Source organism: Leptopilina boulardi, unplaced genomic scaffold (assembly GCF_019393585.1).
Source record: "Leptopilina boulardi isolate dan_hultmark-lab unplaced genomic scaffold, ZJU_Lbou_2.1 LbouV2_322, whole genome shotgun sequence".
Classification (NCBI taxonomy): Eukaryota; Metazoa; Arthropoda; class Insecta; order Hymenoptera; family Figitidae; genus Leptopilina; species Leptopilina boulardi.
In genome coordinates, this window is record NW_026137888.1 from 463730 (window position 1) to 535818 (window position 72089).

At 27.7% G+C, this 72089-nt stretch overlaps 1 protein-coding gene and 1 long non-coding RNA gene across 3 annotated transcripts; both read left to right on the forward strand.

Annotated features, from left to right (window-relative positions):
* The first annotated feature begins 8146 nt into the window (after positions 1-8146).
* Positions 8147-18356, forward strand: LOC127284278 (uncharacterized). Of its 2 annotated transcripts, none has more exons than XR_007843465.1 (3): positions 8147-8200; positions 11382-11507; positions 17936-18356. It is a non-coding gene; the product is annotated as an uncharacterized LOC127284278 (long non-coding RNA). The 2 variants fall into 2 exon arrangements; XR_007843464.1 differs by lacking the exon at positions 17936-18356 and adding an exon at positions 12154-12456.
* A 4832-nt stretch (positions 18357-23188) lies between these two features.
* LOC127284279 (acidic leucine-rich nuclear phosphoprotein 32 family member B-like) lies at positions 23189-33617 on the forward strand. The gene is made up of 2 exons (XM_051309652.1): positions 23189-23372; positions 33097-33617. Exon 2 carries the CDS (start codon positions 33121-33123, stop codon positions 33454-33456), a length of 336 nt encoding a protein of 111 aa, XP_051165609.1. The 5' UTR covers positions 23189-23372; positions 33097-33120; the 3' UTR covers positions 33457-33617.
* The last annotated feature ends 38472 nt before the right edge of the window (positions 33618-72089 follow it).

Below are 72089 nucleotides of genomic sequence, written 5' to 3' on the forward strand. Positions count from 1 at the left end.
ATTTTCAGCTATAAGTATGCAGCTGATTCCAGGCAGCGTATATCTATACGCTGACGATTCAGAGAAATTTCACTGATATTTCAGCGTATATATGTTGATTGGAATCAGCTACTTATAGCTACAAATTTGTGAGTTTCGCTGATTTCAAATGTAGAGAGTAAAATGATTTCATATCCGAAGTCTAGCTTATTTTTCGCTTCTATATATATGCATAATCCGTTCCATGAAAATTATGCAAAATACTAATTGGAACAAATAAAAATTCGGCTTAAAACTAATTATGACAAATAAAAATTTTGACTAATGATTTTTAGAACATAATCATGCGTCCCTGACGAGTAACGAGTTTCAGGACAATTGGATTAACCATTTTTAATTTTTAAAAACGTACTTGAAATTCAGAATCAACTACGTCTAAAATCCCAGAGTAATAAGTATCAAGATAATTTGATAAATTATAAAATAATTGGACTCATACATTCGATCTTCCATTTTGAATTTTGGAAAATTGATATTGGATTATATGACCGATATTTTTGTCGATAACGTTTATCTGGATAGGTAAAGCATTAATAGAACAGAGGAGGATTTCTCAAATTTATCAATTAAAATCAGGTGGTTCATAACTGCGTGATTTAAGAACCAGCCTCACTAAAATTCAGAAGATCGCATCGAAAGATTGATTTATTACGAGCTATGTTTTATCAGCAACAGTATTTGTTTATTGACAAAAGTTACTTTTCCAGGTGAAAGGAAATGTGGAAAAATTCCAGGATGCTTGCATTTCTAATGATTATTATTTGTGCTTCTGCTGCTGTACCTGCAGTACGACAATTAGATGTTAGAAAGGAAGATATACACTTCATTACACAATTTAAAAAGGGTAATGGCATATACTATGAATATATAGCCAATTTAAAGTTATCTTCTACGAATTGGAGAGTGGCTGTATTTGTAGATATTCGGAAACAGAACCAAGGCCTAGAAGAATTAATAATAAAAAAAAAACATCTACCTGAATCATGCTCCATTTACCATAAAGAGTGTCTAATTTATATTAACAACTATGATTGGAACGGTCAGTGGGAAGTGGCTATGGAATTAAAGACAGAATTGGAAAATGCACTTACTGACTTATCTAGAAAAAATTCAAATGTACCTACAGAACTTCCAAGAGGAACCAGAGTTCGAAGGCGAACTGCGTTGTTGGGATTCTTGGGAAAAATTATTGGTCCAGTGACAGGTATGTTAAATTACGAAGATGATGATCGGATTAACACAGCAATTCAAGAATTAAATGTCGCACAAGCCAACATTTCTCACCTAGTAGGACAACAGACCCATGTGGTTAGGGCACAGTTAGACCTTTTACATAAGCAAGGTGAAATACATGAAATGGAATTAAAGCAATTAAAGGAGGCTTTAAAAAATATTATGGATGAAACTAAACGATTGGGGTATGATTATACACCGTTGCTCAATCAAATAATGTCCACTATAAGCAAAAAATTACAACATTACATTAAAACTGGAACAAAATTTTTAAATGTAATTTATGCAGCTAGAAGAGGAGAGTTACATCCAGCATTGCTTACGTCTCATCAGCTATTGCCTATCATGAGGGATATTCAAGATCACCAAGCAGGTTCTGGAATTCCGATTCAAGGTCCTAATTACAGTGTCGACGAACTCATTAAAATATCACACACCACGATAATAATGTTCGAAGGTAATCACCTTAAAATTTTAGTAGACATACCACTTACTGTCGAACCTTTATACTCTGTTTACAAACTACATCCTCTACCCATTTTCCAAACGATCGTACAAAATAAGACCGGAAAAGCATACATAGACTATAAGAATGAGTACATTGTAATCGATGATGCTCAGTTAACATATATGACCATGAAACAAGAAGATCTAAATTTATGCAGGAAAACAAGTGCATATTTTTTATGTCAAAATGCTCCTGTCATTTATGAAGCTGCTCGTAACCCATCGTGTGAAGTACAAATGCTATTGCAACCTTCCGCCAAAGCTTTGAAGACTTGTACTATCAGGATAGAGTATAATGAACAGCCTTTTTGGCAGAGGTTAGAAACCCTTGGAGGATGGTTATACTCTGTACAGAGCGAAACTTATTTACATATTAAATGCTCAGAAAATTATAAAACTAAAGTTAGTATCTCAGGAGCAGGACTATTACAACTAGCACCAGGATGCATTGCAAAAGCACCAACAATCACTCTACCTGCCTTGCAAATACAAATGGGCATTTCCGAAATACTGTACGAATCCAATATAGAACTAAATTTGCAAAAAATATCACCAATTTTAGGACAATGGAATGATAGTGCATTTAAAACATTAGAAGCAGCTAATTTAAAAGAAGACACAATCCTCAAAAATGAATATTTCCAGAATGCCGAAACACTGGACCAACTTGAACAGCAATTATATGGCCTTTCTCTCCAACGTCAACAAAGAAGTCAGAAGTGGTGGACAACGGACAATTATGTGAATTATCTACTTATTGCTGCTGGAGTTGTGGCTGTTATTTATTATGGATATCAGCTTGTTTTTATCTTTGTCAAAAAAAGAAAACATACCATTTCCGATTTTAAAAATCAAGATCTAGAAAAATCAACTCCTAGAATGTCTGAAGAAGATGCAAAACTTTCTACAATGACACAAAAAAAGGTAGAAAAAGAAATGAATTCTAGATTAGAAGCTGGTATATATAATTGTCATTGTTCTGCACTTTTCGATCATACATAATATTAGTGTCATTTAGAAATACTAATATATTAAATCTAATCATATTTTGTTTTTCTACCTTCTTCAGAAATTATTTTTTAACTAACTACGGATCCAGGTTACAAAAAATAACACAAGATGTGAATTAAGTCATTATCAATAGAAGTAATTTTTTACAAACTTTATGTAAATGAATTAAATTAATTTATAATTTTAATTAACTTTTTAAATGAAAAATGACTAAAAATTTTCTACTGTAAATATTGTTTTATCTCTTAACTTTAAAATTTATGCAAAACGTTGTTTTAGATTCCTTTAAGAACAATGTGCAAAAGTTTTTATTTAAGATCAATCTGACCAATTTTTATTTTTCTCACTAAAATAAAATTAAATACTTTTTTTACGGGTACAAAACTGAAATTTTTTATAATTGATGTTACTTTTTTAACGCTTTCATTGTCATCGCAATAGAATTTTTACACCACATGAACTTATAAAAAGTAACCAATATTAAATTGTTTATTTTCACTAATAAATATATTAGTTTGTATGGCATTACAATGACTCATGTAAAAATATGATTTTAAAAGTTTTTAACGAAAAAATATAAAAATTTGTTTATAATTACATTATTTACGTTCTCAACATTAAATTTTTCATTACAGCAGAATCTTACTTGAACAATCTTATTTCTAATAAACCTTTTGTTTATTAACAAACTGAATGTATAAAAACCCTAAAGCGACTAAGCCTAGGACACACTTCAATTTTGTATTCTCTATAAAAAAAACGCTGAAAGATGAACTTTGTTTGATATATTTATTCAAAAGAGTAACACATGAACATTAGAAACCACAATTTTATCGGGTACATTATTTTTCTGCGAGGATATTGATATGCCTTCATATTTAAACTATACATATTATAAAATGTAAGATATAACTACAGCTATTTTTTAAATAAATGTTTGTAATCATTAATAATTTGAATAAAACAATTTGCAATTAAATTTATGTAATATATTTTATTTTCTTCCTTCAATCATTGTGGTTATTAAAAGTTGTACGTTGCAAAACTACTGGTACGTTAAAAACAGTGAAAAGCTAATAAATTAAATATTACATTTTATTAGAAGAAATGTGATTGTAATTTATATATTTTTGAAGGTGATGAACAAAAAAATGTACTATATTAAAATTATATCAAATGAGAATGTAACGGAACATTCATCAATATGGAAATTGAATGTAATAAAAAATTATACTTTCAATAGAATGAAATAAATAGAAATTCAGTAACTTAAAATTCTACTAAAGACAAATTCTAAGTGACTGTGAGAAATATTTTTATTCATCTTTTAATGTAAAAAATGTTTTCAAAAAATCTATATATGAAGACGAACTGTAAAGGAACAAGCAACAAAAATACTTTCTAGCATTTTCATTCATTTTATAATAAAAAAAATTGTAATTTTAAAATTTGTCAATTACAATGTCCAGGAATGAGCTTGGAGAAAGGTAACAAATTAATTATTTTCTTCTAAACTTGCTTAATATTTATTCCTAAATAAAGGAAAATAAAGATCAGTTTTGATAATAAAGTTATAAGCAGAATTTAAAATAAATTTTAAGAAAATGAATTAATTTTATTCATTGATGTCAATTTAAGGTTTCAAAATTAGTATTCTTTTCAGATCATAATTCAAATTAATTGGAATGACATTAATTAAGGTTAAAACTATTAATTTTTGATAAAATAAAAAGTAGTATGAATACAATTTTAAATAAAAAGAACTTAACTGCCTGCTCATAGAGAAACGGAAAATTGCTAAGTGTTATAAAAATTTTGGTTAGCGATGTATCTCTAAAATGGTAAAGTCGTAATTATATGTTTCTTAAGCTGAAATTTAAAAATCTATTGCTTTTCATTATTTTGTTGCATTTAATTACCCCATGTAACACTAAATAATTTTTTTGCTAACAGTTTAATGTAGTGTTGCAATAGACATTAAGATAGTGAGGTAATTAATTATCTGCGCTGTTTTTTGCAAGATAAATAACAAAATAATAATAATAATAATAATAATAATAATATAATGGAAAAATAACTTTTCCCTTTTTTTTAGGGAAAACGTAACCAAAAACATATATGTTTTTTTATTAATAACTGCTTATGCCTTATGGTGTTTTACCTTAAGGTCATGTGAGTGTTAGGTCTGTAATGTTAATTTGACCGTAACTTTTCTCGTAAAATGATAAATGGATTGAGTTGAAATTTTGTAGAGGAATTTAAAATATGATAAAGAATAGTTGTGAAGTGCGAATATGTTGATATATTGTTAAATAAATATAATAGAAGGCATAGGAGAGTTTTCAGGGGTTTTCGGGGTCTCAGATTGCGAATTTAAAGTCAGTTTTTCAAAATTCAAAATGGCGGATCGATTTATAGCGTGTAGCGAACGATTTTTTAAACAATCGTTCGGATTCGCTTGAAAGTCGTTAATCGGGAGTTTTCAGGGTCGCTGATTTCGAATCTGATGTAAGTTTTTCAAAATTTAAAATGTCAGATACAATATGGCGGACAGGAAAATTAAAAATCAATACAATTTACTAATATCAGATTCGTAATCAGCGACTTGAAAACCCCTGAATAACGAGTTTCAAGCATAACCGTTAAATTAAAAAAAGTATATCCGCCATTTTGAATTTTGAAAAACGGACACCGGATTCGTAATCAGCGACCCCGAAAACCCCCGAGTAACGATTTTTAAGCGAATATGTTGAAGTAATTGAAAAAAAAGTTGTCTGGGTCCGAGGGACCTAGCTTAGGCACGCAAGGGTTAATTATAATTGTTTTATATTTTGTATATTAAAATAAACTTGGATTATTACTTTTTAGATACATAAATAATGTAAATTGTTTATGAAATTGTTATTAAAAATATCGAATTTTTAGGTTTACAATTTTGCAATTATATTCATTGATATGAGGGTAATTTTTTATATAATCAGTATAAGTTTCATTAATGTATTGTAAACGGTTGTTGAGTTATTAATTTTTCTTTAAAATGTTGTAAAATTTTGTTTATGCAAAAAACTAACTAAAATTTCAAAAAACGGTTAAAAGTGTTTTTTTGTTTTATTATAAACTACATATTTTCATTAAAGTTTTTACATTTTAGAAAATCAATGAAAATTTGTTGAGAAGGTTGACCTGGAGTTACTCTATATTTTATGCGAATTTTAAATTTTAGGGCAAAAGAAAATCCATTTTTTATAGAAAGTAAATTACTTATAAAACTTTTTGTGTCGATATATTCGTTTCGGCAAGTATAACATCTTTTTCAGCATTTATTTACGAGTAATTTTCATTAAAAGTAATTGTTAAAGTATTATCAATATGCTGAGAATTTTACATTTTGATAAAAAATGCAGTGTGGGGCAAAACCGGGTGCCAAACGTTGGAGCAAAATCGGATATATTTAAATGCATTACACTATACATATTAAAATTTTATCTCAAAAGAATCGACATGTATGTTTCGAAATCGATGTATAACTTTCGATATATCAATTATTTACATTATCGATAAATAAACGATAAAAAATTAATAAAAATATGAAATATTTCGTTTTAAAAGATTTAACTGCTGTTATTCATTATTAATATAATATATTTAGATTAAATTTATTGAATATTAACTATTTTCTATATTGTAAGTGATATATAATAATAATTGAACAAAAAGTTAAAGAATATTCCATGATTTATATATTTTCTTGATAGTACCCGGTTTAAATTGATCAAAAAAAATTTTTTCCTGTAATCGACTTTATTTTTTCTTTCTCTAATGTTCAAGGAAGAATTTTCAACGAGATTTGAACTAATTTATTTGATAGATTCTTTGTAAACTGAAAATTCCAAAAAGCAGGGTGGCCGCAAGTCAGGTAAAATCTGGAAATCAGGGAAAAGTCAGGGAACTTTGTTAGTCAGGGAGAAGTCAGGGAATTTTTAAAAATTCTTTAAAAGTCAGGGAATTTTGATTAAAAGAAACCAAAAATTAAAAAACTTTGATACACTGAGAAAAATATGCTACTGAATCAATAGCATTTCTGCCAAAGGTATAAAAATTATTAATTCAAAAGCATATGCTATAGAATCTATAAAATATTTTACAAATTTTATAGCATATGCTTTTGAATCAATAATTTTTATACCTTTGGCAGAAATGCTGTTGATTCAATAGCATATTTTTCTCAGTGTACATAAATGTTAATTAAGTTTTTTTTATTTAGACGTTTTTGTAATATAGCTTATTATAATGGTGCCGTCAGATTTTTCATTTTTCAAAATATTTACTTTTTTTATAATAAAAGTTTTAAATATAATAAAATTTTGGTATTAAACATTTTTTAATTATCTTATCTTTTCCTTTATTGATAAAATTGTTACTTAAAAAGCATTATAAAAATTTCAATCAGTAATGCAGAATATTAAATAATTCAAAAGTTTTTTAGTCAGATATAATAAAAAATTAGTCTGGGAAAAGTCAGGGAATTTTAAAAATAAAATTTTGTGGCCACCCTGAAAAAGGTACCCGGTTTTGCCCCACTCTCCCCTAAAAATTGTTAAAAAATCCGACACTCCAAACCCCACATTTTATAACTATTTTCAAATGTTTTATAAATAATTATTTAACAATATATTAATATTTTCGCACTGGAAAACAATTTTTTATCATATTTGGAACTCCTCCATAAAATTTCAATTCAATCCATTCACTATTTTACGAGAAAATTAAGGAAAAATTAACATTACAGACCTGACAGTCATATAACCTTAATGCATAATACAAATGCTTGTAAATATTTACATTTAAAAATTTTTAAATTTTGCAAAAAAATATGATTATTATTAATGTTATTGAATTTTTAATATATGACAAAGTTATTCTAAAAATATAATGCTTTTATATTGAATTCTTTTTAAGATGGCAAATTTAGAACAGTTCTTTTTATACTTGACTACTAGACCTTTTCATGCTGATCGTTGTGTCTTTATCTTGCGCATACTCTTCGTAAACTTCGAGTTACTTTTCTACTAATTATCAAATAATTGTGTAGATAATGTAGTGTAAAAATATTAACGAATTAATTGCTTTTACTAAATTCGAAAAGAAGCACAAACAGACATTTATTATTTCTGATTCACATATTAAATATTAAGTTAAAAATGAAAATAATTTTTTATGTATATCACTTTAAAGTCAAAATAGAATTAAACATTTCAGTTAAATTGGGATACAAACTGACTTTTATTACATGTTCCATAATAGACAATATTTTAAGGAGATGGACTTTGTACTACAAACACTTTTTTTATTTGCAGCAAAATGGAACACGACAGTATAATGACTCCACAGAAAAATACGTCAGAAAACGGTACATTATATTTTTTAAATAATGAATCACGCGCAGAAATTTTATACAGAGTTTCTAATTGATCTGAATTTTTTCAAACAACCATATAAATTTTAGAGATCAATTTCTAAGACATGTTTTGCCAGTGTTCTGTTTTTGTCTTTCAATATTGTAATATTTATCTGTAAAATCACGTAACTTATCAGTCATATATCATCTTACACACTTTTGGTTGGAAATTTTAATTCATAATAGTTCTTTTAAATACTCTGTATATTAAAAAAGTGTGTTTTTATCATTGGTGATTTACGTAATATCATTATATTCTTTATATTAACTTATACAGATCCTATTGATCTTGCTGGATACAAGAAAGTTATGTACTTTTTAATTGCAATAACACAGAGGAAATCTGGTCTCAGGTTGAAGTGCATCAATTTTAAAATACTTTATACTTAAATTAAGTATGTAACACTCTTAAAATTAAAATATATTCTTCGTTCTTAGTATATATGTATTCTAAATGCTAAGAATATATTCTAATTTTAAGAATGTAACATACTGAAATTAAGTATAAAATATTCTAAAATAGGTGCCAAGTATATGCACTAAATTTTGGAATACTTTTTTTCGGTGTGTCATTTAACATTGACTCATTTTAAGTTGCAACAAAAATGAGACTAGGTTTTTTTTGTTAGTAAGATTTTAATATTCTAAAAGTATAAAAATGTATAAAAGAAACGAATTAAAGAAATAAGTTAATCTCTCCGTGTGATGTTTGAGTTAAAATGACAAAAGTAAGCAATGGTTAATTCACATAATTCACAAAAAGTTAAATTAATTAAAACAACGGAATAAAAATTACTATTGACATTATCAGATTTACAACATTGCATTTCACCTTCTCAACTGCTTGCTGATTACGTTAATAATTACTAAACTATAGTTCTGTCAATAATTGTTTTGTAACATATATTAATAATTGGAAGTCATTACAATCTATCAAGCACACAAAATTTCTGTCAAGATATACTTTAGTCAAATTGTCCAAATCAAAAGTATTTTTTTATTTACACTTACAAATATATATTACAATTTGTACACTGAAAGGAAAGAAATAAATTTAACATTACTTTTCAGTCAGATTTAAAAGCAGATTCAATTTCAATTGAAACGCGTTAAGTGATGAATTGTTGCTTGTAATTTTATGTATATACACAGAAAAAACCTGAATTCAAATTGAGTATAGATTCTATACTCAATTTGATTCGCAACAAAAATGAAACTGGTTGTCTCATTTCGAGTTCTAAGGTAAAAGTATCAAAATGAAACAGGCAAGTTTCATTTTGAGAAAAAGAAAAATGGAAAAATATTGTGAAATAACGAATAATTTTGCACAAAAACATGAAATATAATAATTACAAAGAAGTAAATAACACGCTAGACTTAATATATTTGATTAAAAATTGCTTGTAATCGCGTAATAAAATAATAAAGGAAATATGTTTTTAGGTTAGAAAAATGAAAACATGTGTTTTGACAACAGGAACGGTACTGCCAACTTAAATAATAGCGGTAAATTTAAAAACTTATGAAATTAATTATTATCTACGTAAATAATAATAAATAATTTTTATTTAAAAACTTCTAAATATTCGTACTGGTCAAAATAATCTTTCTGGTGTTGTTGAAATATTAGAAACAATAATTGAAATACAAAATTACTCTGCTTATGATGCCAACTTAGAAATCTGAAATTCCAGCCAATATCATTTTAAATAACATGAAGTTTGTCCCATACTCATTTCGATACCCAAAAGAAAATGAGTTGCAACAAAAATGAGTCCAAGTTTTTTCTGTGTATATAAAATTAATTTTAAAAAAATAGTTTATTAAACGTTGCTTATTTCTGTGAATTTATTTTTCTAAAAACATAAGAAAAGTTAATATTGAAATCCCAATTTCAAGAAATAAATTTGATGTTTCTATTTTTCCTAATAAATCAACCACAGATAAAATACTCTTTACCAAGGATCACAGTCGCATCAATTGTGCGTTACGATATTATAGTCAATTATTTTAAATGTGCAACTTTTTATTAAAAAAAGATATAAATTTTTATCCAAATATAAAATCATATAAATAATTTACAACATATAATAATAATAATAATTTTCCGTTTTTGCGATAAGGACTAGACTACTAATATTGGCATGCTAATATTTTCCCTGTACTGCAACAGTACCACTCAATGATGTCCATTATGTTATCATTTCGCACTTATACTATTACTGGTGCAGTATTGCTTTCATTACTCCAGCAGTATGCTTATTAATTGGACAGTACCTGTGTTTATGATAAATTTTCCTTAACCCCTTTACTGTTAGAGAAAAGATTGATACTGTTATCCCAAAATGTCCAACAAATTCTGGTCGACAAATTTTTATAAAACTTAGTATATAAAGATTTTTGGGGTCTCTGAATGAAATAAAATTTTTTTTTTGGGATTTTTACTTATTTTTCAATTGTTTATTAGCTAAAAATAATAAATAATAATTTAATTATTATTTAATCAAATATCATTGATACCTGTAGTGTGCGAATAGTGATATAAAAGAATTTATTTTACAATTTAAATGGAAAATTTCATTTATTTTGTCGCTGACAGTGAAGGGATTAAGGAATTAACACACATTTTCTGGCTTGTGAAATCTTTTTCTAATTAATACCTATAATTCTAATAGGCATGTAATCTATCTTTCTGTTTAGTTTTTTATCTGGAGACTTTCTCTCCAAGCTTACCGTCAATTTTCTTTTTAAAAGACATTTTCTTCTTCAAATTCATTCATATCTTTTACATATTTGAGACATAAAAAATCTTTTTATGTATCAAAAACGGAAAAACAAAAAATTTATCATTATTATTCAGAAATATAATTTGAATAAAATATACATTAAGTACTTAAAATGGTTGACTTAAAAAGGAAAAAAAATATAAATAAAATTAATACAATATTATGTCTTATTAGGACTTTCTTTTAAAAAAAGCCACTGTAATCCTTGAATTATCAACATTTAAGCCTTTTCTCATGTATCTGAATTTTTATAGTTTTGAATGAAATGGAAGTGAAATTAAAAGCAGAATTCTTTTTAGACTTTCTATAAGTTGTAAATTGCAGTAAATCCATTTTTCAATAAATAGGTCCACGAAGAACATGTAGGCCGAAAAAGCCTAAAATTCTTTTCTCCCCCTCATTGCCGGTTACAGTATCAAAGAAAAAAAAAAATTGTGGCCATCGAGATGAGAAAAAAAGCAAAGGTGGAAAATGTAAGTGTTTCAAAACAACATTTTTTTTTATTAAAAGAAATGTGAACATAGTTCTCTGAAACTAAATCGGTGAAAATTGTACTGAAATTATTTCAGTAAGTAATTTGTCACAATGTCAATTATTTTCAATAACAAATTATTAATTTATAATATAAATTTATTTATATTATATTATTAATTATTAATTAATTAATTCCTATTATTTATCATTATCATAATCATTAAATTCTTAAGCAGTCATCAAAATTATGATTCTGAAAGTGGCACCCAGTTCTGAACACTCAATTAATTTGAAATTATATTATATTAGTAAAATCATAAATTTAGATAAAATAGTTCATTGAAAGTTCATGAAATAACAAGGTGTTGATAAGTGGGTGTCAACTTGAGCATAATAAGGAAATTTGAGCAAAAGTTAGGAAATTTTTTAAAAATATCTAAATTGTCACAATATAAGCATCGTCTTCAAAAACATAAGTATTACACCAAGAGGGTGATTATGATATGCAAGCTAGTAGTTAAATTCAGATTTAGTTGCAGAGAGCATTCTATTTTTAAAAAAATTTGATAATCAAATTTATGTCTTCATCTGCATTTTTTATGAAATAAAGAAATATTGTTTTGAATATACTTTCATTGTTTGTAGAAGATTGTAAAGAAAAATGCTGCAGAAGTAGCAAGAGCTGCTGAAAAAGAGACCATCAACTTGATGTTGAAAGACGTGAGTATTTAAATACTCAACTAAAATATTGCTAACCAAGTTAAACTGACGTAACAATTAGTTACAATAATCTTTTTGTTTTTATTATCGACTTGTTATATTCGCTCGTCTTATTAAGTGAACACCCTGCAGAAAAGATCGACATATTTAATAATTAGTATAAAATTTCAGTTTAAATTTCTTCACGGGTGACTCTTTTGAAAAACTATTGTTGTATGTCCGACACATTTTCGGAAGTAAATATAATCGTTTAGGAAAATACTGAATCATATTTTAGTATTTTATTACGTTTTATAATCATCCTGTAAAAAAAGTTACTTTAATTGTTTAATGTGTTTTTTTTAAATTCTTCACCACAAGAATTTAGTTCAACTAACATGTCCTCGAACTATTTTCCGTTCCTTCAACACCTATAATAATTATTTGAAACATTATAGTGGCTACTTTATGCATTTTTAATAAAAGTTATAATATTAAAGAACATTTTACCGAAATGTAAAGAAAAGTATATCTGATAGATTTTAAAGAAGTGGTATATAGTTTTTTCCTCATTCTCGCGTCATTATTTGAACTTGTTAAATATTCTATATTTTTGATATTGATACATTTTATGCTATACAATAATTACTTATTAATTATTGTGGTAAACATGCATATTGACATCTATATTAATAATCCTATAAGAAAATGAATAAAAATTTCAATTTTATATGACTATCGATTGTTTATAAACTGTCACCAAAAATGCAACCTATATAGTTTTTAAAATCAGATTTTAAAAAGTCATCGTTAATATTTAAAAAACACTTAAATCTAGTAAGAGTTTCAAAATGAAGTATTATAATATTGGCTATTTAAAGTGGCCGGACTTTTTAAATTAATAAAACTTATTGCTTACGTCAGTTTAACATTAATTAGACTCATTGTTAAATTCTAGTTCTCGTTGGTGTTCCAAAAAGTTTTATTCTACTTGAGTGACTCTAATGATTTCAAAATTCAAAAATTTCATCACTTTTTAATATTTGAGTGCACTCAGTTTCGCTTTTCAACCTGGGTAATAAATAAAAAAATACAAAAATTAATTCGTTAACCATTCAGTTTTACATTCAAATTACAAATTCTTATTACGAATATCCAATACAATCTTCCAATTTTTAGCAATAGTTACAATTTAACGCGGCAAGTATGTGTCTGGGCATATCATGCCCGGATGTTTATTTTAGACCAATGGTTTTTTGAATTATCATTCCACAACTTTATTGCTTTGAGTAGAATGGAATCAAATTTATCTACCACAATGTTGTTGGGTATAAAAAACACGTCTATTTTTCGCACATCGAATCAGTTTCTAACGTTCGGTATTCGGGGCTTTAATGGTTCTTAATTACGAATATGACATTATAAATTTTTAATTTAAAAAAGCAGAGCCCAAACTGAAGGACTTTTTTCGAAATTAATAGTTTTTGTTTGAAATTCATGATTTGGCGGTTTTTGTGATAATGTAATTACAATCAGAAGTTCGATTTAAAATTTTTTAAATTTATTATTATATTATTAGTGTTATTTCATTATCATTATTAGTACTATAATTTAACTTAATTATTTTATATAAAAAAATCTTACAGGCAATTTTACAGACAGAGCATGACGTGCCCACTACATACTCTAACACATATTCGCCGGGTTAAATATTTAATTTTTTATAAATTTTTGAACATTAATTACACTAATTTTTAACTCTAGATGGAAGAAACTCGTAATGATGAATTAGACGAAGTAATTGTCAATCCAACAGTTACCGGTCAAGATTCATTTGACAATTTATTTGACAGCCTTAATACTTTTTTTCCACATTCCGACGTAGCTAATCAAACTGAAGAGGTATTTAATTATATAAATAAAAATATATCCCTTATTTTTATCAACATTAAAATTAATGTCGAAGGTTTTTAAATTTCTTTTCAATTTCACAAGAAAACAAAGTTGTCATAATTATCATAGAAAATTGACTGTTATTTTATACTTTGAGCATCCATTTTCTAATACTGAAAATATTGCAGAATTAATAACTATTTCTTTGAGGCCTACGATTGTAGTAATAGTTATTGTATAGTAACAGTTAAATTTTCCAAAACTTGCAACTATTCAAACGTAAATATCTTTGTCCCATTTTAAAGTCGAACGTTCCAAAACAGGTCAATCACAAGAAAAAATACAATTAAATTTATTAACGATTAAGATATATTGAATATTTTAAGTAATAATGTCAAAATAATATGTCAAGCTAACTGCAATTGTGGAAACAGAAATAAAATCATGTTAGTTTCTCACTAATCGTTCTAATCTAATCACTGGAGGTGAATAATAAGAATAATAAGGAGATCAAATAAAATTAAATATATATTCTCTTCTTTAAAATATTAAAGTTATGTAAAAAACTTCAAAGCATAATTTAATGTTGTCTTTAATAAGAAGTAGGGTCAGTTGGGGTAAATGGGGACAAAATAGCTATTTTTCACAAATTACCTAAGTTTCTTCCTTTAAAAGGTAATATTTGCGGGTTTATTTTTTTTAACTTGTTATTTACGTTCTCAGGAATTATTTTATGCAGCAGAAAAAAATTTAGATAAGCTTTAAACGCATGAAATTGACTGCCCCCATTTACCCCAAGATTTAGAAAATTTCATAAAATTTGGAGTAAATGGGGACAGCATAATTTCTAAGAAAGTTTTAAGAAAATAGTTTCCTCAAGTATATTACTGTATTAAGGGATGAAAAAACTTGAAAAAAATTTGTAGTAGATATAAAATAGTTGAACCAATTAAATTTTTTTTATTTTTTTGTATCTCAGTATTTCGTCTCGCAATTAAAAAAAGCAGACTTAAAAATCATACCAAATTTTTTTCTTATTCCTTACGACTCCCATAACAGAATTTCACTCGAAATTTTTATTTTTGTTAACTTTGTTAATAAAAATCAAAAATTCAAGTGAATTTCTGTTATAGGAGCCATAAGGAATATGAAAAAAATTTGGTATGATTTTTAAGTTTGTTTTCTTTGAAATGCTCGACAAAATACTGAAACAGTTTGACTTTGAATTTAAAGTTTTAAGGCATTGAGCGATAACTTGAATTATCTTGCTGACAATTGTCAAGATAAAAGTTTTGCAATACTCTAAACCTCTTGCAGGTGATCTGAGGTTAAAATATTGACTTTGAACTTAATTTGAAACTGTAAATTAAGCTCCAAAAACTTCTTGTCCCCATCTACCCCAGCTGACCCTATATAGCTTTTAATATATTGGCGAGAGGTGAAAGGTGAAAATAATACTGTAACTCATTTATTAGGAAATGAAAATTTTAAAAAATGAAAATGAAACCTTGAAAGCAGCTGTCGCAAGATATTCTACAATGTTAGGGGAGTGCGAAGCACTCATTAAAAGGCAAAATGAAACAATTTTGCAATTAAATGCGAAAGTTAAAAGTTTACAGGAGGTAAACCTTAAACAGGCCGATCAAAGTAAAGATTTGGGCGAAATTAAACAAAATATGGCAGAAGTTTTGAAGACTTTAGAGAGTCAAAAACAAACCGCGGAAAATGAACAGGTATTTTTAAAAATGAACCAACAATTAGAAATTACTGAAATTAAAATCAATTCTTTATTTACTTTCACTGTCACCTCCTGTTTCTTCTCCCATTTAATATTTCACACTTCTCACTCCTGTTTTAAATTTAACCTTCGCAGGTCAAGATCCCACCAAAAGTGATTCAGGCAATTTTAATATTTTAATATATTCCAGAGTTTTACAAACATGTTCATACTAATTGTATGCCATTTAACAAACTAATTTTTATCCAAATATAAAATCATATAAATAATTTACAACATATAATAATAATAATAATTTTCCGTTTTTGCGATAAGGACTAGACTACTAATATTGGCATGCTAATATTTTCCCTGTACTGCAACAGTACCACTCAATGATGTCCATTATGTTATCATTTCGCACTTATACTATTACTGGTGCAGTATTGCTTTCATTACTCCAGCAGTATGCTTATTAATTGGACAGTACCTGTGTTTATGATAAATTTTCCTTAACCCCTTTACTGTTAGAGAAAAGATTGATACTGTTATCCCAAAATGTCCAACAAATTCTGGTCGACAAATTTTTATAAAACTTAGTATATAAAGATTTTTGGGGTCTCTGAATGAAATAAAATTTTTTTTTTGGGATTTTTACTTATTTTTCAATTGTTTATTAGCTAAAAATAATAAATAATAATTTAATTATTATTTAATCAAATATCATTGATACCTGTAGTGTGCGAATAGTGATATAAAAGAATTTATTTTACAATTTAAATGGAAAATTTCATTTATTTTGTCGCTGACAGTGAAGGGATTAAGGAATTAACACACATTTTCTGGCTTGTGAAATCTTTTTCTAATTAATACCTATAATTCTAATAGGCATGTAATCTATCTTTCTGTTTAGTTTTTTATCTGGAGACTTTCTCTCCAAGCTTACCGTCAATTTTCTTTTTAAAAGACATTTTCTTCTTCAAATTCATTCATATCTTTTACATATTTGAGACATAAAAAATCTTTTTATGTATCAAAAACGGAAAAACAAAAAATTTATCATTATTATTCAGAAATATAATTTGAATAAAATATACATTAAGTACTTAAAATGGTTGACTTAAAAAGGAAAAAAAATATAAATAAAATTAATACAATATTATGTCTTATTAGGACTTTCTTTTAAAAAAAGCCACTGTAATCCTTGAATTATCAACATTTAAGCCTTTTCTCATGTATCTGAATTTTTATAGTTTTGAATGAAATGGAAGTGAAATTAAAAGCAGAATTCTTTTTAGACTTTCTATAAGTTGTAAATTGCAGTAAATCCATTTTTCAATAAATAGGTCCACGAAGAACATGTAGGCCGAAAAAGCCTAAAATTCTTTTCTCCCCCTCATTGCCGGTTACAGTATCAAAGAAAAAAAAAAATTGTGGCCATCGAGATGAGAAAAAAAGCAAAGGTGGAAAATGTAAGTGTTTCAAAACAACATTTTTTTTTATTAAAAGAAATGTGAACATAGTTCTCTGAAACTAAATCGGTGAAAATTGTACTGAAATTATTTCAGTAAGTAATTTGTCACAATGTCAATTATTTTCAATAACAAATTATTAATTTATAATATAAATTTATTTATATTATATTATTAATTATTAATTAATTAATTCCTATTATTTATCATTATCATAATCATTAAATTCTTAAGCAGTCATCAAAATTATGATTCTGAAAGTGGCACCCAGTTCTGAACACTCAATTAATTTGAAATTATATTATATTAGTAAAATCATAAATTTAGATAAAATAGTTCATTGAAAGTTCATGAAATAACAAGGTGTTGATAAGTGGGTGTCAACTTGAGCATAATAAGGAAATTTGAGCAAAAGTTAGGAAATTTTTTAAAAATATCTAAATTGTCACAATATAAGCATCGTCTTCAAAAACATAAGTATTACACCAAGAGGGTGATTATGATATGCAAGCTAGTAGTTAAATTCAGATTTAGTTGCAGAGAGCATTCTATTTTTAAAAAAATTTGATAATCAAATTTATGTCTTCATCTGCATTTTTTATGAAATAAAGAAATATTGTTTTGAATATACTTTCATTGTTTGTAGAAGATTGTAAAGAAAAATGCTGCAGAAGTAGCAAGAGCTGCTGAAAAAGAGACCATCAACTTGATGTTGAAAGACGTGAGTATTTAAATACTCAACTAAAATATTGCTAACCAAGTTAAACTGACGTAACAATTAGTTACAATAATCTTTTTGTTTTTATTATCGACTTGTTATATTCGCTCGTCTTATTAAGTGAACACCCTGCAGAAAAGATCGACATATTTAATAATTAGTATAAAATTTCAGTTTAAATTTCTTCACGGGTGACTCTTTTGAAAAACTATTGTTGTATGTCCGACACATTTTCGGAAGTAAATATAATCGTTTAGGAAAATACTGAATCATATTTTAGTATTTTATTACGTTTTATAATCATCCTGTAAAAAAAGTTACTTTAATTGTTTAATGTGTTTTTTTTAAATTCTTCACCACAAGAATTTAGTTCAACTAACATGTCCTCGAACTATTTTCCGTTCCTTCAACACCTATAATAATTATTTGAAACATTATAGTGGCTACTTTATGCATTTTTAATAAAAGTTATAATATTAAAGAACATTTTACCGAAATGTAAAGAAAAGTATATCTGATAGATTTTAAAGAAGTGGTATATAGTTTTTTCCTCATTCTCGCGTCATTATTTGAACTTGTTAAATATTCTATATTTTTGATATTGATACATTTTATGCTATACAATAATTACTTATTAATTATTGTGGTAAACATGCATATTGACATCTATATTAATAATCCTATAAGAAAATGAATAAAAATTTCAATTTTATATGACTATCGATTGTTTATAAACTGTCACCAAAAATGCAACCTATATAGTTTTTAAAATCAGATTTTAAAAAGTCATCGTTAATATTTAAAAAACACTTAAATCTAGTAAGAGTTTCAAAATGAAGTATTATAATATTGGCTATTTAAAGTGGCCGGACTTTTTAAATTAATAAAACTTATTGCTTACGTCAGTTTAACATTAATTAGACTCATTGTTAAATTCTAGTTCTCGTTGGTGTTCCAAAAAGTTTTATTCTACTTGAGTGACTCTAATGATTTCAAAATTCAAAAATTTCATCACTTTTTAATATTTGAGTGCACTCAGTTTCGCTTTTCAACCTGGGTAATAAATAAAAAAATACAAAAATTAATTCGTTAACCATTCAGTTTTACATTCAAATTACAAATTCTTATTACGAATATCCAATACAATCTTCCAATTTTTAGCAATAGTTACAATTTAACGCGGCAAGTATGTGTCTGGGCATATCATGCCCGGATGTTTATTTTAGACCAATGGTTTTTTGAATTATCATTCCACAACTTTATTGCTTTGAGTAGAATGGAATCAAATTTATCTACCACAATGTTGTTGGGTATAAAAAACACGTCTATTTTTCGCACATCGAATCAGTTTCTAACGTTCGGTATTCGGGGCTTTAATGGTTCTTAATTACGAATATGACATTATAAATTTTTAATTTAAAAAAGCAGAGCCCAAACTGAAGGACTTTTTTCGAAATTAATAGTTTTTGTTTGAAATTCATGATTTGGCGGTTTTTGTGATAATGTAATTACAATCAGAAGTTCGATTTAAAATTTTTTAAATTTATTATTATATTATTAGTGTTATTTCATTATCATTATTAGTACTATAATTTAACTTAATTATTTTATATAAAAAAATCTTACAGGCAATTTTACAGACAGAGCATGACGTGCCCACTACATACTCTAACACATATTCGCCGGGTTAAATATTTAATTTTTTATAAATTTTTGAACATTAATTACACTAATTTTTAACTCTAGATGGAAGAAACTCGTAATGATGAATTAGACGAAGTAATTGTCAATCCAACAGTTACCGGTCAAGATTCATTTGACAATTTATTTGACAGCCTTAATACTTTTTTTCCACATTCCGACGTAGCTAATCAAACTGAAGAGGTATTTAATTATATAAATAAAAATATATCCCTTATTTTTATCAACATTAAAATTAATGTCGAAGGTTTTTAAATTTCTTTTCAATTTCACAAGAAAACAAAGTTGTCATAATTATCATAGAAAATTGACTGTTATTTTATACTTTGAGCATCCATTTTCTAATACTGAAAATATTGCAGAATTAATAACTATTTCTTTGAGGCCTACGATTGTAGTAATAGTTATTGTATAGTAACAGTTAAATTTTCCAAAACTTGCAACTATTCAAACGTAAATATCTTTGTCCCATTTTAAAGTCGAACGTTCCAAAACAGGTCAATCACAAGAAAAAATACAATTAAATTTATTAACGATTAAGATATATTGAATATTTTAAGTAATAATGTCAAAATAATATGTCAAGCTAACTGCAATTGTGGAAACAGAAATAAAATCATGTTAGTTTCTCACTAATCGTTCTAATCTAATCACTGGAGGTGAATAATAAGAATAATAAGGAGATCAAATAAAATTAAATATATATTCTCTTCTTTAAAATATTAAAGTTATGTAAAAAACTTCAAAGCATAATTTAATGTTGTCTTTAATAAGAAGTAGGGTCAGTTGGGGTAAATGGGGACAAAATAGCTATTTTTCACAAATTACCTAAGTTTCTTCCTTTAAAAGGTAATATTTGCGGGTTTATTTTTTTTAACTTGTTATTTACGTTCTCAGGAATTATTTTATGCAGCAGAAAAAAATTTAGATAAGCTTTAAACGCATGAAATTGACTGCCCCCATTTACCCCAAGATTTAGAAAATTTCATAAAATTTGGAGTAAATGGGGACAGCATAATTTCTAAGAAAGTTTTAAGAAAATAGTTTCCTCAAGTATATTACTGTATTAAGGGATGAAAAAACTTGAAAAAAATTTGTAGTAGATATAAAATAGTTGAACCAATTAAATTTTTTTTATTTTTTTGTATCTCAGTATTTCGTCTCGCAATTAAAAAAAGCAGACTTAAAAATCATACCAAATTTTTTTCTTATTCCTTACGACTCCCATAACAGAATTTCACTCGAAATTTTTATTTTTGTTAACTTTGTTAATAAAAATCAAAAATTCAAGTGAATTTCTGTTATAGGAGCCATAAGGAATATGAAAAAAATTTGGTATGATTTTTAAGTTTGTTTTCTTTGAAATGCTCGACAAAATACTGAAACAGTTTGACTTTGAATTTAAAGTTTTAAGGCATTGAGCGATAACTTGAATTATCTTGCTGACAATTGTCAAGATAAAAGTTTTGCAATACTCTAAACCTCTTGCAGGTGATCTGAGGTTAAAATATTGACTTTGAACTTAATTTGAAACTGTAAATTAAGCTCCAAAAACTTCTTGTCCCCATCTACCCCAGCTGACCCTATATAGCTTTTAATATATTGGCGAGAGGTGAAAGGTGAAAATAATACTGTAACTCATTTATTAGGAAATGAAAATTTTAAAAAATGAAAATGAAACCTTGAAAGCAGCTGTCGCAAGATATTCTACAATGTTAGGGGAGTGCGAAGCACTCATTAAAAGGCAAAATGAAACAATTTTGCAATTAAATGCGAAAGTTAAAAGTTTACAGGAGGTAAACCTTAAACAGGCCGATCAAAGTAAAGATTTGGGCGAAATTAAACAAAATATGGCAGAAGTTTTGAAGACTTTAGAGAGTCAAAAACAAACCGCGGAAAATGAACAGGTATTTTTAAAAATGAACCAACAATTAGAAATTACTGAAATTAAAATCAATTCTTTATTTACTTTCACTGTCACCTCCTGTTTCTTCTCCCATTTAATATTTCACACTTCTCACTCCTGTTTTAAATTTAACCTTCGCAGGTCAAGATCCCACCAAAAGTGATTCAGGCAATTTTAATATTTTAATATATTCCAGAGTTTTACAAACATGTTCATACTAATTGTATGCCATTTAACAAACTTTAAATAGCTTTCAAAAAATATAAAAACTGCTTTTAGCTGTTAAATAATGTATTTCGCTAATTTTTAATTGCACTCTTCATTTTATTGAAACATTTAATTATCTTTATTTACCAAATTTTTTCACAGAGCACTTACATTTGTGTTGAAATATCTTCTATATTGATTTCTCTATTTTCCTCACTTATATTATGTGCAAAAATTATCTGTACAAATAAATTCAATTATTTGCTATTACTTTTTTAATTACATTTATTGTTTAATATTACGAAATTATTTTTACTGTACATTAAGAATTCTATTCATTATTTTTATTAATTATACTTATGGCTTAAAATATCCTTAACACTTAGACAACCAGGTCGCCGATAACGGGTATACCATCCTTAAAAAAATTGATTTTTTGGTCGATAACACCGTTTTCTCAGACCCGGTCACATATGAGGTAAACTGTAGAAAATTTCTCCGTTCGACAGTCAAATTTTAGCGATATGCATAAGACAATATTGTCCAATGCACATCACATAACAATACTTTAAATAATAACAGTAGTAGCAAATAATTCAATTTGTTTTCGCAAGATTTTTTGTGTTTTACTCTATAAAACTATTTATTTCTATGAATCTATTAATTAGGTTTTTTTTCAATAGTAACTAGAATTATTCACTCCAAAAAAATTATTTGTAATTTCTTGAGCATGTTTAATTATCATTTCTTATTAACACATCTTGTTTCCTAATGAAGATTATCTATTCATCATTTTAATGTAATCTTTTTTCTCCCTCAATTCCTATTCTTTATTTATTTCACTAGTCAAGTAAGGTTTCTTCTTTTTTGAGTCATTTTCTCTTATGATTCCTTTAATTTAATAAGTTTAAATATTTTTGTTTGTTCATAATATGCACTTTGAATCAATTTATATCTATATTCGAGAATATTGTATGCTTTACTCAATGACTTATTGCATTGCTTTTTCAATATATGTCTTTTCTAATCATCAATCACACAATTTCATGCTTTAAACATATTGCTTGTAAATTATAATTTTTAGGAGTTTATTTTTACGAATTAAAAAAATAGACAATATTTTTATGGTTTTTTATTTTTATTTTTCATTAAGATTTAAAGTCATAAAAACTATTTAAAATATTATGGAGTTGATTGTGAATGTAAAAAGAAGGTAATTGTCGAAATTTTGTTATTTATGATTAGATATAAAGAAAATTGCAAGGTGTTAATTTCAAACAATAGTTTTAATTGTAAACTACAGACACAAATAACATACACTATTATTGATAAAGTACACTGATTAATAGAACACAAGAGAGAAATACCCGGTATCGAAGTATTATTTCGAAAAGGCAGAGCACGCACTTACTTTGCAAAAGCGGATAAAGTGCCTTATTCTTGGCTTCTGGAAGGAGGAAGACCATGGCCGCCTTTGGATAAGGGCACCTCCAGGAATGAATGCTAATGATATTGTGAAGCCAAAAATGGATGATTTTGTAAAAATTCTTAGTAAGTTTTAATACCCAGTAGAAGCCCTGCTATCCCAGATCGGCATAAAAATATATTTCACCTTTTCAATCGGTCTTCAAATCTCCAGGCAGAAAATTTAATGCATGTCAAATAACTTAAAAGTTTTTACGTTTACTTCAGCTAGTTACTGGTCAGAAAATTTGACACATGACAGGGTACAAACGTAGTGACTAATATAAAAATCCCTGGTTAAATTAAACTTCTTTAGTAACATGCCAGATTTTCTGACCAAAGTTTAAATTAATTAAAATATTTTACGGATTTTTAATAACTTATTCATTATAGTTTCTTTAACTTCACTATTAATACTAAGAAGTAATTAGCAACTTTTATGAATATTATTTTAATCTAAAATTTAAACCTTCAGGGACACATATAGTACTAACAACTTAGCCATTAATGTAAATAAAAGGTTTATATTTTTCTGAATATAAGAACGAATTTTTCAAAATTTCACTTCATTCCCTTAAAATTTTCCATTCGGTGGTTTTCAGGGTCGTTCATTAAGAATTTGAAGTCAGATTTCAAAAGTTCAAAATGGCGGATCCAATATTATTTATTTTATATATTATTATATGCAATATATTATATTATTTGATATTATCGTATATTATTATTTAGTATTAATTAATTGTCAAGATATTTTTATTTGCAATAGCATGGTGTCTAACAATTTCAAGAAAAAAAATTCCCCGACTTAACCTGACGATAAAAATTAGAAAACCTCCAAATTTTTGATAATTATAAAACAACTTTAAACTTTAAAAAATAGAAACTAATTTTATTTTTTTCTTTCTAAAGTTTTTAGCGGAACCTCTCAGATGGTGTTGAAGTCCGTGCTTCCTACAAGTTTAATTTGGAAGTTTATGTCCGTAATCAGCGACACCCCCCCTCCAGAGTGACAAGTTTTAGACGAATTCAATGACTTTTGAAAAACTCGTCAGCTTCATTGAATCCGACATTTTGAATTTTTAAAATCTGACATTAGATTAATAATCAGCGACCCAAAAAACCATTGGATATTGAGTTTCAACAAAATGCGTTCGTTAGGTTTCTCCGGTACACGAGAACTGCCATGTATTTTTTAGTTACCTATCAAGACTTTCGGGCCACAATGTCCTTTCTTATCATATTGATATTTAAGATGATGATATTTTGATTTTTTATGATATTTTAGACCTTTCCACGTTTGGAAATATTAAAATTATGGTGGTTACGTGATGTATCACTTGCACACTGTTAAACACCCAGCGTGATCTCAACGTTTGAAAAATTAAGTGTGACCTGAAGGGTTAAAGGTTTAAAAGTAAAATTGGGATTTGTGAGATTCTGTAACCACAATGACTGTACAATCATTGTACTATTTTAACTCTCTGTTTATGCTAACTTGTCCTCACTTTAGCGCTATATTCCCCACCAGGCATCTAGATTGATAACAAAAAAAGAATTTCTTATTTTGACTCCTTCTTCCCTTGCTTTTCTGACCAGTAACTTGAACTCGACTTGACATAAGTGCTTATCAGATAACGTAATTAAACTATCAGCTACTTAGCAATGATCAATAAGATGGGGTTGTCAAGTAATACTTGATCAGAATTTGAATGATACTGGATTCAAAAAGTATTACGGGACAATATTTTTTGCCTTGGTATGAAAATTCAATGTATGCTATGAGTTCTGTTTAAATACTTATTATTTAAGGGGGGAAACTCGTGTAAATGCACGTTTTTTCATGAATTTAAAAAACTGGTAAAGTTCATTGAATTAAAGTAAAACATACGCAAGCCAAGGCCCTTCACCGTCCGATCTATATCATCTGTTTTAATTATAGATTAGTAACTTAGGATCCTATTCTACAGATAGTAAACTAATTTTTAAAGCAAAAAAAAAAATTTGTTTTACACGAGTTTCTCCCCTTAAGGAAGATTTATTCCACAATTAACTTAAAATTTTTTTTCAATTCAATGCATGCAAATGACTAAAATATAATAACTGAGGGGAATAATTTGTAATTATTATTGTACATTTTATAAGTTTGAAAAAGTATTTACTGCCTAGAATTGTTAAGAAAACTGGTGTTTTGTAAATAATTGCAAGTATTTCTTTTTAACCCTTTACAAATCCTAAAAACAATTATTCTTATACATCTCTGTTACAATTGTTTTCAATTGCTGTACGTTTTAATCCGAAACACAAAAAGCACAATATATTTCCGAAAAATTTCTAAAAGCTTCTATTATATCCTCAGCGATATTCTTCACAAGTTTTTAGGAAGATAACCGTGCTGTAGGCGGACAAAACTTAAATATAGAAATTTAAGAAAGTATTGATTTCAAAAGAAAGTTTTAATTAATTTAATTGCAATTATTAAAACTGTTAGTATTACAATATTAAAATTATTTAAATTTTTACAATTGTTAATAAAATGGAGACTGTTTTCTCAATTGATAATGGCATGATTATCAATTAGCTTGATTAACTATATGGGTTCAATTGCTATAGTTATTTATTTCCGAGGTTCATTTAAAATTTAATAATATTTTGAATAGTTGTTTTTGGGATGCGCTTGCATAATATTGCATGAAAAATTTCCACATTTTTACTTGTTTTCCTTCGTCCTATACATATTCAATATCTTTTCCATCATTAATGTTCTTACTTGTTATTATGCTTTTCCCGCAAGTTTCATATACTTCATTTTTATATTACAATATGTTTATTTATGTTATATTTTGAAAACCATTGAAGTGGAATTTTTATAAATTAATTTCAATAACTTCTATTAAATGATTTTAAACGATTAAATTCTACTCCAATGACATTCAGAACCTAACATGAAAAAATTATTAACTTTAAATTTGAATCAGTGAAAAATTATTGATAAAAGTAAATCCACTTAACAATTCAGTAAATATTCCACAGGTTGTCAGTGAAATTTCAATGAAAATGAGTAATATCTCTTTTTATCCATTCATTTAGTAAATAAAATTCTTAACTATTAGTGAATTTTCTTGATTATTCAATTAATATTTCTCTTGATAATAATATTTGATAAAGATAAAAGAAATCGTCCACTGATAGTACTCTGTGAATTACTAGTCATATGTCAGTGTAATTGTTCGTTTGTTTTAATATTTCACTGAATCAAATTTAGAGTATTTGTAGTCTTTAATTACTATTTTTTTCAACTGCAGATATTGCAAAAGAAATAGAAAAAAATCCAGATTTTCTTTTGGATGAAAGTGCGAATGATTTAACATCTGAATCCATTAGGGATTTTTTCATTCAAATAACGAAAACCAAACGCGAATCTGCTAAGAAAGTACAGTATGTATAAAGAAAGAGTAATTAATTATTATCATTAGTTGAAATTTGCCTAAGAAAGTTTGTCATCAACATAATTAGTTGTGCTGAGATATCCCGGAAATATCATGTTTTCTACAATATTCCACACAAAAAAATGTTTTTAAATTCTCAAACTATTTTCATTACAAAAGTTGGATTTCTTACAATGGAGTGTTATTCTATGTGCATGAAACATCCCCTATAACTCAGATATTTAAAGATGTTTAAGATGTTTCCGCTACATCTTATCCGAAATATATAATTGTTGAAATCTTTCTATGAATGTCAATGTTCCTTCAGTGGATATTGAGTTTCCGTCCACTGTATTTTAATTTTATATTGCAAATATTCACCTCGTAAGTAAATAAAAAAGTTATCGTTTTGTAATGTTTTGTTTTGTAAAGTAATTTCTTGCATGCTGAATGAAAAGTTTCTTAATATGTAATAACACATTTGGTATTGAGACCATCACAGCATCAGATGTTATCCTTAAACCTTCTGATTGGATTATCTGACTACAGAATAGAATGGGGCGAAAAAACCTTTTGAATTTTAAACTAAAATTTTTAAACTCTTTTATCAACCATTTGTAATGTTAAGTTTATTAGGTAGTACGCAACTTTTGATTCCAGTTTGGTTGATGCATCAAAAGTAGTATAATTTCTGTATTATTATTTATTTCTCAGCTGCTTCAGTAAAATATAAAATGTCAAGTTTATAAGGTTGTACACTATAAACATAATCGTTAATGTCCAAAAAAATTATTGTCGAAACTAAAAGTAATATATTATTATTAATTATGTAAATTCTAAAGTGGCCTTTTTGACACACTTATTACGCAATTATTACGGAATTAAACTTCAAAAGACAGTTTGGAATTTTTTAAATTATGTAAAATTTCAATTTTTATACATACATAGTATACATATATTCACATATTGTATATATAATGTTTGTTTACAAATCAAAAGTTTATTTTGTAAAAATTAAATTACTTCAAAGTTTCTCGACCTAATATTTTTGTTCTTAAAAATTTTTAAATGGGGAGCATTCTTAGACAAATTTCATTCATGATAATTGAGTCAAATATTTGAAATACTTGTTAACAAATCAATAATTTAAATAATTTATTATTTTCCAGGAAAAATCTTGAAATTAATGATGAGCATTCTGTTTAAATTGCTTTTTAATTTGCTACTAATTGTTTTCTTAATTCTACCTAAAAATGTACATTTTATTAAATATGTTTCTGTTCTTGTATTTTTATAAGTAATTTATAGTTATGTATAAGGAATGCATGCAAAATGTGCTTTATATTTTTATTATTTGTTTTGGATATACGTTGTATTTAGAGAATTTCTATCTATATATGTGTTTTTGGTTTTTAATTTTTAAAGCTATTACTCACTTTGCAACAATAATATTACTTGCATCATATAACTATTTTCAATTTTTCAAATCATAACGCATAAAAATCCTTTCCTACATTATTTTTACATTGTATTTTTAAAATAAGAATATTGAGAACAATATTCTTTCAAACTCCTATAGACACCCATAAGTGACAGGAAAGATATTTATTTATTTATTTAATTACAAATTTTCTAAGGCTAGTTAGCCCTTTAAGGAACATTACAGAGTTATAAAGTATGGGGTATAATCTTGATAATATCTTGTTGTAATGTAATTATTTATTTAAAACTCTTTTTTCAATTTACTATATTTATTATATAAAATATAAAACATAGGGATACACTATGAGTTTTATTTGATGGTAATAATAAAAAGTTTAACTTGTCTTAATGGGGAAATGTAGTAGTATAGCATAAATCAAATAATCGCGAATTTACATAATTACAAAACTCTTATCCCTGCCACGCTTCTATAGAGGTGTACAAGACATTTTCAAACATTGATAAAGCGAATATGGAAAATAGTTTTAAACTGGAACGAATATTTCACGAGCTACTCGGACATGTGTCCGTATAATCTGGAAAATTATCTAAATTATTTCAAAATATGTAGTTTCACAATTTTCAGTAGCAAATTAATTTTTTCAAAAAACTTTGATAAAATAATTATTGTTTATTATTTTTTTCATTAGTATTAGTAAGTGATTGACATTTAAGAAGAATAGGAATTGAACTTGGGTTCGACGGACGCAAACAAAAAATAATAATTGACAAGTTAAACAACTTTCAGAAGAAAAATCTGCCCGCCCACACTTAGGGGGGGTTTCAGAGCACGCTTCGAGCGCAGGCTTCGAAAGCCATTCTTAAATTATATAAGATTTCAAAGGTGGAATATATCCTCCACCATATCTTTCTATCTAACGGCTTCATTATCATTCGTCCAGAAGTGGTATAAGCATTTAGAAACCACATTGTCCTCTAATATTAAGATAAAAAAATAAAAGAAAGTGGTAAAAATGTAATAATAGAATATTTTTTGGCAAATATTTCGACAGAAAAATTGTTGCTCATAAAATTTGAAACTGAAATGTCTGTGAGATAATTATCTTATGTTGCCAATTTTCGAAGATGAAAACGATTATAAATCAGATTTTGGCTACTAATATATATATATATATATATATATATATAGTGTTTTCTCAAGAAGTTAAAAGTTTTCTGCTTGGCATGGATTTGATTAGTAGTTTAAGATGAGAATGAGTACACTTTGAATGATATTTTTTTCTACCTTTGGCCATTCCAAAGAAAATGCTCTAAGTAAAGTTTATAAAAACAGAATGTATCAAGAATATTTTACATTACTAAAATGTGCGGAATTTTAAATTTTTAACTGGTAATTATAAAAATAATTATATTGAAGAAAGAATGAAGCCGCTCTAAACAAATGAAAACGATTTATAATAATTTGCAAAAAAGAAAAAGAACAGTATTTACATCAATTCATAATGCAATAGTTTAGAACTAAAAAAGTAAGACATTCTAGAAGTGTAAAATATATTTAAAACGTACTGTTTTTAGAACCTTTATATATATATAGAAGTGTTTTCTTTGGAAGTTCTCAATACGAACATTTTTTCCTGATTTTTTCAGTTTCAGAAGTAATGCACTGTTGTTGGTTTTTCTTTAGCATGGCAGAGCAATGTTAGTATGGTTGTAACTATGATGGTGAACAAAAGTAAAACATTTTCAAGACCGAAAAAATGAATCACAATATTAATTTTTAACGACTAATCGCATGACGAAGAAAAAACTAAAAGAAATTTTTTTTTGACAGTTTGAGAACATTTTGAAAAAAATCATTCTTTTCATAAACAATGTTCAAAAACAATTGTTAAAAAATTTTTTTTAAAAAAAAGTAGCTCGTCATGCAATAGCCAGTAAGATAAAGAAGATTTGTGGTAAGTTTGATTAAAATCGGTTAAAAATTGCCTGCGTTACATTCAGTTACATTGCACGGCGCGCGAAAAAACGCGTTTCGAGATACATAAAAGTAGTGTTTCAACTATAGCCTTGAAGACATTATGTATTAGAAAATAACTGTTGCACTAAAACAAAGATTTACTATCACTTGTTTATGGTGCTTGCTAATGACAATTAATAAAATCATATTGACGAGAAACCGAAAGAATAGAGGGATCTCATGCTCACAGTTAACTGCATTTGGTAGCATCTAAAATGCGAAACTTATGTTTACTATAGACATTCATACATCTAATTATAGATTAGTCATGTAGGATCATATTCTATAGATAATAAACTAATTTTTAAAGCAACAAAAAAATTGTAAAAAAATTGTTTTACACGAGTTTCCCCCCTTAAATTTAACTTGAATTGAAAAATTTTAGAAAAAAAGTGTTTGCCTTTATCAATACAGAAAAAACTGTGTTGTAAAAATTTTTTTTAAAAATAAATTTTTGCAGCTTTTGGCATTTTAACCCTTTAATGGAAAGTTGGACATATATGTCCCACTTCAAAAAATCATAACATTCTTCAATCTTAACGTATTAACTTCGCTTTCGTCTCATTTTGAAGGGCCGATCAAGAAGAACAAATACATATGCATAACGTTTTTGAAAAAACTACCCCTTTTGAAATACACCCCTTAAAAAAAGTCGAAAAATCACAAAATTTAAAAAAGCAGTATAAATTCCATGAAAATTTTTTTTTTAGTCTCAACTATTACACATGTTTAAAAATATTGTGAGAATTGTAAACAAAATAAGTAAGAAAAATTCTTCACAAGCGTAAAAAATATAAAATACTACCCCATTGAACCAAAATTTTTAAAATTGATCAGATTTGCCTGAAATTTCTTACTCAGAGGGTTTTTGGGGTCGCCGATTACGAATCCAGTGTCACTTTTTCAAAATTCATAATGGCGGATCTAATATGGCGAACGAATTTTTTAAAATTCATTCAGCGGTAGCTGTTTACATTGACGTGCGCGGACATAAAATATACTATTATATAATTTTTTTATTATTCTATTATATAGAACTTTTAGTACACGTAAAAATACAACTTTTGTCATGATGAATGAATTAAAATTCAAGACGGAAATAGAAATTTTGCTTGTTTTTCGAAAATACTGGTTTTATGACTTTTCAAAATCAGTGGGCAGTTGTGCTCAATCGTTGAAAATTGAAGAAAAAGACACATCTTTTAGAATATTCTTCATTTAAATTATGAAACGTGAAAAATAAGATAAGTTACATAAAAGAAATTAATAGATAAGATAATAAAAGATTAATTTTAGATAATTTAGATGAAATAAAATTATTTTAAAAATAATTGAATTAAACTAGGTAATTAATTGCATTTTCAATGAATACAGATGTAAAAAGTCTCATTTAATTTCATTTGCATTCATAAATAATGCGAAATAAAATAAACTAAACATAAAGAGTCAAAAAAAACTTTTAGAAACAAATTTAAACTCACTCTCAGGAATGACAGGAAAAATGCTTCCAAAAATAACGAGTACCAATTAAGAAGTTAGTTTTTAACGAAAAAAGAATATGAAAATAATTGAAATTTGTCATATTTATTCCCATATTAAAAATATTAAGGTGGAGCACGACTCCCTACGAGGCACAACTCCCCACTCTCCCCTACAGAACAGAAAAAAACCTTACCTTTTATTTGCAATTATTTATTTAAAAAAAACGCATCGATTTTAGTGAAAATAGCAAATTTGTTTCATTATAGAGAATCAAGGTCAAAATTAAAAAATTAAAAAAAACATTCACCATTGGAAAGAGCATGAAAAACCTTCAAAAAACAGACCTTTCAAATTTGTTTTATTGCATTTATAGACAGCAAAAATTCCTGAAAATTTTTTTTCATAATTTTGAAACGTACAAAATCAATCACATTTTTTTCAAAACAAATTTCAATATCTAAAAATAGTTATGAAGTAAGGGTGGGTTTCAAGGGGGTGTTTACCATTATTATTCACGTCACAGTAAAAAGAAAGTCTTATTTTAAGGCAGGATAGAGGTCTTATTTTAAGATGCAACATTTTTAAGACAACCATGCTCAATTTACGCAATGGATTTTCCATACCAATTACATTATGACTAACAGTGCTGAATTTAAGACTGATCTTAAAATACGATTTTCTGTTTACTGTGATCTATGTAGCTAAGAAATACTTTTTTATAATTCACATCTACACATACATTCACAATCTGTTTTTAATTATTTACAAAATTTTTTACAATAAAAAGGGTGGTTTTTTACATTAAGGATGTTTTTCAAGGGGTTGTTGATTATCATCTGAAATTTAAAAACAACCAGGAAATATTTGGAAATAATTATAAAGTATGTAAGAGCTGAAAAAAAATTTCATTAATCCTTTAGATGAATTATTAATATTTCGGGGTAGTATTGAACGTAGGGGTGGTTTTAAGGGGTGAAACGTGTTAAAACTTTTTTTTATTTATATTGAATACTAAAATAATTAAATCTAATATACATCCTGACTCTCAAATAACGACAAAAAACTCGGCTATTAAAGTGTCAATGCCAATTTTGAGTATATCAAACTGCAATTTGATTCGCTTAGTTTTACAAAGGTTATCGTGTCAACAACAGTTTTTCTACGGCCAGACAGACTAACAGACACCGGACACACACAATTGACGGAGAATGTTTTTTGATTCAGGGCACCTCAAAATTTGAAAATTCAGTGGAAATAGTAAAAGCCAATTTTTGAACAATTATAATACAATACTTCGCGATTGCTTACGTTTTTTAAACAATTTTTTTGAATCTCTTTTTATCAAACAATCTTAAAGAATAAAATTTTATGAAATTTAAGAAAAAAGTACATAAAATAGTAGGTTATATAATAGAAATTTAATTGCTTTTAAATTATTTTACAGTAAGCAGCATAATAGAAAGTCAAAATGGCAGATATTGAGGAAGATGCTAGTTCAGACTCTAATAGCGAGCGGGATTCTTCAGAGTATGGTTCTGATGACGAGTTTGACGGTGAAGAAGTTTTAGGGGATGATGAAGATTTATCTGAGGAAGAAGATGAAGATATGGACATCGATCGAAATGTGCAAGACGCAGATAGGCAAGATGGACAAATCAATAATGATGTTAACATGCCAGCTGGAAGACAAGTCGAAGAAATCCACGTTAGAAACAATGAACCAAGAGAAAATGCAACAGAGACATTATTTAGGGGTATTATACTATTGGTATGCGCGTCCCATTACAAAGTGCAGAACAGTTAGCAGCCATTGACCATTTTATAGTAGCATCAGCACAGGCAGTGCGACACAATGACACTTACGAACGCTTAATGGACAATTTCAGATGGCTAAAAAAATCATTTCGGTTTATTAATATACCGACAACTAAAAACGCCTTATGGAATGTACTTGGTCGAACAGGGGAAAATTTAACATACCGGTTCTTTTGCTCAAAATGCAAAGACGAAATTGGAATTGGTCGTCAAATACAAAGAAGATGTACTTGCGGTAGATGCGGTCCAGGTCAGGATAAGTCCTTTGTAGCAATTTTTATACAAGTGCTTTTGCGTCCTCAACTAATGGACTTATTAAAAATTCCAAACATCGCGGAAAAATTACGCTACAGAGATAATAGAGTTAGGTTAGATGGGAATGCAATGGAGGATATTTATGATGGACAGATGTACCAGCAACTTCAACGTAATGGAGGATTTCTTTCTAATCCTTATAACTATTCTTTGACATTATGGACCGACGGCTTAAAACTTACTCGATCATCTCGCGCTACGACATATCCAATAATTTTCCAGTTAAATGAACTTTCGCCCCATTCCCGAAAAAAACATTTGTTATTAGGTGGTCTGTGGGTTGCAAACGAACATCCTAATATGAATACTATTATGCAACCTGTAGTTAATGAAATAAGAGGTTTACATCGCAATGGAATCCCCTGGAGACCCGATGGAGAGAATGAGGTGATCAGTAGATTTATTGTAGTTATATTCACAGCAGACTCCGTGGCAAAACCTGACGTCTTAAGGATGAAACAATTCAATGGTGAAAATGGTTGCCCACATTGTCTTGCTCCTGGACAAATGGAAAATAATACATGGATATATCCTGCAGGAGAACATGAAATGCGCACAGATCGATCAATAAGACTTGACGGATTGGCTGCTCACAGAGAACGAATAATAGTCCGAGGAGTTAAAGGCGTTTCATCTTTAGCAACCTTACCGCAATTTAACCTCGTTAATGGTGTCGTTGTTGATCCTGCTCACAATCCGTTTTTAGGAGTAGCAAAGAGATTAGTTGAAAGATTTTTAACTGATGCCGAAGAAAATTGGTACATTGGACGACCACAACAAATCACAGTTATCGACAGAAGGTTATTGAGCATAAAACCACCTACAAGAAATTCTAGACAGCCTCGCAGTATACAACTCTATAAAATGTGGAAAATATCAGAATGGCGTAATTGGCTTCTTTATTACGCGCTTCCATGTCTTGATGGAATTTTGCCTCCGCTTTATTTTAATCATTTAGTACTACTATGTGAAGCGGTCTACATTTTGAATAACTGCTCTATACAACAAGCACAATTAGGCAGAGCAGATGATTGCATCAAACAGTTTGTGCAGGGATACGAAAGACTGTATGGACTTATCAACATGCTGTTTAATGTGCATCTTTTATATCACCTCGTTCATTCCGTACGCAACTGGGGTCCTTTGTGGGTGTACTCAGCTCTTCCATTTGAGTCTTTGAATAGAAGAATTTTACAGTTTGTGACAAGTCCGCATGCCAGAGGAAGTCAAATAGTTACTAGATTCTTTTTAAAAAAATTTATTGTAGTTGCAGCAGCACAAATACCAATTACTGCTGAAGCAAGACAAGAAGCTTATCGTCTTCTTAAAATTAGCAATTATCAAATAGAAGGCATGCCGGAAGGACATTATTTTCATGGTCTTGGAAGACAAGAGGCTCGTTATCCGCAACCATATGAAGTAGATCTTATTACAGCAGCAGGCAATGTAATTCATCCAGGAAGATATATTCGATTATATAGGAGAGCAATCATTAATGGAACAGAATACAGAGTTCGAGACAATGTCAGAAGGAAATTTTGCAATCATATTGCATTCTGTCAGGGCTCAAGATTTTTTGTAATTGAAAGATTTCTATCATACAGATACGGTGGGCAGTTAATAGCTGGATTTATTGGGACATTTTTGCATAGCATAGAACGTGCATTCAGAACTCCTCATATGCAACGCGTTACTGACATTCAAGTAAGGCATTTTATCTCTTACAACGCAATTATAAGTCCAGGTTTCATAATTCCCAGTGACGAAGGAATTGCAGCTGTTTCACTATGTAATGTGTGGGAAACTGATTAATAACTTAGGTAAATATCTAAAATTTTTATATTTATTTCACACATTTTCATTATTTTATCATTTTTAAGTTAATTTAATCTTAATTTTTCTCCATCATAAAAAAATTATAAAATTATTTGCGCAAACATTTATTGCATTCATCATACAGTTTGTTCAATGTATATAATAATATAAAAATTCAATAGTTGGTAATGAAATTACCCAACAACAAATGTAAATTTAATTTTTATATTTGTTAATGTGAATTACTAATGTGTATTCCTAAAAATATATTTATAGATGCAGTACAAGAAGATTTCATAATAACTGGATATATTTAAATTGATGACATAATAAATGACTGAATAACATAATAACGTTATATAATCCAATTAGACAAAAATAAGCAAAAATAAATGTCCCATTTTATGCTACTTGATGGACTTTCATTGCAGATTGGATGAATGTGAAGGAAAAATTGGACTACGATGGACAATAAAGAAAGGAACTTAGATTTTTAAAATAAAAAATGAATAATTCATTGTTAATAAAATAATTTATTTTCAAAGATTTTTGTTGTTGCTTTTATTAACACTAGAACTACAAAAGATCCTGCATATCTACAACTATTCATAGGTTTCTTCAAGTATATTTTGAATCCAATGTCGGAAATACTCTAGCATTTTAATTTTTCACTAAAAAATACGTTTAAATGATAAAAAACGGCCTTTTTTATGTTAACTTTACAGCAATATAGAAAACTATTACGACAAATTGCAAACTTCCAGTAGGCTTTAAAATAATAAAAAATCCTTCAACAATAAATTATGTATATCGAAAAAAAAAGTTTAACTGAGATTTTGACAAAATCTATTTTTTGATAAGCGCGTTCATTGTTTATACTTTGTAATAACTGTTCGTAATGATTATTTTTTAATTTTGGAATAATAATTGTTTTTAACAATATTAATAACCATTGAACAAAATTTCTTGTCAGTATTTCTAGGTATGACATTTCAAATCTCAGGTTCTGATAATGATAAAAATCTGAAATTTGGTATACTAATTAAACTCAACAAAAAAGTAAGTCAGAAAATTGTAGTCCTCTAGCTAAGCATTAACGGAAGATATAGTAGCACAAACATACGAGATGTGACAATTTGTACCATCGGTATAGTTCAAGTGTTGGAACCTAAATAAAAAGAACGAGAATCTGAAGATTTAAATAATTTAGAAAATTTATATATTACTGTAACTCTCAAAATCAATTTATATTCGTGACGCGTTATGATTGTCATTTTTTAAATGAAAATGCACAAAGAAAATTGAGTCTCAATAAAACAGTTAATTTTTTAGTGATTATTAAATCCCAAATATTAAAAAAATGTCTTATTGTTAAACAATTAAAAACCTCTAGAAAATAACTATCTAAGCAATAATTGAAAAACTTGACAGGAGCTATGAAAAAATAAATTTTCATAAAATTGGTTATATCTACAAGAAAATTGAATAAAATTAGTAGTAGCTATTAAGTTTTATAATAAATATCACTCCATATATACTGTCATTATCGTAGTTATTGTTATTGACACGCAAAATAATATAATCACCTTTCAATTTTATCGGCTTGCACAGAATTCAATTTTTTCTTTAATTGTTAAAATAATTTATTCTTCTCCTTATTCGACCTTTTTCTAAAACACATTGATTTTATCCGTTTTGGCAAAATAAATTTATCTTTCTTGTTTTGATGAACTCTGTATTATATGCATTGTATTTCATAAAAGTCGTTGCGGCATATTTTTAAAAAATGAAATTTTCAGAAATAAATCTGAATGAAGTTTAAATTTTTATTACTTGTTATGAAGTTAGAATTTAAAAAAGACAAGATGCAGAAAACTATCTCTTTTTTGGCAATTAGAAATTATATAAGAGAAATATATACTAAATCTTTAAATGTAAAACGAATTATTAGTTGAGGTTTCGGATCAATTAAACATACGGACATAAAATTTTTAAACTTTGCTTTCACTTTTAGAATAGTTTGAAGAATATTGTGTTAAAATTTCGTGAAAAAATATTCATATTTGTCGAAGTAATCGCGAGTTGAACACAAAAAAGCATTAAAAATTTCGATTCTTAAAAATGACGTTTTTTGTAAATAAATAAAAACGGTAAATTATACAAAAAAATTTATTTTGGAAAAAAGATGCGCAATAAAATTCTCTACAAAAAAGAATAATTAAAAATTTAATTTTGAATAGTTTCAAAATTTTATCTCCAGGGGCCAAATTATTTCACGATAATTCGCGCGTGTGCCCTTTTAAGATCCGGAGCCTCAGTTGTTGCTTAGAAGTAATGAATTTATTTTTTACTAATGATTAAAATATAAAAAAATTAAAATATTAAAAACATATTACATATTTATAAAGTATAGCTGCACCAAATAACCAAATTTTTGTGATTATCATGAATTAATAAGAAAAATGTAGAATTATTAAGTTATATTAAAAACTTACTTTTATGTCTGAATTGGAATGATTGCAATTTTAACCTTCGCGCTACCGAGAGCCATCTGAAGTGACCCAGCGATAAAGGATGTTTAAAATATACTAGAGTTTTGCATCAATTTCTAAAATTACTATTAATATTACTATTACTCAGACAGCACGTAAGCTTGCAGCAACCTTGCGGCATGCTTGCCACGCAACACATTGCCAACCTTGCACGGCAAACTTCAAATGTTCCACCTAACTCAAGCTTGCATGGTAAAATTGTCGAAAGATTGCACTGTAAGGTTACTGCAATATTGCACTGTAAGATTATCGCAAGATTGCTTGGTAAGCTTACCGAAAGATTGCAATTCGCAAATTTCCTACAATCGCTTTTCTGCTACGAGCAGATGAGGAATCTGGCTATTCAATATTAATAAAAACAATCATATGAATTTTTTTCTTATACACGAACATCCCGGGAACAATTATTTTGACAATTTTTTTTGAAAAAAAAATATTCATTAACAGTTGTTAATGTTAGAAATTTTTTAAACGACAAATTTCCTAAATTGGCTTTTCATGCTACAGGCGGATGGAGACGCTGGCAAAATTAAATAATAATAAAAAATCAGATGATTTTTTTCTTACTAAGGAACATGCCAGCAACAACTCCTGACTGTATAAAAAAATTCAACTGATTTTTTTATTAATATTTAATAGGCAGCGCTCTCACCCGCCCGTAACAGAAAAGCGATTTAAGGAAATTCAACCATTACAAAATTTCTAATATTAACAATTCTTAATTAAAAAAATTTTTCGAAATCAGGAATTGTTCCCAAGATGTTCCTATGTAAAAAAATTCATATGATTATTTTTATTCATATTTAATACGCAGAGTCACTACCCGCTCGTAGCAAAGGAGCGATTTTAGGAAATTTGTTGTTTAAATAATTTCTAACATTAACAATTCTAAGTGAAAATTTGTTTTCAAAGTCAAAAATTGTTCCCATTAAGTTTCTGAGTAAGAAAAAAAATCATCTGATTTTTAGGGTTCCGTACTCGGTTCGGAACCCTATTAATATCAGTTTTTTTGAAATTGTGTACCCCCTCTAGCGGCCACTCGAATTAATCTGGAGGGCTGAAATTTGATTCACATATGTATTTTTACATGTACATTACAAAAAAAATATAGCGAACCTGACTGGAATTGATTATCATAACGTTGTCAAGGAAAAATAAAAAATTTCGAAAAAAATGGTTTAATTTAAAAAAAATGATAATTTTAATGAAAAAATGTATTTATCCACCAAAAATGAAAAATTTTTTATCCAAAGTGATTCAAATTTATACAATTTGACGTATTTTTACGTGTATATTACAAAAAAAATTTATTCATTTTCACGTATTTTTTCAAGAAAATGTTTTTTTTAATTGAAAATAAAATCGGACCGACTTTTTTTTAATAATATTTAATATCCAGCGTTCCCACCCGCTCGTAACAGAAAAGCGATTTTAGGAAATTTAACGAATAAAAATTTTTTAACATTAACAATTCTACACTTTAAAATCTAATTTCAAAACAAATAATAAAAATTTTAACACAATTTTTATATTTCAATATTCTACTAACAAAAATAATTCTTATAAAAAATTATCATGTATTTTAAAATCGCTGTTTTTATTTAGCCCGCTAACGAGAGGAATAGTGGCGATAGATTATGAATATATTTTGGTTGTTTATATATTTAATTTAATTAATTATTTAATTAAAGTTGTGGTAAAAAAACAATTTTTTGTTTAAACCAAATTTATTGTAAGAAAACTGTTTAACTACAGGTACATTTATTTTCTAATAAATTATTAAAAAATAGTTTATAGAATTGTTTTCTATTGAAACTTAAAATTTCCAAATAAAAATTAATTTTTGAAATACAATTAAAATTCTTATATTTTATATATACGTATTATAAAACTGAAGTTACCAACGTTGATTCAACGAAAAAAATAAAAATTAAGGATTCTAATTACCATCAAAGAAATTTATTTATTTGCAACCCTTCATAAACTATTCTCTAATAATTTATTAGAAAATAAATATACCTGTAATTAAACAGTTTTCTTACAATAAATTTGGTTTGAACAAAAAATTGTTTCTTTACCACAACTTTAATTAAATAATTAATTAAATTAAATATATAAACAAGCCTACCAAAACAATTCATTTTGGAGCAAATAAACGATTGCCTTATTTTTAATTGCACTTAATATACATTTTATATAATAAAATATATTTTATTATTCTAGAATAAATAAATAAGAAAAATAAAAAATATTTTAAATATACTTACTGCAAACTAAATAGTTCTCATTTTGGTGATTTTTTAAAATAAGCGGACTAAATATCCAAAATCTTGCATTTCTCCCGCTAGCGGGCTAAATAATCTATCGCCACTATTCCTCCCGTTAGCGGGCTAAATAGACACAGCGTTTTAAAATTTAGCCGGCGACGACTTTCTGTAAAATATAAGAACTAACCTTCATATATACCATACTTATGTATATAAATATTATTTAAATTTAACATCGACAATGTTAATGAAATTATTATATTTGACGTCCTCCAGCAGGTTATGTTGACATTTCTGATGTTTCGAATTTTTTGACAGCTGTTTTGGTACACATTTTTTTTTCACATTTACTACACATCTTGTGTCAAGATGAAGAAGCTCCAACGCACACTTTTACTTTTACCGTGTGTGGTCGGTATAGTAGAGTTCTTATCACTTTTAAGAAAACTTTTTTTTTTAATTAAATTGCAATTATTTTAAACTGTGCTCGATAAATAATAAAATAATTAATAAAATTTGCAATTTCTATTAAATATAAATTATTTTTTCACACATTTTACACTAATTTCTGAAAATATTATGAAAACTGACGAGTTAAAATCTACAGATACCACTTGCACATATCAAGTAATTATTTATTATTTATCACGTTAATAATTAAAATTCTTACAAAAATTAACTCTATGAATGTTCATTTAACCTCACAATACTAATTTTTATAAATTTTCATCAATTTAAAGCTTTTTTTTGATAATTACCTAAATTCGACTTAGATTCGACTTAGAATCGACCCAGCTGGGTCGATTTTAGGTAAATCAAATCCGCCAGGGTATACCATGGAAACGAAGATGTCGTTTTTTTTATAGCAGACGACAGGGAGTAAAAACATTCATTTCTTTAACCTTATAAAAATTCCCAAAAATTATGTTTGGTTCCATGTGTAATTTTGCCCAAATGTTAAAATAAAGTATAACTTAATAAAAATTGAACAAGTGAATGACTTTTACTCCCTCTTGTCTGCTATCTGAAATCAAAACTTTTGAACAATTATGCAGCATAAGGTTATGTTATATCTAGTGCAAATCAAATTTATCATGTGGCAATTCCACATCATAAAGCATATGGTACACTGAGAACATTTTTTTAAGGGGAGTTACCACCTTCATTTTAAGTCCTTTAAATTTTAATAATCGCAGGAAGTTATATTTTTTTCTTGCATCATTTCGGTTCCAGAACATATAAGGTTGTCAAAAAAAGAAAATTTTAATTTTTAACCATTTTAGAATTTTTATTTTTTGAAAAAAAAATATTTTTGAAAATCCATGCGAGAGATTTCTGAAGAATTAAAAAAGTGAGAAATATTTCATTCAATCTCTTGAACACCTTAAAGTACACTATCGAAAAATCAATTTATAAAATTTTTGTTAAAAAATATTAAAAAGTAAGCTTATGGCCACTAGTTGCTTCCGACCTCTCCCAAAAAGTACTTTAGCGGTGGTCAAGATTTCTAAAAAAACTAATGGACATATCTTTCTCAAATTTGGCACACTTCTTCTAGACAGTATTGACTAGTGATAAAACGAAAAGTTTAAAAAAAAATTAGGGATGATAATCTGTAATCGTAATCGATTTTAATCGAAAATCGAACTGTTAGTAAAAAATCGAATTATTATAATCGATTTTAAGTTACTAAGAATCGAAAGAATTTGAATAATGCAGTTGATTATTCGACCAAAGTAGTACTCATTTTTGTTGGTTGATTATCAATTTTGTTTGTCCAGTCAGGATGAAAATCGGGCGGATGGTGTACCCACCACTCCGTGCAGAAAGAACGTTATTATTGACTTTCTATGAGACAACTTCTTGACAATGTTTCTTTATGTTACTTTCTTTACTTCTTTATGTTCTTACATACCTTCAGGATGAAAAGGCTTCTTTGACCTAAATCGTAACTGCTAATTTATCAGAGTTTCATAAATATATGTAGATACAGATTCAATGAAGGTTCATATATATTCATTATTTTACAAGAAACAAAAAAGTTCTCTTACAATACACCCCACGTCTACGGAAAACTTGTAAGTCGTGATTGAATATATATTCTCATGTCCATGTGGAAATTGAATCTGGGCACCAACCATCCCATTGTCGGGAAACACTACTATAATAGTTCGGCGTGCTGTTCGAGCTTTAACCAGGTTCCAGCCAGAAACGTCACGGTGTTTTATTCAGGGGCTAATTATTTGCTAAAATAAATAACAGATTTGAATTAAAACTAAAAAAACAAACTCTGTCAGGGCAAACTCGTGCTATTTCCACACGGGTGTTTATCTGACAATAATGTTGTTTAGTTTTTTATACAATGAATTTCTAGAGTGAAATTTTTCAGCAGACACACACATGCATATAAATAAACAGAAAGAAAAATTAATATACGAACCATAATTGAATCTGTATCTACATATATTTATAAAACTCCGAAAAATTAGCAGTTACGATTTAGGTCAAAGCAGCCTTTTCATCCTGAAGGCATGTAAAAACATAAAAAATTATCAAAAAAGTTGCCACATAGAAAGTCAATAATAACGTCCTTCCCGTACGGTGTGCCACTGAAATGCGCCAATTGTTAAATCAAAATGCTTGTGCATGAAAATTAAACCTATTGGAGGTATGGGAAACATTAAAACACAAATTTCCATGAGTTTATAAAGTGGCGTTAGATTTTCTTCCGATATTAGCGACATCAGTAGGGGAATACAGTCAGAGTTGGACACACTTTTGGTTTTTTGTTTATAACTTTCTTATTTAAATAAATTCAGTCCATTGTGGCATGTGGTCGGAAAGATCTACAAAAGAGAAACACTTTTGCTGAAGATCGTAAATTGATTGGTCTAAAATTAAAAAAGTTATGAACATTTAAAAAATAAAAAAATCTAGTGGGTGTAAATATGTATGTATATTAATTTATAAACTGCGCCAAATTCATAATTAATATGGGTGTTTAACCCTGACTAGACGTACCATTTTCTAATTTGCGCCAATTTTCACTATCATTTTCGTAATCAGCGCATAAAAATACGTAGATATGCATAGTTTCAGAACAATTGAACATATGCGCTAATCGGAAGTACACCCTTTTTCTCATTATAATAATTTAATGAAATATCGTTTTCAGAAAAAAACGTAAATTTATTTTCTTTTGACAATTATTTACAAAAAATCGAATAAAATCGACTTTGAGTAATGAATAATCGATTTATTTTTAAGAGTGTCCAAAAATCGATTGAATAATTATTAATCGATTTTATGATTTCGATTACCATCTCTAATATGTAAATAATCGATATATGGAGTCGAGCTCGGCTCTCTAAAGAATTCATAAATTAAATAATATTATGCTTACCATCACTGTCACTGTGATCCACTTTCTTATCTCTCGACAGACTAGGAGCTGAGAGTTTCAATTTTTTTATGTTCGATTCATTATTATTGTCATTAAAAAGATTTTTTTTAACTGTTAGCAAAGGTTTATTATTAATTTCCTCCGTATCCTCTTCTGAGGATGTGCAATCTTTTTCTTGTAATTTTTCCGGAGTTTTTTTTCCAATTAAAGAAATTTTATTAAACAATTTTAATTTCTCGTTTAAGTTTTCTTTTTGAACGCTGCGTTTAAAACGCTTTTTTGGCTCTCCTTTTGATTCCTAGTCTAAATAGAAATTCATATATTAATACAATTAAAGAGAATTTAAAAAATAATTTTTTTATCAAATTTCGTTGAATAAAACAAAAATAATTAACTATTGTTATAAACATTTTATAAACAAATTTAACCACCCTGTAATTATCATTGTGGAAAATAAACTTACACTACCGTCCGAAATTGTGTGAACTCTGCTTTTTCAACAACTATAAAACTGTTCAAATCATTAAAAATATTAAAACTAAAATTTTTTCCTCTTTATTTTATTAAAGTTAATAAAATTCTGAAAGAAATGACACCTTGACAAAGAGAATATGTTAATTTTTCAATTAGATATCTAAGAAAAACCCAATTTTCAATGTTTTTACTATTTTTTTTATTTCTCTGGAAAAAATTAATATTTTTAAACGTTCTTAGGCTCATTGAAATCGTATTTTGTTATGCAATTCAAATTATATAAAACAATTCATGTACAAATTCTTCCCTAGCGTATGCAAACCGTGAAAGTTGGCTCATAAAATGTCAAAAAATTGTGATTAATATTTATATGACAAAAAATGATCGTATTTTGTTATGCAATTCAAATTATATAAAACAATTCATGTACACATTCTTCCCTAGCGTATGCAAACCGTGAAAGTTGGCTCATAAAATGTCAAAAAATTTAAATTTAATTCTACAATAAAATATAATGTTTAAAAATCAAGTAAATATATCATTCTAAACTTCTCTGATTTATGTAAGTAAATTTAAGATTTATACATTTTACTGATCATTTTTTGTCATATAAATATTAATCACAATTTTTTGACATTTTATGAGCCAACTTTCACGGTTTGCATACGCTAGGGAAGAATTTGTACATGAATTGTTTTATATAATTTGAATTGCATAACAAAATACGATTTCAATGAGCCTAAGAACGTTTAAAAATATTAATTTTTGCCAGAGAAATAAAAAAAATAGTAAAAACATTAAAAATTGGGTTTTTCTTAGATATCTAATTGAAAAATTAACATATTCTCTTTGTCAAGGTGTCATTTCTTTCAGAATTTTATTAACTTTAATAAAATAAAGAGGAAAAAATTTTAGTTTTAATATTTTTGAAGATTTGAACAGTTTTATAGTTGTTGAAAAAGCAGAGTTCGCACAATTTCGGACGGTAGTGTACAACGGTTAAATTTTCTAAAAAAAATTAATGTTGGTCATGGGTCTTTCAATTTTTTAAACTTGGTTTAAATTTAGTATGTTATGGCAGAAGAATTAGGAAAAAAAAATTTTTCAAAATTTTAAAAATCGTGGATTTTACAGGGCATCAAGCATTAAAGTACATTTTATATAAAAGGAATCACTTTTATCCACTCAGTTGGATTTTATCTATATTTTAGGAAATATCAATTACGAACAATTCAATGTGGATTATTTAAAAAAAAGTTTTAATTTGCCTAAAAAAGTAAAAAAATGTTGATTTGACTTTTTTGATCAGAAATATCCCAACGATTTTTTTTTAATATCGATTTTGTTATTCGAAAAAGGACAGAAAAGACAGACGTTTAAAAATCAAGATTTGCGATTATAAATTTTTTTAAGTAGATAAATGTTAAATTTTGAATTTTTAATCATTTAAAATCTTTAGATGCATGGTAAACTTTGCAGAAGATTTCTTTTTTATTTCTGGAACTTAATGATTAAAATTTCCAGTTTCTTTAATTGGGCAACATTCAGAAAAATGATTTCTTGGACATTTTTCATTTAAGTTATGTTCGTCTGTTGTACAAAACAAAAAAAAATGATAAGTAAATAATATTGACTCGTACTTAGAAGCGAACGGCACATATATTTTTTCAATAATACACTTTAAATTGTTGGTAAATCTATTATTATATTCTAAAATATAAATAAAATCTAACTAAATGGGTAAAAATTATTTCTTTTATTAAAAATGTACTTTAATGTTTGATGCCCTATAAAGTACAAGATTTTTAAAATTTTGAAAAATTTTTTTTTCATAATTTTTTCTGCCATAACATACTACATTTAAAACAAGTTTAAAAAATTGAAAAACCCATGACCAACATTAAATTTTTTTTAGAAAATTTGACCCTTGTCAGTTGATCTTCCACAATGATAAGAACAAGGTGGTTAAATTTGTTCATAAAATATTTATAACAATATTAATTATTTATTTCATATTTTTTCTTTTGTCAGTATGTGTATAAATAACTTAATAATCAAAATAATAGGAAGGATTAACGAATCAGGAAATAAAGTAGAATTGTGCGGCATATGGACGCTCAGGCTCGACGCGTTTGCGTAAATACAAAATACGCGCGCTGCAGGACAAAAATTTCGATATTTCGGTTAGTTTTAAAGTCTCTAGCAATTTTTCTTTTGAAACAATTCAGGAGAAGATAAGGAATTGAAATATTATGAATAGAAAAAAATCGATGGGGTGTTTATGCCCGAAAAAGTGGAATCAAAATTTTTTTTTACTTTTTTTGGGGCAAATTTTGAAAAATTTTTTGTCTTCTATTGCATTAAAATTGTCGGTAAAACAATTATTAGTCACATAAATATTAACAAAATCGATCAAAACGTCTCAGAGCTATGCATTTTTAAAAAAAAGTGTACACAAAACTTCAATGCCCGGTAAAACCCACAATTTTGAAAAAATTTTTTTTTGGTAATGTTTTTGGTCATAAAACACTACATTTATACCAAGTTTAACAAAAATCGAAAGACCCATTACCAACATTGATTTTTTTAAAAAATTTGACCCATTTATAATTTAATATAGTTTCACAATAATATCAATAAAATAATCCATTCCTTACATTAATGGAAATATCAGCAAACTCAAATATAACTGGATAACAAATAATAATTACTTTTCACGTTAAAATCGTTTAAAACAAAATTTACTTAAACAAATTGTTATAAACAAATAGAAAAAATTACACAATTTTTAGAAAGTTATAAATGTTCCTTTAGTAATTTTTCATTCATAATCGAATGATGTAAAATTTGGCAATTTCTTTTATTTGCTTATGAAAATTATCTTAAACAAATTATTTCTTAAACAATTTGCAACGTCAAATATTGAATAGCAATACCAAATGCCGACGGTTTTCTAATTATTTCCATTTGTTTTAGCCGGCTCTCAAGCAGCACGTAATATAACCTTAAAGTGAAGTGAATATTCCACTGAATATTCGGAATATTCTGGTGGAATATTCCAGGGATATTAAAGTAATATTAAAATGACCGCCTCATTCCCTCAACATTACTGAGGACCATTTCCTCGATTTTATCTTGGAATATTCCTATGAGGCGGACATTTTAATTTTAATTTAATATCCCTGGAATATTCACTGGATTATTCCCTTCACTTTAACGTCAAATTACGCGCTGCTTAGGCTCAGTTAGGTGCATAAGATAACTTTTTGTTTCTAAATATTATTTACAACAAATAAAGTGAAAATTTTTAAAAAGTCATACATTTTCCTTTAGTAATTTTTCGCGTAGAATCAAATGGTGGGGTTTAAAAATTTACCAATTTTTTCATTTGTTTATAACAATTTATTTTAAGAAATTATTTTTTAACAAATTTGAACATCTGAATCATTTACTCTGTAGTTCATTTTCCAATATTGGCTTTGCTGATATTTACATTCATTTGAGCACTGACGTTAATGGACTAATATAAAACGTAATTGGGAAATGAATGATAAAAGGGAAAAACCCGTTAATAAACTTTAAATTTTTAGGTTCATACGATTGCTTATAGGCAGTCCAAAGCAGATGCACATATGGGTGCATCAATATTAGCGTTTACTAAGATTTTTAGAATTCATTTTAATTGATAATCATTAATAAACTTTTTGAGATAGAAACCTAAACTTTTCTACTCGTTCCTACGGTAATAGATATTATTCCAATTGTTTTATACTTACAGTAGAATCCCGCTTATCCGAGGTAATGTGGGGAAGGGGCACCTCGGATAAGCGAAAACTCGGATAACACGGATGAAATAAAGAATTTGAAAATTTTAATAATTTTTTATGTATTTTGAATGGGAGAATGAAATATGAACACAAAAGTAGGTAAAAACATGTTAATGTTTCCACACTAATTTTTTAAGACAACACTTAATTTTCAACTCGCAAACGTAGAGCATATAAATCGTGTTATAACAAGTTTATGTGTTCATAAGCCACGACACTTTCCGTATTATCCGTGCTGCACCTCGAATAATGCGGATTGGTCAGAGCGCAATAGGTGCCTCGGATAACCCGGAAGTTGGGATAAGTGAAGGTCGGATAAGCGGGATTCTACTGTAGTCCGATATCTCAATTTTCTTTTTTCTCCGTGCACATTTGCATGAAAATTATTTATTTTAACGTTTGTTACTTTCCTGTGTATTTATTGTAATTTAATTTATAACCCTGACGACAAAAGGATATTCAGGATATCCTTGGGACGTCCTAGGGATATCAATTTGTTTTCGGCGGTTTGGATATCCCTGGGATATCTTAGAGATTCCCATGGATATCCAGAGGATATCCTAGGGATATCCGAACCGCCGAAAGCAAATGGATATCTCCAGGACGTCCAAAGGATATCCTGAATATTCCTGTGTTGTGAGGGAAGAGAAACGCTACAAAAATGCAATATCAATAAAGTGTGACGGTAGGGACATTCTCAGTTTGTTTTATGTGCTATTCATAACCACTTTATTTTTATCGAGTGACTCTATAATTTTTGACAATTATAATTTTGCATTTTACTAAAGGATATTAATTTACTTTTGTTAAAAAAACATTATTATATAATTTCTTTTTTATTATTGACTCATGTAAAATTGACAGTTGTTGACGTATTATCTGCAATATTGTGAATTTTCAAACCCAGAAATATTATGATTTTAAAAATCTCAAAAATTGGAGGACGTTTTGTAAATAATGAATAAGCAATAAAGTATAAATTAAGGAGGTTCTATCGATAAGTGAATTAACAAACAGATTTTAATGAAACTTGGTGTGCAGCTAAATAAAGTTAATATAAAAGCGTAGTTATTTAGTTAGTTAATAGGTACCTAGGTACCTATTAAAAAAGGTAAAAACCTTTTTGCTTCTTAAAATTTATCATACACATTACTTTTGAGCGCGAAATTTAAATGTTAATTCTCAACACAGGTTACAAAAAATTCGGCGTTGCCAAACGTTTTACGTTACCGAGTAAGTCAAATCAGAAGGCTGCACGAAGAGGAATATATGGTAAGATCTTATGATCTTAAGATTGTTAAAAGTATGTGCTATCCGGTACCATCATTATGCTACTCGGTACTATCAAAGATGTTACAAAAAATATGGTTGTTACCCACTATAATAAAGATGTTACTCAGTACAATCTGGATTGTAACTGATACAATCTAGATAGCTGTCCGTATATATGTATATAAGATCAAATATGGTACTTGATACTATCTAGATAGTACCCCGTACCATCTATTTCTCTCCGTGTGGTTCCAGAATGAGCCAAGACGCAACGCAGACGCGGAGCGTCTCAATGGCATACAAGCTGCCTCTACATTGACGTAAACGTGAATGCCAACGGGCTGACGTACACGTTCGCGTATACAAACGTGCCCATTGGAGAACCGACTTTATGCAGGTTCCACATTTGAACCAAACGGACGTCCGACACGTGACACGTGCCTCCTCTTCTCCATCTACCAAATGCATTCCCCTCCTGACGTAGGAGAAGTTAGTATTGAAGAGGGGGCACGTTTCACGTGTCAGGCGTCCGTTTGGTTCAAGTGTGGAACCTGCATTAGAGAAGCAAATTAAGCTGTCTCTACAATGACTTGAACGTGAACGCGACGTGCTGACGTCACAATGTTAATCAAATGGGTGAAGTCAGCACGTTCGAGTTCACGTTTGACTTCTGCGCATCCAATGTAGAGCCGATTTCAAAGCAGGTTCTACAATGGGCACGTTTGTACGTGGACATGTACGTTCTGAAGAAGGACTTAAGGGGTCTACCCACTTTAGACACGCTAAAATGAAGGCTGTTTTCAAGAATTTTTCTAATTGGTTTATATTATAAATATTGACATATAAGTTGTTAGACTAAAGAAATACACTTCCGAAATACATGAAAAAATTTTTGTTATTTGTTTTTTTAAAATTTTATATGCATGCAAATGGTACAGTCGAATCTCCCATAAGTTAATTCTGGTGGGGGGTTAACTTATGAGAGAATTGCCGCGTAAGGAGAAATAGTTGCGCAGTGACCTATTGCGCATGGCGGTCAATTTCAAAATATATGTTTGAAGTCTTGTGAAGTAAATGAGTTATTAGAAATGTTTGAATATTTAATTTAATATAAGTTTAGTTGACTGTGAAAAACATTGTCGGTACATACTTGTATTATTCTTTTAACTACTTTTATTAATTTTATAAATCATGGACGGAATTTTATTCATGATAAAATATTATTTGAGTTAATTGGAAATATTATTAAGGAATTAATATTCGTAAATGATGCAGCTACATCAGTGAAACAATTATTTAATAATTAAATTAAAAAAAACAAAATTCAATTAAATTAAAAGAAAATTCTTTTAAACATGAATCGAATGTTTTTATTCTAGGTAGTGGTACAAGATGTTAATTACACGTTTTAGAAGAACATTGTTAAACATCGTAGACATACATGTTAACTTGAGAACTAAAAATAACATAAATTGTTATAAAAATCACCACATTAAATTGTGTAATTTTAGAGGTTATGATGATATTTTCATTAGAGTCTACGAAGATTTTATACAACGTTTAAAACAATTTTACAAAGGTTATTAAAACTTCTATGCACTATAAATGCAATTTCACAAATTTACAATTTAACTAAAATTCGATAATAAATATTTGTATATGTTGGATACTTAGAAATTTACAACGATACTTTCACAAACACTTACACAGTGCTCACACAAAATTGTACCTACACTAACAAGTTTAAGTTTATAACTACGGTATATACCTGAAGGACCAAAAAGGTTCAGTACAAAATAAACAACCGTCGTGTACAGTTGATTTGTCGTTTTTTTTCCACAAAAATGTAACTAAACAGTTTTTTCAATTTAAAAAGGAATTAACAAAAGATCCAATCATATTTTCATTACCTCACATATGTAAATTGTGTTTCTGTGCAAATTATATGTTCTTAAACGAGCTTTAAGTGTGTTTTATTTGTGTTAAAAGTGAAACCTATTTTCTTTATCCACTGAAATATTATTTTCCTATAATATTTTCTAACATTATATATTATGAATTAATAATATAACTTCAAATATGTATTATTAAATACTTATTTACTGTTTAATATACCAGGACAATCATGCTCTTCATTTGCTCCAGCTAATGTTATGTTTATTTATGTGTCAGCCATCTTGGCACCACTATGCGCATGTGTAATGACTAAAGTTTTTTTTAGGTAGAGGGGGTACGTGATAGGGGAAACTTAACTTATGGGAAGTTAACTTACGGGAGATTCGACTGTAGTTGAAAAAAAATCCCCCAAAAACGATGGGTCCACGCTGTTGATGAAATCTCTGACATGGATTGTCCGAAACCAAAAAATCAAAAAGTTTTGGATTCAGTGTGGTAATAGCTATAGCGCATATCAAGGGATTTTTTATTTTTGCAAAATTGACAAAATGGCGGACATTTTTCGAAAAATTAAAGAAAACCGTGTGTTAGTTTTTTCGAAAAATGTCCGCCATTTTGTCAATTTTGCAAAAATAAAAAATCCCTTGATATGCGCTATAGCTATTACCACACTGAATCCAAAACTTTTTGATTTTTTGGTTTCGGACAATCCATGTCAGAGATTTCATCAACAGCGTGGACCCATCGTTTTTGGGGGATTTTTTTTCAACTACCATTTGCATGCATATAAAATTTTAAAAAAACAAATAACAAAAAATTTTTCATGTATTTCGGAAGTGTATTTCTTTAGTCTAACAACTTATATGTCAATATTTATAATATAAACCAATTAGAAAAATTCTTAAAAACAGCCTTCATTTTAGCGCGTCTAAAGTGGGTAGACCCCTTAAATTACTTTAAGTTCTATTCAAAATTCAAGCACTGAGTCAATGAAAATTCTACGTACATCTTTTTTCGTGCAGTAAAGTACGTACATATTAGATTTTTAAATGTTAGTAAGATTATATTTACATAAAAGCTATTCTTACTTTCACTATGCTAACGACGCGAACATGTAATTAAGTTTTCTCACAAATAACACTACCCAAGTGCCTCCTCCAGATTGATTTTTAACCATATATGTCTTAAAGAGTACCAAAAAATATATGATACGTATTGTTTCTAGCGGCTGCGCTGTTGATTTAAGGGATGTAAATAGGGGTTGAAATATTCAATTTCTATTAATTTAATAAGACGAACTGACATGCGTTGATTCGAATAGTACTATTAATTTTTTTATGTTTCATAATTCACAATAAATTGTTTAAACAATAGAAACAATAATTTATTGTAATGTCCATGCTTGTTTTAATAATTTGTCTTGATCCAGAGTATTAATGTTCATGAATTATTCCATTAAACATATCAGTTCGTCTTATTAGATTAATAAAAATTGAATATTTCAATTCCTATTTTCATCCCTTAAATCAACATCGCAGCCGCCAGAAACAATACGTATCATATATTTTTTGGTACTCTTTAAGACGTATATGGTTAAAAATCAATCTGGAGGAGGGACTTGGGTAGTGTTACTTGTCATTCTAACTGCTTCTGGACATTAGCCTAATGTATGATTTGTCTAAGTGTCTTTGCATTTAAAAAATTATTTAATTTTATAAACTGAAGTGACTCCAAGCTTCTATTTGCAATCACTGTAGTTAATTTATCACGTTGAATACATTACAATATGTGCAATTTATTTCTTTAAGAAAGAACATTATGGTTTTGTAGAGAATCACACTTATATTAAATTTAAGTGTTCCAAGGGCTAAATCGATTCATTTAATTTTTAAAATATAATTATAAAAGCAAAACATTCTTTATATGTATAGACGAACAAACGGATTGACACACAGACACCACTTAGATCTTACCTTCCTTTTCAATTTGTTTTCGAATGGCGTTTCCTCGTCCGGAGACAGAGTATCGTCTATTTTTGAAGTTAAAAATTTTAAGCGGCCACCGCTTTCAATCTGCTCCTTCACATCATCTACAGAATCTTGAATGAATAGAGATTAATGTTAACATTCGCCTGGCAATTTATAAAATGTTAAATATATTTTATGCAATTAGAATTTTGAACTCTTTAAAATTTGAAAAATATAGTTTCATAATCTACAATGTTTTTTCTATTTCAAAGACAAGTTTAGAATTTTTAACTGATCTTTTTCTTAATAATTAAAATCTTTAAACTTTGTCTTGAATTTTAGGTTTAAATTGCTAAACAAAGAATAATTCCCTGCTGAAAGTAAAATGATAGAAAAAGATAGAAACTAATTTATAAAAATGGATAGAAATTTTCTATCCCTCGCTAGTATATACTTTGAATCTTTTAAAAATTATCCTTTTTAATCCACGAATATCTATCCTTTTGTATCCACTGCAAAAATGAAATGTTGTACCCTTTTCTATCTATAAGTATCTTTCAAAATTTATCTTTTTCTATAGTGAAATTAAATTATTTATAATTATTTATTAACATTGGAATTCACTTTTTCACCCACTTCTCTATTCAATCGCATATTTTATACCCTAATGCTTATTTACCTAACGGAGAAAATCCCTAATCGTCGGGAATCGAACCCTCGCATCAGATGCTCTGTTGACAGTGTCAACGGCAGTATATTCCACTATGCGCGTCTGCGGTGCCTTTTCGAAGCAGCAGACGCAAAGTTTAGCACAAACGCTGTACAGTATGTACCGCAGCTACGCAGAATGAATGTACAAGAAATTTTGACACCCCCTATACAGCTGACGTGCTGAAATTTTTTCCGTGTACCTGACTGGTATTATCCCTTCCAAACCGCGCGCATCTGCGGTTATTGTACGCGGTGGCTCAAATATATTCTGAAAATGAAATATAGAGCTTAAAATTTTGTAATAACTATGACAAACCATTTTCCGATCCGTAGATATGATCATTCAAATTTCATTTAAAATATAAAATTCATTAGACTTTTGCTTTTAGACTTAAATATTTCCCAAAATTTATTTTTTATCAACTGTGTATATTGTTTGGGTAAATTTGCAGTGAAAAATAAATTGAAGTTTTAGAGTAATAACAAAATAAAAAATTTTTGTTTATTATTTTTCTCACCATGTCTCGCCAGACATCTCTTCCAAAAACTATCCAGTCAATAGTTAAAAGAAAACAATTGAAAAATCAACCCAAATCGCCAAGAAGCAGAAAAAGTATAAATATGTATAGAAAAGTTTAGTTTTTTAAAGTACTTACATTTAAATCCAATGACTGTTGGGGCATGGAATGTCTGTAGGACATCCTTAGAACATCTTTAGGATGTCTATGTCCGTTCAATAGACGTCCAAAAGATATATTATATTCTAAATACATACGTAGAAAACAGAATGTCTTATGTAGTGTTGAAAGCTGCATCCATATTGTGAGAACAAAATTTTTTTACATTGCTCTTTGAATAAATCAGTTTCTACAGTAATAAATAATTATTTATTATATTAATGTAAAATTTTTTTAGAGGTGTAAATTTTCGAAGAAGCGAGAAAAGAACACGTTTCATATAAATTAAAAAATTTAATCCAATAATTTAATTTCATTTAATTCAACCACCTTATGATTCTTGTGTACTTAAACGTGTTGCCTACACAAAAATATATTCTTTAAGGGACAAAATAAATATTATATAGCAAAATACTTTTGTTAAGCTATTTTTTCGGAATATGTTAAATAGACTTTAATTTTTTTTTAATTAAGTCAAATTAACTATCCCTCAACCGATTATTTTTGTTTGCCTCTTAAACTTATTAAGACATCACTGAAAGGATATTAATAAAAAACTGCCAGGTAACAAAACGTTTGGTTAAACTTAGTTCTAAATCCACTGTGATCAGAATTAATTAATTTCAAATTTCATACTGCTTCTGTCTTTTTATGTTTAAATGAAATATTAAATCAGATCAAGTAATTACTTTTAATTATTTCTTAACAAAATTTAATAAATTTTTGTCTTCATCCCAGTAAATAAAAATTGTGAGTAAGCGAAACCGAATTAGGAGTGACCTAAGCCCAATTCGTTTTGGGTGGTTGTGGTGAATTCTGTTTTCTAACTTGAATTCTTTTCACCTGAATCGTTTCAATCTATGTTTATTGATTCGATTTGGCATTATAAGGGTGATTTTCCGCAATCTGTAATAATTCAAGTTCTTAAATTTTTTTCTAATTTCTGAATGATGCATTGATTTTAACAATTTTTCACTTCTACTTCTTAGAAGAAACAGTAATAAAATTTATTCTACACAAAAGTTAAAATTTGCAAAGATATTCTAGAATTAGTAAAAAAGTGCTGGCACCGTATGTTTTTATTTACGTATAACTATTTTATAATAATAAATATTTAATTACTAGCTTTATTAATATAAAATATAATTTAATATAATTTCACAAATATCAATGAATTAATACAAAAGATAACAAAAAGAAATTGAATTTAATGTCATCTCAATTTAATTCAATACATTCCTAATACAATATGGATTGTTGTAAATAATAAATAAAGAATATAGCATAAACCGATACATGTAAATAAAGAGACTCCAATCATATTTTTAACTAAATTAGCAGATTTTTATTCTTTTGATAATTGTTTTGTAAAGACAGATGAGAAAGTATAAAAACTGAGTCGGGGAAATTCAACAGTAATGTCATTCTAGGACTGTTTTATGTGATTACATTGAAAATGGTTAAAATAAACAACATTTTTTGTGAGTCTACTTAAAATAATGAGTCCACAACATAAATCTTATAAAGCTGAAATATTAAAAGCAGAAATATTAAAAAATTAAATGTGACATAAGTACACGAAAAAAAGGACGTGAAATTTTACTTGAATATGCTTGATTTTTGGATGGGACACCATTTTTAAAGAATTTCATATACTTTTTCTTAGAAAACATAGTAATATCAAGGAAATAATGAAAAAAGTCCTGCGGAATTATTCAAGTCTAGTATGGCAACAGTGTTTTTTAAATTTTTACCAAAAGCCATCTGCTCAGTTTAACGAAGTATGTGAAAAATTAATTGACTACGCTAAAAAATTCTATAAGACTTTCAAAAAAATATTTTTCATTTCGTGTTTTTCACAAAATAAAATGTTACATATTACTGAGTTTACAATAAAATATCATGTCTCACAAGCTGTGAAAAATTTAGACAGGTAGTACATAAGAACAGTTCGATTCATACTCTTAAGTGTTAAGAGTGTGTTTATGTTTATGTTATATATGCGAATATATTATAGTTCAGTTCATAAGTGTTAAAGAGTTGTTAAGCATGGGAAAGTGATACGAAAATTGTTCTTATCTGTGTAATTAATTATAATCTGTGAATGAAAGAATGATTTTCAGAAACACTACGCAATGTTACTGTAATATTAAAATGTCCGTCCGATGATAATATTACCGATCGATGTTATCGTAATATGACAGGAACATTACAGTAATATTACGAGGTAATGTTACCGTCATGTTGCAATAATATTACGTGGTAATGTATAGTGAATAAAAATTGCAGCAAAATGCATATCTAATGATTAAAGAAGGTTATTTTTCCTTTTTTCCTCATTAAATTTACGCTTTATTAAATTTTTTTTATAATTGTGTAATATTACTGTAATGTTCCTGTCATATTACGATAACATCTGTCGGTAATATTACCACCGGGCGGACACTTTAATATTACAGTAATATCACAGTAACATTACCTGGTAATATTACGTACTACTTGGGCACTCTCATGCAGAAGGATAGAAATTTTCTAGTACTGTATTTTAAATTCTTCGTCCGACACACGGGTCTAGCCAGACCCTTTTCGTTTTTTAACGTCATTTAAAAATATTTCTAGTCTTGCTAAAAACATGACATTTTTGGTAGCTTTATAAAATTTTAATAACTAACAATATGTAAAAAAACAAATTAAAAAATTCAATTGAATAAAATGTTATAAGAGTAACATAAATAAATATTAATAAAAACTTGATTTTTAGCTGGAAAATATGTGTCGAATGGAGGGTTAAAATTTTAGAATTCTTATAGTATTTAATGCCTTATCCAAAAGTCAAGCACTGAGTCAATCAAAATTTCACGTACTTTTTTCCGTGTAGATAATGCATCGTTATGTATCGTGTTCAATTCATCAATAAAATCTGTTCTGCTTGTAACATTCAACTTTCCCACTTTTTAACAAAATTTTTATATTTCCTGTTTGTAATTAAGATTTGTACACTTAAGAACAATCACCGCTTTCAGTTATAATGCCAACATGAATCAAAAAACAGTAAATTCAAAAGATTCAGGTTAAAAGTATTCAAGGTATGAAAAAAAAGAATTCTTCAAAGCCTCCTATTTCGGTTCATACACGAAACCGAATTAGGCTTAAGTCACTGCCGATACAGTTTTTTTCATTAACATTTTCTTATACTGGAATGGTGTACTTGAAAGTGTTCAACCCAGTAAAAAAAAATAATTGGGAGTTAGCTTACTTTGTATCCGGTTTGGCGTCTAAACCGTGTAGGGACATCACGGCCAATTATTTTTTCTTACCCTGAATTCTTTTCATCTGGATTGTTTGAATTGATGTTTGTTGATCAACGTTTGCATTACAAATAAATAGAATGCATGTTCCGATGTGTCAAAATGCCGATTTGGAATAAGAAATGTGAAATTTTACGAAAAAGACAAAATGTTAAATATGACTGATTTATCGACAATTTTATCATGTGAGTAGTGCTCGTATGGTAAATTTATCATATGAACGCTACTCACATGGTAAAATTCTCGATAAATCTGTCATATTTCACATTTTGTCGTTTTCATAAAATTTCACATTTCTTTTTCCAAATATTAATTCAGGGTAAGAAAAAATAATTGGCCGTAACGTCCCTACACGGTTTAGACGCCAAACCGAATACAAAGTAAGCTAACTCCCAATTATCTTTCCGCACTCCCAATTATTTTTTTTACTGGGAAGCTGACAAACAAAATAATTTTTTTTTGAATTAAACAAAAAAAAATTATAAAATATATTTAATTTTTGGCCTTCCAGACCCATGTAACCCTTTTATACATCCAAGTGTTTATCCATTTTCTAGATCAAATGTGTCCATCTTGGAGAAGGCTATTTTATTACGGAGGAAGCGTGGGACCTCATCTCCATCCAGAGGGACCACAGCAAGTTTGTAAAATACTTGGCGGAGAGTATGTGGAAGGCCCACATCCTGGCCAATAGTTATATCCTGGATAACTCCACACTTATCCAGATTCCAGGAAGATCGCCAAGGCGCAAACTTGCTTCGCCAGAAAAGAAAGTCCTAATAAGTGAGTAAATATTTTTATTCAATTAGTTAAGGGGGACATAAATTGTGAAGCAAAAGGTCTTTTCAAATAATATTTTCTTAATATACCATGAATTTGTTTTCAAAGTATTATTTATTTCCTAATAGTCCAAGAATTAAAAAGTTAATAAACTTTTTAAAAGGGAAAATTTTTTAATAGTAAATATTAAAAATGAATTTCAGAATGCTTTGAGGACAGATTAATATCCATGCAAGTCTCCAATGTCACTAAAGTGCTGCAACTCAGGGAGACGGGTTATTATATAAGCCAGCACATAAATGCATTAAGAAGAAAATTATACCCGGAGACGTTCAAAAGTAAGTTTTTAAAACCATGAATTTTTTCAAAAAAAAAAAAATACTAATTGTAGCATGAAGAATCAAATAATTTTGATAATTTATAGTTAATAAGCAACTCTTATTTTTTGTTCATAGAAAGAAGACTAAATGTTGACCGTCCAGAGGAGTAGATGAAAAAAATATTAACCCCCTTCCAAAAATTTATATTATACGTTTATTATAATTATCGTAATAAAAATAATTGAGCCTTAACTTTTCTTCTATTTAATTGTTATTTATTTACAGTGGAAGGGGGCAATATAGTGTACGATACTAAAGGCCCCCTGTACTACATTACGCCTTTCTACTTGAAAAAAATTCACATAAAAACATCAAGTTTTTAGCCAACTATGCAATATTACTGAGTTTGTAAATTTGCATAATAGGAAAAAAATTATAATTTTCTAGATGCTTTTTTAAAAAGTTGGTAAATAGCAACAATTATGTGCTTATATAATTGATGAGTTGTTAAAATCATGTATAATCATTGTAACGCGGCATATTGTCGCGTACAAACGACCTAAAAATAATAAATTTAAATAAATTCCGGGAGGCCGATAAGGCCCTTCATGGAATCTGCGGAAGTTGTGGCCAGAGTGGTCATGGTTTTCTCTCTTACCCCGTCACTTTAAATAAATTTACACTTAACAATAATTTAAACAATAAGTAAACTTGACCATTTTCTTTGACCGCGATATTAAACCAAATCCTGCACCTTTCATAATTTATACTTTACTTTCAGGTTTTGAACAGTTGAATAATTTAGGCAACTACATCTTGTTCAATTCTAAACAATTTATTTTGAAGTTCTTATTCGGTCATCTGAAAATTTTCAATTGAACATAAAATTTAAAAACTTAAATGAATATAAAATTTATTCAGAAACAATTTTGGGTGATCAATTATCTGACGGAAGTCTCCTTGAGGAGAGCTCATCGGTTCGCCAGGTCTGTTCCCCCTTGGCTCACTCTTGGCAGGAGGGAGTTGTAACGCGGCATTTTATTGCCTGCGTTCCATATAAATAAAAATAATTAATTTAACGTCAAATTAACGCCAGAGCGGGAATCACATTTAATTTGACTTACAATTATATCACTTTTACTTTTCCTTCATTCACATAAAATTCAATAATTTTGTCAATGGGCGAATCGTCAGATTGTTGTTCACCGATCATAAAACAAATTTAAGAATTAAACTAACACTTTTCTTTCTTTTACTTTACATTAAATGACACTTGGGGTTAAGTCCCCAATTTCACAATTATCGGGTCGATCATCGACTTAAACAGCCTTGAAGGAAGACATCAAGGGAAGTATTTTCTGGCATATATAATTGGATATGAGTCCTAATTATTCAACATTGCCAGGAAAGCGAAGATCCACTTCTAATAACAGAGACCTGTCAAAACACTGGTCATCGCCATCTTCCAGACACATGTTATTGTGCAGCGCCCCTATCGGTCATTTATCGAACTTTCTTTCGACCGTCGATAATTAATGAAATTACCATCTGACGCGCATCGATTACCAATTGTGGATCTTTTGTAACTCGGGCGAGACTCACCATGTAGACGAAGCGCGACGAACGGACGCGTTGACGCGGACGAACAGCCATTTTTAATCATTCTCGCTTTGGTGTTCGCGTCAGTGACAGTCCGCAAAGTACTATTTTTAAAAGTTAAAAATTAAAGTAAAACTAATAAAATATTAACGATGAGACGTGGACTAATGAGAGGACGACGGTGCATCTCTGGTGAGTCTCTCGTATATTAAAGTGAACTTTCGGCGGAGTTGATCGCCAAAAATATAAATAATAAAACTCTGTTCTACGAAAACTTGTGGTTTTCACAGGTCCCTTCTGGACCTGTTTCATATTATAATTAAAGTGTAGTTTAAAAATTATATTGGTGATTTTCCTTACCCACCCGCTCTCCTTGTTTACAGCTGGGCTAGCATATTAAATTTATTGAATAAATGGTTTGGTTATTTTCCACAAAATAACCTGGCGTCTCGGGCATTAAATTAAAATAAACCAAATATAACGGGTATTTTACTCAAATCCACATTATAAATTAATTAATTAACATTAACAATTGCAGTAAATTCAATTAAATAAATAAATCAATTAAAATACACGTTATATCATGTAGAAATATTTTAATGTTCCACTTCACAGCTTAATCAACTGTAAAATGAAAAAAAGTCTACAACTTTCTTGGTGCTGTGCGTCAAAAGTAAGTAAAAATAATCCTTTGTTTAAACAGTTGCTTGATTGTTTCAGCCAACAAAATTATCTTAATCTCATTCGTACTCACCTTTTAAATTGCTAAATTACGAAAAAATAAACTCTTTCTATTTTCTTTGTCAAAAGTTTGTGAGTAACAACAATTATTTATTGAAACAATTGCTGAATTGTCAAAATAAAAAATGTTTTTAATCTTATTCTACTCACGTTGTAAAATTGCAAAATTAAAAAAAATTTACTGTTCTAATTGTTTTTTGTCAAGTGTTTGTAAATAATAATTATTTGTTTAAAAAATTGTTGAATTGTTAAAACCATCAAATATATTTATGTAATACCAAACAGCTTATTTAACTGCAAAATGAGAGAAAAATCTGCAACTTTCTAGGTGCTGTGCGTCAAAAGTAAGTAAAAGTGAACAATTATTTGTTTAAACAATTGCTAAATTTTTGAAATAGAAAAATATTTTAATTTCATACTGATGACCTTATAAAATTAAAAAATGTAAGAAAAAATTTTTTTTTCTCATAATCTTGTAAATAACAAAAATTATTTGTTTAAACAATTGTTGAATTGTTAAAATGAAAAAATATATTAATGACATTCTATTTACCTTATAAAACTGCAAAGTTGAAAAAAGTAAACTTTCCTACAATTTTTTTTGAAAAAAGTTTGTAAATAGCAATAATGAAATGTTTAAACAATTACTGAATTGTAAAATTTAATAAATATCTTCATGTTACATTACTATTGTCAGTTTATGTAACCGCAAAATAAGAAAAAATTTACATCTTTATAGGAACTGTGTATCAAAAGATAGTAAACATGAACAATTATTTATTTAAACATTTATTGAATTGTCATAATCATAAAATTGTTTAATTTCATACTACTTACACTGCAAAATTGAAATATTAAAAAAAAAATTTTTGAATAATTTTTTATCAAAACTTAGTAAATAACAACAATAATTTGTTTAAACATTTGGAAAATATATAATTTTACATGAAGTAATAATTTATTATTAAAATTAAGTTGATAAATTGCAATAATAAGAAAAAACTACCTTTTTAAAAGTACACTGAAAAGAGAATTAATAGTTGAAAATTATTAATTGTCTTAATAAATATACAGTAAGGAATAAAAAATTTTATGGATAAACAACATAAAAAATGTTCCTCTTTACATAATTGATTAATACTTAAGAAATAAATAAAATTTTAATAAAATTTTTAATAGAAATAAAAAACACGTGTAAAAACACGTGTAAATACACGTGTATTTATACATCTAAATCTTGTTTCAAATTCGTATGTAAGATAATACGTGTATTTACACGTGTTTTTTTCAATAGGGGTGACCTACTTGAAATATTTATTTTGCAAATTTGGAATGAAAAAAATCACTATAAATGGTAAATAATTATAAATAATAAAATTAATATTTATAAATGGTAAAAAATATAAATTAATTTGAAGAGAAAAAGCAATACATTTAAATGATGTAATGAATAAAAATACGTGCTCAAAACGTTTGAAATTTGTGTTTGGAAAATGAAAGAATAGAAATCATAAAATAATGACTAAATACTTACAAACATTAGCTTCTATCAATTATATTTCATATATTCACTTCGAGCTTTTCACATTAATTTTTAGTCGCGGTTTTTTCAGTACATATATGCGGTCAACGGTTGAAAAGCGCGCTTGTAAAGATTAGAAACGTGCATGAAGCATGCTACTTCTTTAAAAGGTCTAGGCAGGGTTGTGAAGTGACGCGTCACTGGCGGTTTTCGACGTATAATACATTCTCGACGTAATATACTGTATAATACGTCGAAAACTAGGTAAATTACATTATGACATCTTCCTTCCATACATGACCTCACTTTTTCAAATTACGATCGTTGCAAAAGTTAAAATTGACATTTTATGAATTTTAAATGTTTATTAAAAAGTAAATACTATTTTAAAAATAAAAAATTTGAATTCTACAACACCATATTTTTCGTTTGATCAATTGCAATTTGAACGTTTGTCAATAACAGATGAGTCAAAAGGAACTAAATCAAAAATGCTGCAAACTGTTTCTTTCTTCATTAATTTATTTTATATATTTATTAATTGATATGAGTAAGTTTTCAAAACCTTATAAATCCAAAATTTGTCATTTTGAGTAATTTAAACAAATGCCATTTCTCACATAACCATAAATTTAATCCACAAAAATTTTAATAAATTATTTATATTTAATCTATTATTTATCTTCAATAATTAAGGCATTTTTTTGTAATCAAAGTCTATTATAATTTGGTGATTTAAAAGTTTTTGTCTTTTTGGCATTTTTTTGTAATCAAAGTCTATTATAATTTGTTGATTTAAAAGTTTTTGTCTTTTTGGCATTTATTTGTAATCAAAGTCTATTATAATTTGGTGATTTAAAAGTTTTTGTCTTTTTGACATTTTGTCATTTTGTTAAATTTAACATTGCCCTACTAAAAATTCCGTCATAGGATCCGACATTGGATCCGTTATGGGATCCGACATAGGTACCGACGTAGGATCCGACGGCGGATCCTATGTCGGAAATTGGGATAGTAACCTACGTAGGATACGACGTAGGATCCGACATAGAATCCGATGTAGGATCCGATATTCTTTAAAATAACTTACACCTTCAACTTTTTTTGTTTATAACTTTTACAACAGGTAATATTATTTTTTAAAAAAATGTTATTGTATTTTAATAGTATCAAATTGAAGGATGTTTTGGGACTGATAATGGGTAATTATTAAAATAATATTTAATTGGAAATATAAAACAATGTTTTTTTTATATAATATAATGATATAATATTCTCGATAATATTAATATATAATATTATTTAAATTAGCCTTAATTTAAAAAAGTTTTATTTAAAAGTGTCTCAACCTCAAAATTTCCATAGAATAAGGGGACGAGCGCGTGGTTGAATGGGATAATACCAATCAGCCCTGAGCCGCTCGCTGCTACCTGACTGGTATTATCCCTTTCAACCACGCGCTCGTCCCTTTATTCTATAGAAAGCCTCAATTTTTGCTTTGCCTGAGGCTTTTAATAGCCCGTTTTCTTAAATATAAAATTTGGTATTTCTTTTTTCTAAAACAAATTATAATTAAAATTTTGTTGAAATAGTCTAGTCACATTTTAATCTTAATTTTTACGTTTCCTTTGAACATCGTATAATTTGGATCGCAGGTATGAGTTGATTGCATTCATTCTTTTTGCTCGATGTCTTCCTTCTACCTTCAAATCCGTTAATTTGTCAGCTAAACATGCTGAAAGTAATCATTTATAAAGAGTTATTTTTAATTATTTTTACTAAAATTAAAATAATTAACTAATTTATAATTTAACTCTAATGAAAATACCTTGAAGAAGACCTTATAGTTCATCCATACAAGACCGTTTATAGGATCTGTTTAAAAGAAACTTATGGGTGTTGCATATGAGAAATGAAGCAAGTGACCTCTCAGATTACCTATAAAAGATCCTATAAAGAATCCTATAGTCGTGTAAATTTTTATTAAAAAATATTTTTTACTTAATTAAAATTAACAATAAAATGTATACATAGCTATGAATAGGTATAAATAAAAATTACCTTTAAGTACTTTACATTTTTCTGGCGTTAAAATTCATCTTTGATTATCAGGATCATCTTCTCTTCCTCTGTTTGCTAATATCGGATTCAAACATCTCTTTTTGAGGGTTTCTGTTCCCCAAAATTTTGTTGCCATTTCACGGACAAATCTTGAATCATTATGTGTTTTCAGTAACTCATACTCACTTTTCTTCATTTTAATATTTCCGCAAAAGTATATCTAAAATAATTATTTTATTTATTGAATTTTTCACGCATTAAAATTCCCACATACTATATTTTCCATTATTTAAAAATTTAATCTCACAGTCTTCGGATCGATTGTAAGCCAGAAAATAATCTTTTGAATCAAATTACCACATAAGGAAGAAATTCTTTAAAAAAAACATTAAAAAATTTTAATTATAAAATTTTTTATGAAATCGTACTTTTATGTATTACCTAAACATTAAATTCTTAAAACAATTATTTGAGAGAAGTATTTATAAGAAATATTATTTTATTTATTGCATAATTGGATTGTATAAAAATTCTCAAACTTTTTCGATAAATTATTAAGGGCATTTGAAACGTGCGTGACGTCACGAATCATATGTTAAACTTAGTAAGTATCTAGTTTTTAGAGTTTTGAATATTTTTTAATGAAACTTGTAAATTGTTACTAATGTTGCAGACTACGTCTGTTATGTGCGCATTTTTTGAAATTTTGAGTGGAAAAAGTTTTTTTAAATAAATATTGAGCTCCTGGTGAAAAACTCTTTACAATTTACAGCAAGTTTCATTAAAAAATATTCAAAATTCTAAAAACTAGATACCTGCAAATTTTAACATATGATTCGTGACGTCACGTAAGTTTCAAATGCCCTTAAGATAGAAAACTGTCCAATATTTAATCTCATAAATATTTAAAAAAGAATTCAAACTCGAAAATCAGTTTTCAAAATTAAAAATTTTTTCTTTTACTATGTCCTGCTTTATCATATAAAGTCAATAAATAAACCAATATGTTATATTTTAAATTACAAAATTTAACTTAATTTGTACTTCATAATTACAAAAACTGAATTTTATTAAAAATAAGTTAAAAAAATTGAAAAAGTGGTATTATCCAAAGCCTGATTTTATGCATTTATGCTGATAAACTTAAATGAATGCAACATTCCTTTAATTAAATTTTATTCTAACTAATTTTAATTTCTTATTTTGAAAGATTGTATTTAGCAATTTTCAAAACTTAAAAATATATTTCGTTAGATTTTATCAAATTTATTTCTCTGCAAAAAAAATTTTATTTTTTTAATTAGACATACCATCTCTTCAGGAACTCCATTAAAATACTGTCAGAAATGAGGATTTAATGCTCTTCCTTGATTTTCTCTTTGAATTTCTTGAGGCGTAGGTGGTTCTGTATTATGTTCATTACGAGGAGGTGTCACAAACTGTCCTCCAGGAACATTAGATGCATTTGAATCCGGTCTGTTACGAGGAGGGGTTACAAACTGTCCTCCAGGGACATTAGATGCATTTGAATCCGGTCTGTTACGAGGAGGGGTCACAATCTGTCCTCCAGGAACTGTAAATACATTTGAACCCGAGCGATTACGAGGAGGAGTCTCAAACTGTCGTTCAGGAACGGTAGATGCACTTGAACTCGGTCTTCTTCGAGGTGATAATGCATTTAAATTCAGTCTTTCTCGAGGTTTGGGTGCATTTGAACTCCGTCTTTTACGAGGTGTAGGTGCATTTGAACCTGGAGTCTCATCTGCGAAATAAAATTTTATTAACTCATTTAAATTTTTATTTTTAAAAAATTGTTTATAATAATATTCTTTATTATTAAATTTTTCACTACTTTAATGATATGTTAAAAATTTTTTCTAAAAGAGAATTTCAATTCACTTTTAATTTTATAAGAGTTCTATTAAGAATGAAATAATTTTATTTGTACTACTTACCATTTACACCATTTTCTTCATTTGTTTCTGATAGTTCGCTGTCTGTTTCAATAATAATTCTTGACCTTAATTTTGAATTTTTATTTCCAACTGGAGTTTCGTCTTCAGTATCAGAAAATGATTCCTCTTCAGTAGTTAATAAACGAGTGTCATTTCGTTCGGTTTCCTCAATTATCGATTTCCGATTTTCCTCGGAGAAATGTTCATTTAATTTTTCACGATTTTTTAATAAATTAGAATAATTATTTAAAATGTTTTTTTTGCGCCATGTTTGCCTCATCACGTAGAGGATCAGCGGTTTTTTTAACCTTGTAGAAAATTAAAATATTATAAATTATTACAAATAGTTATTCATTAAATAACTATTAATTATAAGATTCATTAATATACGTATATTTTTTATGGTTTTCTTCCTAAAGTTATGAACGTTTAAAGAAATTTTTTTTTAAATTAATTGTGAATTTTGTTACAAAACATTAAGATCAAACTCTAAATGTTAATAGAATGTTTTCTTACAAACTATTTAATTTATTTGTAATTTATTATTATGAAGTATAAGTAATGTTTTGAGAATATGAAAAATAAAATTTATTTGTTTTAACGTGTAGAAATACAGGAAATAATAAAAGTAAACAAGTGTACAAAATGATAAGGTAATATTGAAATAACCTTGAAATTATAAATCTGTTACAACTCTGGTATTTATATTATTAATTTTCATTATAATAACGTTTAGGCAATTTACCTTTTTCGGTTTCTGTTTCTTTATCTCATTTTTTGAAGTTCCAAGTCCAACATCACTATCAAAACTCATGAGTCTTTTATTAGGAGCTTTAATACGAGATTGTTTTTTTTTCTTCTTGATATCAGATTCACTTTCTAAAATAAAAATATGTCATATTTATTAATATTGAAATAAATTTCTTTCATTTTTTAATATTAAACTTTACTTTCTAGGATAAAACATTAACATGACGTTTATCAATACCAAATAAAATTTTTTATTTAAATACACTTATATATTCACTGCCTAATAACAGAATGTAAGCATTTAATAAAGACTTTTCTTTTCCATTATTTGACCATGCTTTAATTCTTCTGTTGATGTGAAAATCTTTCTCGTGCTTTGGGTTAAAATCAGGAATATCTGATAATGGAAGAACAGATCGATCTCCGCGAACAAATTGAACTAACGCATGTGTTATCAACATTTTTTATTGATCTTATAGTCAAACCTTCATGTAAAATCACTTTCACCTTCATTTGCACATCCTCGCGCACTTACTGTTAGACAATAAAAGCATGCGTAGTGTAAAAGCATTCTCGATAAATCAAAATGTCCACCTGATGCCGGCCGGCCAACCAGCTCATGCCGTACACATTTAATACGTTTGCGCGAAAACGCCATTTTCTCGGATTTTCCCTCTGCCGTCTGCGCATGATGCAATCAGTTTTCGTGAAACTGCGTAAAAGCGGTTGAACAGTTATGTGTATATATACGTATTTATATCACATGAATATCCCTTTTGAGTAAAAATTTTATTTTTTCTTGAAATAAATTGAACGCTTTTTGCATAATCAGATTAATATTTCATTACAAAAACTAAGTGAAAGACAATATTAGGTAAATGAAGTTAGAATCAAAACAAATTATTTGTTTCTGTGAAACTAACCTAAAACATTTCAGACCACGTGTCTTTAGAGGAATAAACAAAAGTTATTTTTCAAATTGAAATATTTCTGAGAAGTTTCAAATTATACTAAAGGGGTAAGTATTAAATACAGGTTACATCTGTTAATTTATTATATACAAAATTATATATAGAATCATAATTCTATAGGTTAATAAAAAATATTAGTAAACTTAAATGACAAAAAAATTTTCATTTTATTTATTCATTATTAAATGACATTAATTTTAAAATTAAATAAAATTTTTATCGAAAGTACAATTCGTAATACAGTAGAAATTTTATAAAATACATGCAGATTTTGCAATGCTTATTTTTTAAACAACATTTTTCATATTTATTGTTGTAAATCCTATATAAAAATCAATTATAAAATATAAATAGTATACATTTTCCAATCTAATAAAAAAGCAAAAATTGCTTTAAAAAAATGTAATCCTTTTTTGCATTATTCTAACTTGATTTATATAATAATTTGACAAAAATTGTCAAAAACGCCCATTTCATATATATACATATTTTTTGTGAATTTAAAAAATAAAAAGTTCTTCAATAAAATATTTCTTTTTTACAGCATCGATGAAACACAAACTCTGTAAAATCATCTTTTGAGTAAACAGTTACAAAAATGCCAAGAAAATATAAACGTTACTTAGAACCAAACTCCGATGTCAGCATCCCATCATCTACTTTTTATAGATACCAAAAGCAAAAAAAAAGAATGTAACTATTTCACTGCTTAAAAAGTATATCGAATTAAAAATTCAGAAATATTTATTAAATTCTTCGTCAAGCTCATCAGAGATTTTTTATTATGAAAGTAATGAAACATGTGTCGAAATTTTTTATAACTTTTAAACTTTATTACAGAATGAATTAGAATCATCAACTTATATTAAGTACAGAATATGCAGTGTCAGATTTTATTAAATAAAATCGTTGCGGACTAATCTTAATAAAAACTGATAATTTTAGAAATGACTCTGTGTAACATTTTAAGAACAAAATAAAAAGACTTGTTAACATTTTTCATATTTTCCATGAAATATAAATTGAAAGTGGATGAGGTATGGAAATCTGTCACTTACTTTAGCAATTGTAAAATATATTAAAAATCATGAAATAATTTTCATTTGTGTTACAAAAATCAGTGATTCATGTTTAAAATTAATTAATTATTTTCCAATGAATAAAGTATGGAAAAAATAATTCTTTATTTAATCTAAATAGGAATCAGTAATTCTTTTTACACTTTTAAAAATTGTTTCATGATTTTTAATACATTTTATAATTGCTAAAACAAGTGACAGATTTCCATACCTCATCCTCTTTCAATTCATATTTTAAGACACATGTAACAAATTTTAACAATTCTCTTAATTTTGATTCCCAAATTTTTTACAGAACCATTTCTGAAAATATCAATTTTTATTAGAATTATGCTCAGCAATGTCTAAAAAATATAATTATTACACTTTTTAGGAAGATATTCAAGAAGATGACGATTATGATTATTTTACAAGTGCAAATAATTCCGATGATGATTTTCATGATGCAAATGAAGAAATGGACGAAGAGCTATTTTCACCAAAAAGTTTTAAGTCTTTGGAAAATGTAATAAGCAATAACATCCTGGAACAACCTATAAAGGTACCTAGCAATAAAACAATTGGAGAAGTTTTAATTATGATTATAAAATATGTACTTATACATGCTCTTTCTTTGACTGAGATTACTGATTTATTTCTTCTTGTTAATTGCATTTTTACCGAGGCTTTTTTACCGAATACTCGATACCTGATTGATAAATTGTTCTATCCTAAAAACTGTACCAAGCCTTTTGCGATATGTCCAAAATGTGGAACATTATTAGGAAAATTTGATCGAAAAAATACGGTTTTAAAATGCAAAATATGCAAATCTGAAATAGACTGTAAAAATTACTCGAATAAAGATTTTTTCGTTATGATGGACGTGGCAACTCCTATTTCGAAATTATTAGAACTAAACAGTAACTACTATAACTATGTAATGAATGATATAATTTATGATAAGGATTGTCTTCGCGATGTTTACGATGGCAAAATGTACCAACAATTCTTAACTACGTTAAATGAATTCGATAGGAAACATTACGCAACTAAGGTTTTCAACACTGATGGTGCTCCCATATTCGAAAGTTCAAATTATTCAATTTGGCCCATTTTCTTAATGTTAAACGAAGTACCATATCATGTGAGAAGTAAAGAATTAGTACTTGCTGGGCTTTGGTTTGGTAAAGACAAACCTAATATGAGTATTTTCTTGGAACCATTTGTTGAAGAAATGAATAAACTTTCTACAACTGGGGTGGAATGCATTATGAATGGAATAAAAACTTGCATTAAAGTTTTCACTTTAATTTGTTGCGTAGACGCTGTAGCCAGAGCGCCGATTCAGGGATTTACGCAATTTAATGGTAAATATGGGTGTAGTCACTGTTTTCATCCCGGAGAATGGGTTCCAAATAATCCTAATAATAAAAGATCTGGTTGTATTAAATATCCTTTACTGCCTCATAATCCGAAAAAAAGAACTGTCCGCGATACCATCAAAAACATGAAAAAAGCTACAAAATCAAAACAACCTAGTTTTGGACTAAAATCTCCAAGTCAATTAATTAATTTAAAAAAATATAATATAGTTCATGGTTGCGTAATAGATTCCTTACATGTATGTTCAGGAATATCAAAACAGTTTGCCACTATGTTCTTCAAAACATTTTGCCCGATCATCTCCTTATGCACTGGGCACTTTTTGTAGAAGCATTTTATATTTTAAGTAAACATGAAATTTCTCTTGCGGAATTAGATCGGGCTGATAAACTTTTGCATGAATTTGTAACTGGTTCAGAATTGTGCTATTCTAAAGTATCTATGACTTTTAACATGCATTCCTTATTACATTTATCCAAAAGTGTCTTGCATTGGGGTCCATTGTGGTCACACAATGCATATGCTTTTGAATCGGGTAATGGGAATTTGGTGAAAGTCATACATGCATCAAACGGAATACATAACCAAATATGTCGACAAATTAGCTTGAAATACAGTTTTCTGAATTTAAAAGATCACGTTTTCCCATTTGCTTCGTTTACAGTAAAAAACTATTGTGACACAATCGGAAAAACTAAAGTCAAAGAGTCTCTTGTCACAGAAAATATTAGATATTATGGTACGGCATCAAGTATAAATGATTTGTTACTACAAAAGTTTAATCTTCCGAAAGAAACTGTCTCGTATACAAAAATTGTAAAAAACAACTGTTTATATACATCATGCACAAAACGAAATAAAAGATCTGACAACTCTTTTGCGCAACTTAGAAACGGATTGTTTGTAAAAATTTACTATTTTTTTGTTCACGCTGAAAGTGAAAAAGAATATGTAGTTGTTAAAAAGATAGAAACTACGTCCATTTATGAAAATGT

Excerpts from the sequence above, each read along its gene's own strand:
- LOC127284279 (XM_051309652.1), top strand. The coding sequence starts at position 33,121 with ATGGCAGATATTGAGGAAGATGCTAGTTCAGACTCTAATAGCGAGCGG.